At 43.3% G+C, this 72,089-nt stretch overlaps 3 protein-coding genes and 1 non-coding gene across 5 annotated transcripts; 2 read left to right on the forward strand and 2 right to left on the reverse strand.

Annotated features, from left to right (window-relative positions):
• Nucleotides 1-7,771: 7,771 nt before the first annotated feature.
• Nucleotides 7,772-14,987, forward strand: LOC127317792 (pantothenate kinase 1). Of its 2 annotated transcripts, none has more exons than XM_051348379.2 (17): nucleotides 7,772-8,163; nucleotides 8,265-8,396; nucleotides 8,771-8,814; nucleotides 9,636-9,755; nucleotides 9,880-9,999; nucleotides 10,086-10,180; nucleotides 10,255-10,348; nucleotides 10,912-11,043; nucleotides 12,426-12,538; nucleotides 12,738-12,861; nucleotides 13,128-13,244; nucleotides 13,317-13,411; nucleotides 13,486-13,579; nucleotides 13,772-13,897; nucleotides 13,982-14,094; nucleotides 14,244-14,433; nucleotides 14,550-14,987. In XM_051348379.2, exons 1-17 carry the CDS (start codon nucleotides 8,037-8,039, stop codon nucleotides 14,667-14,669), a joined length of 1,956 nt encoding a protein of 651 aa, XP_051204339.1. In that variant the 5' UTR covers nucleotides 7,772-8,036; the 3' UTR covers nucleotides 14,670-14,987. The 2 variants fall into 2 exon arrangements, with proteins under 2 accessions (XP_051204339.1, XP_051204340.1); XM_051348380.2 differs by having other exon boundaries at nucleotides 7,773-8,163; nucleotides 9,636-9,752.
• A 454-nt stretch (nucleotides 14,988-15,441) lies between these two features.
• On the reverse strand, nucleotides 15,442-15,523 carry TRNAS-GCU (transfer RNA serine (anticodon GCU)). Its single transcript has one exon. It is a non-coding gene; the product is annotated as a tRNA-Ser (tRNA).
• A 948-nt stretch (nucleotides 15,524-16,471) lies between these two features.
• Nucleotides 16,472-17,432, forward strand: LOC127313446 (uncharacterized). Its single transcript, XM_051343948.2, has one exon. It carries the CDS (start codon nucleotides 16,615-16,617, stop codon nucleotides 16,936-16,938), a length of 324 nt encoding a protein of 107 aa, XP_051199908.1. The 5' UTR covers nucleotides 16,472-16,614; the 3' UTR covers nucleotides 16,939-17,432.
• A 39,883-nt stretch (nucleotides 17,433-57,315) lies between these two features.
• On the reverse strand, nucleotides 57,316-60,148 carry LOC127316121 (uncharacterized). Its single transcript, XM_071823864.1, has 2 exons — nucleotides 59,766-60,148; nucleotides 57,316-59,618 (listed from the first exon to the last, which is right to left on the reverse strand). Exons 1-2 carry the CDS (start codon nucleotides 60,145-60,147, stop codon nucleotides 57,316-57,318), a joined length of 2,685 nt encoding a protein of 894 aa, XP_071679965.1. The 5' UTR covers nucleotide 60,148.
• Between the last annotated feature and the right edge of the window lie 11,941 nt (nucleotides 60,149-72,089).

Consider the following 72,089-nt stretch of genomic DNA (forward strand, 5'->3'; position numbering starts at 1 on the left):
TTACTTCAGACAAGACGAACATGCATAGCAACTCACATGATATTCAACAAAGAGTTGATGGCGTCCCCAGGAACATGGTTATCGCACAACAAACAACTTAATAAGAGATAAAGTGCATAAGTACATATTCAATACCACAATAGTTTTTAAGGCTATTTTGTCCCATGAGCTATATATTGCAAAGGCGAATGATGGAAATTTAAAGGTAGCACTCAAGCAATTTACTTTGGAATGGCGGAGAAATACCATGTAGTAGGTAGGTATGGTGGACACAAATGGCATAGTGGTTGGCTCAAGGATTTTGGATGCATGAGAAGTATTCCCTCTCGATACAAGGTTTAGGCTAGCAAGGTTTATTTGAAACAAACACAAGGATGAACTGGTGCAGCAAAACTCACATAAAAGACATATTGTAAGCATTATAAGACTCTACACCGTCTTCCTTGTTGTTCAAAACTCAATACTAGAAATTATCTAGACTTTAGAGAGACCAAATATGCAAACCAAATTTTAGCAAGCTCTATGTATTTCTTCATTAATGGGTGCAAAGTATATGATGCAAGAGCTTAAACATGAGCACAAGAATTGCCAAGTATCAAATTATTCAAGACATTTTAGAATTACTACATGTAGCATTTCCCGATTCCAACCATATAACAATTTAACGAAGAAGATTCAACCTTCGCCATGAATACTATGAGTAAAGCCTAAGGACATATTTGTCCATATGCAACAGCGGAGCGTGTCTCTCTCCCACACAATGAATGCTAGGATCCATTTTATTCAAACAAAAACAAAAACAAAAACAAACAGACGCTCCAAGCAAAGTACATAAGATGTGACTGAATAAAAATATAGTTTCAGGGGAGGAACCTGATGATGTTGTCGATGAAGAAGGGGATGCCTTGGGCATCCCCAAGCTTAGACGCTTGAGTCTTCTTAAAATATGCAGGGGTGAACCACCGGGGCATCCCCAAGCTTAGATCTTTCACTCCTTTTGATCATAGTATATCATACTCCTCTCTTGACCCTTGAAAACTTCCTTCACACCAAACTTCAAGCAAACTCATTAGAGGGTTAGTGCACAATAAAAATCCACATGTTCAGAGGTGACACAATCATTCTTAACACTTCTGGACATTGCACAAAGCTACTGGACATTAATGGAACAAAGAAATTCATCCAACATAGCAAGAGAGGCAATGCGAAATAAAAGGCAGAATCTGTCAAAAACAGAACAGTCCGTAAAGACGAACCTGGAAGGGGCACTTAACTTCCTCAAACGGAAAAACTCAAAACTAATGAAAGTTGCGTACATATCTGAGGATCACGCACGTAAATTTGCAGATTTTTTTGATTTTTTTACAGAGACTTCTGCGCGAATTCGTGACAGACAGCAATGCTGTTTCTGGGCAGCAATCCAAATCTAGCATCAACTTTAGCATAGAGACTTTACTTGGCACAAAAACATGATAAGGAGAGGTTGCTACAGTAGTAAACAACTTCCAAGACTCAAATATAAAACAAAGTACTATAGTAAAAACATGGGTTGTCTCCCATAAGCGCTTTTCTTTAACGCCTTTCAGCTAGGCGCAGAAAGTGTGTATCAAGTGTTATCAAGAGATGAAGCATCGACATTCTTACCAAGGGTGTTGGGAGTTGCTTCAAAAATGCATTTTATCTTATCTATGTAAGTTTTAGAGGCTTCCTTTTCATTACTCTTAGGCTTGCTATTCTCATCAAACAAATTTTCAGGAACAAGCCAACCATAGTTATTTTCTAATGCCTCAAACATTCCTGCAAGCTTGCAAGGTATTGATGTCTTAATATCCCCTACATCATTAACATTATTAGTGTACTTTACTCTCTCCATGTCCATCTTTTCAAGGATACTAACAAAATTGGTATAAGAGCCAAGCATATTGTATTTAATAAAGACCTTTCTAGCCTCTCTTGCTACACCACCAAATTCTTTAAGAAGGGTTTCTAAAACAAAATCTTTCTTTTCCCCTTCCTCCATATCACCGAGTGTGAGAAACATGTGTTGGATTATAGGATTGAGATTAACAAATTTAGTTTCCAACATGCGAACTAAAGAAGCAGCAGCGATTTCATAAGTAGGAGCAAGTTCTACCAAGTGTCTATCTTCAAAATCTTCAACTTTACTAACATGAGTGAAAAATGCTTCTATATTATCTCTTCCAATGATAGACCCACGTCCTACCGGTATGTCTTTTAGAGTGTACTTAGGAGGAAACATGATGAAATAAACAAGAGGTAAATAAAGTAAATGCAAGTAACTAATTTTTTTGTGTGTTTTTGATATGGAGAACAAGACAGTAAATAAAGTAAAACTAGCAACTAATTTTTTTGTGTTTTGATATAATGCAGCAAACAAAGTAGTAAATAAAGTAAAGCAAGACAAAAACAAAGTAAAGAGATTGGGAAGTGGAGACTCCCCTTGCAGCGTGTCTTGATCTCCCCGGCAACGGCGCCAGAAAAAGAGCTTGATGCGTGCAATTAACACACGTCCGTTGGGAACCCCAAGAGGAAGGTGTGATGCAGACAGTAGCAAGTTTTCCCTCAGAAAGAAACCAAGGTTTATCGAACCAGGAGGAGCCAAGAAGCACGTTGAAGGTTGATGGCGGCGGGATGTAGTGCGGCGCAACACCAGGGATTCCGGCGCCAACGTGGAACCTGCACAACACAACCAAAGTACTTTGCCCCAACGAAACAGTGAGGTTGTCAATCTCACCGGCTTGCTGTAACAAAGGATTAACCGTATTGTGTGGAAGATGATTGTTTGCAGAAAACAGTAAAGAACAAGTATTGCAGTAGATTGTATGCGATGTAAAGAATAGGACCGGGGTCCACAGTTCACTAGAGGTGTCTCTCCCATAAGATAAATAGCATGTTGGGTGAACAAATTACAGTCGGGCAATTGACAAATAGAGAGGGCATGACAATGCACATACATGATATGATAAATATAGTGAGATTTAATTGGGCATTACGACAAAGTACATAGACCGCTATCCAACATGCATCTATGCCTAAAAAGTCCACCTTCAGGTTATCATCCGAACCCCTTCCAATATTAAGTTGCAAACAACAGACAATTGCATTAAGTATGGTGCGTAATGTAATCAATAACTACATCCTTGGACATAGCATCAATGTTTTATCCCTAGTGGCAACAACACATCCACAACCTTAGAACTTTCTCACTTGTCCTGCATTTAATGGAGGCATGAACCCACTATCGAGCATAAATACTCCCTCTTGGAGTTAAGAGCAAAAACTTGGCCAGAGCCTCTACTAATAACGGAGAGCATGCAAGATCATAAACAACACATAGGTAATAGATTGATAATCACCATAACATAGTATTCTCTATCCATCGGATCCCGACAAACACAACATATAGAATTACAGATAGATGATCTTGATCATGTTAGGCAGCTCACAAGATCCGACAATGAAGCACATGAGGAGAAGACGACCATCTAGCTACTGCTATGGACCCATAGTCCAGGGGTGAACTACTCACTCATCACTCCGGAGGCGACCATGGCGGTGAAGAGTCCTCCGGGAGATGATTCCCCTCTCCGGCAGGGTGCCGGAGGCGATCTCCAGAATCCCCCGAGATGGGATTGGCGGCGGCGGCGTCTCAGTAAGGTTTTCCGTATCGTGGCTCTCGGTACTGGGGGTTTCGCGACGGAAGCTTTAAGTAGGCGGAAGGGCAACGCAGGGGGCCACACGAGGGCCCCACACGCTAGGGCCGCGCGGCCAAGGCCTGGGCCGCGCCGCCCTAGTGTGGCGGCGCCTCGTGGCCCCACTTCCTTTCCCCCTCGGTCTTCTGGAAGCTTCGTGCAAAAATAGGACCCTGGGCGTTGATTTCGTCCAATTCCGAGAATATTTCCTTACTAGGATTTCTGAAACCAAAAACAGCAGAAAACAGCAACTGGCTCTTCGGCATCTTGTTAATAGGTTAGTGCCGGAAAATGCATAAATACGACATATAATGTGTATAAAACATGTAGATATCATCAATAATGTAGCATGAAACATAAGAAATTATCGATACGTCGGAGACGTATCAGTTCCCAGCTATCTACACTAGTGGTAACTCTCCAATAACAAGTGTTGGGTGAACAAATTACAGTTGGGCAATTGATAGGATTGAAATAGCATTAAGACAGAACATCAAGATTATTAATCATGTAGGCATGTTTCCCATATATAGTCATACGTGCTCGCAATGAGAAACTTGTACAACATCTTTTGTCCTACCAGCCGGTGGCAGCCGGGCCTCTAGGGAATCTACTGGAAATTAAGGTACTCATTTTAATAGAGCACCGGAGCAAAGCATTAACACTCCGTGAAAACATGTGATCCTCATACCTAAGCCTTCCCCTCTAGTTGTCCCAATTTCTGTCACTTTGGGGCCTTTGGTTCCAGACATAGACATGTGCATACAACTTGTAGATACAATCTAAGCAATAAGTATAGAGCTTAAATCTAAGATCATGCCACTCGGGCCCTAGTGACAAACATTAAACACAACAAGATTGCAGCAACAATAACTTCACAAACTTTATAGATAGACTAATCATAATGTAACAATCCATCGGATCCCAACAAACACAACAACGATTACATCAGATGAATCTCAATCATGTAAGGCAGCTCATGAGATCATTGTATTGAAGTACATGGGGGAGAGAATACCAACTAGCTACAGCTAGAACCCGTAGTCCATGGGGGAACTACTCACAGAGCATGATGGAGGCGGTGGCGTCGATGGAGATGGCTTCCGGGGGCACTTCCCCGTCCCGGCAGGGTGCCGTAACAGAGACTTCTGTCCCCCGAATTGGAGTTTCGCGATGGTGGCGGCGCCCCTGGAGTCTTTCTGGAGTTTCGTCAATCCTTCTCGATGTTTTAGGTCAGGACGGCTTAAATAGGCGAAGAGTCGGAGTCAGAGGAGCCACGGGACCTCCTCACACTAGGCCGGCGCGGCCAGGGTGGAGCCCGCGCGGCCCTATTGTGTGGGGCCCCCAGGGCTCCCCTCTGGTCCCCCTCTGACTTTCTGGAAGGTTCCGGGAAAAATAAGGTTCTGGGCATTGATTTCGTCGAATTCCGAGAATATTGCCCGAACAGCCTTTCTGGAACCAAAAACAACAGAAAACAACAACTAGCCCTTCGGCATCTCATTAATAGGTTAGTTCCGGAAAATGCATAAAAACATTATAAAGTGCAAGCAAAACATGTAAGCATTGTCATAAAACAAGCATGGAACATCAGAAATTATAGGTACGTTGGAGACGTATCAGGGATCTCTTCTCGTCACGCTTCGTGACGGTTGATGCTATCCAATCTCTGGGCTTGGCCACCAAACTTGGCGGCGCTGGCGGCGCCGGAGCTGGGGGAGGAGCGTTCGGAGCGCTCCCCTTCGGAAGAGAAGAGAAGGACTTGGCGGCGGCGCCTCCGCTAGTGGAACTGGCGGCGGCGATAAGATTCTTCTTCTTCACCATTGTGAGATCTGGGGAGGATTGGAAAAGCAGTGGTGGCGGCGCAGCAGCAGCGAAGGGAGGAAGAAGGATAAGAACGAGAAGATGCTACGGAAAATGTGGGAGAAGATTAGGGATTTTTCGCCCTTTGGAGATTTTAAGGAGAGGAGAACTTGAGAGCTGTGCAGGCACGTGTCGTTGCTATTGGTTCATTCAGTGGATCTTTCCTATTAAAGATTGCAGGAATCGAGGAGACGCCTTGGTAACTGTGCGAAAAGGGCCAGACAAAAAAAAGAATAGGCCCAGCAGGTTACGTCCTGTCAGTCAGAATCAAGATATCAGTAAAGCGTCATCAATGATGTCATAAGGAAATGCCAAAGGCAGTCGAAGGGATGAAAAATAGTATCGGATGGCGAATTTGAGTCTATGCACAGATTGCAAAGCATCTGTACTTAGACTCGGGGGCTACTCCCATCGGGAGCGCTGACGCGCACCCGACAAAATGAGGACTCGAAGAAAAAAGAAAAGAAGGCCTTGAAAGAAGAAACAATTGTTCGACTCGAGTCTGCACCCGGTTGCGAGCACCCGTGCCCAGACTCGGGGGCTACTCCCATCGGGAGTGCTGGGCGCGCACCCGACAGAACTTTTTTCGCACTCCAGGATCATGCCCGGGGACTTGATTCTGTGTAGGGTAATGTTGTTTTGCCATCGGCAGTTAACCAGCAAAAGTTGGGCACGTTACTCATTATCCCTCGCATGAGAAAAATATATCGGATGACCTACGAAGACTTGCAGAAAAACTTCGGCAAAGAAAAATGTTCGAGTAGTACAACTTGAGTCTACGCACGGATTGCGAGCATCCGTACCTAGACTCGGGGGCTACTCCCATCGGGAGCGCTGACGCACACCCGATAGAAGAAAATGATGCAGACAGAAGGAAAACAAGAACGCTTGAGGAGAAGGACATCGGCAGAAGGCATGCTTCAGTCTCTACCCGAACTATGTTCGGCTAGACACTCGGGGTCTACTGACGTGGGCACTACCCTTCGGGTAACCAACGTTGCTCCACCCTATACAGTCCAGCTGGAGACCCATGAAGGTACTCGATGGCAAGGTGGGCCACTAGGACGGTGCAACGGAAGATTCCTTGAAATACAAGACACGGAAGAAGCCGAACAAGGAAGGTTTGGAGATAGATCTACTGTAAACCTAGTCTTACTCGATTAGACCTCTTGAGACCTGGCCTCCTATATAAAGGCCAGGAGAGGGGCTGTCGAGGGACACAATCAATCTTAGCGACCTTAGCCAACAGAAACTTAGATCTAGGTTACCCTAGTATTTAGCCATCTCGACGAGATCTTAGCCGAACTATTCGGCACCCCATTGTAACCCATTATCATCATAATCAAGAACAGACAGGCAGGACGTAAGGGTTTTACCTCATCGAGGGCCCCGAACCTGGGAAATCGCTCTCCCCGCTTGTCTGTGAACCGATGTCTCGTGTCAGCTTGCAGGATTCCATCAACCCTAAGCCCCTATCGGAGGGCATTGCCGAGGAGCACCCTCGACAGCATGCCCAACGTCAGATACAGTCATTGGGGGAGGAAAAAAAGACCTGCCTTGCCTGTAGGGGTGTAAATGAATCGGATCGGATTTTGGTCATATCATATCATTTACCATATATTTTCTCGATTCAGATCGAAGCGGATATTGATTGGTTTCAGATTCAAATGAGGATATACCGAACTGCGGATTCGAATCGGAAATGGGGCGGACTTGGGCGAAAACAAAAATATCGGATATATGTTCTTATTGGTAGATAGTTATAGTTGTTGCAAATCTTGAAAGTGATTTAAACTTCCAGTCTCGTGCAGTGAAGAAAAAAGCCACATAGTACGCTAAAACTCAAGCATTGATGAAAACTTGGAGCTAAATATGCTCGCCAAATAAATTTGGTAACTCAATAACTACTTGCAAGATTGACCTTGGTTTTTACTAGAAGTCGGATTATCCGATTTAGAACCTTCAGATTATCTTAATTAAATTTCGGATAATCCATATCCACATGCTATTTGCTAAACCATATCTTATACCGTATCCAGAGCACCACTTCAAAATCGGATATCCTTATCCATCAGATTTTTTAAAATCAGATATGGATACCTAAAAATTATTCTATCCATTTACACTCCTACTTGACCTGGCCTATATAGACCCGGCAGGCATGGCTGGCGGCCGAACCCAGTAGTCCGACCTGCAGCTGCAGTTGCCAAAAAAGAAATCCTACCTGGTCCGGCTTGTGTTCTTCTTCGCCTCTGAAGTCAGAATCTTCCAACCCACCCACCTGCCAACTACTCACAGCTGCGATCGCACCACCACCACGACTCCACTCCCCGAATAGTCCAAGCGCAACGGCACAGCACCAGCACACCGCGACAGTCAAACGAGGAGGGGGAGGAGGAAGGAAGCAAATGCGCGCGTGACACCCGAGGGCCTGCCTGCCTGCCTGCGCGTGATCCCTGCGCAATGGGCCGCCGGATCGACCTCTCCGGCGCGGAGATCCGCGGCGGAGACCACGGGGACGGCGGCCCGCCCATCTTCCTACCGCGCCACACCGCCGCCGCCTCCCCGCTCCTCGCCCTCGACATCGGAGGTACTAAGCTCGCCCCGCCCGCGCCTCCCTTTTTGCTGAATTTCGGTCGCCTTCCTTCGCGCGGTTCTGAACCTGGTGAAACTAACTCCGCGCGCTCGCAGGGACCCTGGTAAAGCTGGTCTACACGGCGACCTGCGGCGCCCAGGCGGAGCTGCGGTTCGCCAAGTTCGAGAGGCGGAGGCTGGACGACTGCTTCAGCTTCATCCGGGCGGAAGGACTCCTCGGATGCAACGGTAACTGCTGCCTCGCTGCCTGGTTGCGTCGTGGATTATACTAGTAGTAGTACAATGATGATTCCCTGTCGCCTCCTCCTCTGGTTTCCACGTCTCTGACTGAATAATTGGGTGACCTGCCCCACAATGGCAATAAGCAGGATAAGATTAAAGAGCAGTGTGGTGTTCTTCAGATATTCACAAGTTTGTGTTGTCCACTTGTAGCTCATGATCAAGTTCTACAAATGCCACTTGCCACCGCTCTTTTCAATGATTCAAAAAACGCCGTGCTCACTGTTTTTACCGAGTCAGGATCTCATCTTCTGACATTGGATGATCAGTACAGTTATTATCTTTATCATATCATGGGTTAAACTCAGCATTTTTCATGCCAGGGACAACGTTGGGTTCAAGCAAAGAAAGTATGGGACTGCTCAAGGTATGCTTTGCCTTCTGATGCTATGTGATGATGGTGACCTTGAGCTTGAGGGCTTATGTCACAGTGATGCTATGCATGGCATACTTTACCTCTTCTCTCACCCTAAACCTAGAATTTCAAATGACGCATTCATTGCGCGCCGTCACCTCTTAACGCCCACCAAAATCATTTTTACTACTAGTTACATTTAATTGCTACACATAATTATTGAACTTTATTTTCGCGGACTCACGCTATCACTAAATACCAGTATCCAGTTGCAAAAGTAAAGTTTTGTCGTCACGCGACACACTCTGATTCCAGTGCATCAGGAAACACAGAGTTTGCCTCCTGGTTTGATACTTGTAGAGTTGCAAAAGTAAAGTTTTGTCGTCAAGCGACAGACTCTAATTGTAGTGCATTAAGAAACACAGAGTTTGCCTCCTGGTTTGATACTTGTACATACTTGTAGCTGGGGCAAAGCCCTTGGCAATTCTGCGGTCCGGTCAATAATTGCAAGAGTGCTGACCAATGTCTACTTGTGAATTCTGATTGCCACATTGAATACGAAAATGAAGTCAAGAGTGCTGAACAATGTCTACTTATGATTGCCACATTGAATACATATATGAAGTCTTACTGTCCCCTTCTGATACAAAATGGCAAGCATTTAGATGCGTGTTTGAGAAAAAAAAAGTTTGCAATTCTTACGGCCTTATTTGACGGTTAACACATGACACTGTAATTTTATGTTTGTCTTAGCACTGTCATTTTATCTGAGGTGAACTATAAATTTGCTTGATAGCTTGATCTGAATCGAGTGTAATGGAAACGATTTGCAGGCTACAGGTGGTGGATCATATAAATTTGGTGATGATTTTCAGGAGAAATTAGGTGTTAGTCTTGACAAGCTTGATGAAATGGATAGTGTTGTTTCTGGAGCAAACTTTTTGTTAGAGGTAGTCGTAAGCTGTTATCTTCAATATTTTATCGCTGCTTTCTTATTAATTTCACATAGGCAACTTGCCTTCACAAGTTCTGATATCTAGTTCTCATTTAGATAATATTAATGATGCTTCCATGCAGAATGTTCCTGGCGCAGCCTTCACATACATGAATGGAAAGAGGAATTCGATTGATATTTCCCCAGATAACTTGTTTCCTTACCTTCTTGTCAACATTGGCTCAGGAGTTAGCATATTAAAGGTTGGACTTCTTCATCATAATGTTACTAATATGGAAATACAACAGAATGCAGCTCATATAACCATGCTTTATCAAGTATATTGCAGGTCACTGGAAATAAAAAATTCGAAAGGGTAACTGGGACACATATTGGTGGTGGCACTATGTTTGGTTTAGGAAAACTATTAACAGGATGTAACAGGTAATGTGCATCCTTTTGCGCCATAATGTCTTGGTTTTACTTATTTCCTCACTAATATATTGCTGTTCTCTTAGTTATGATGAATTCTTGCAATTAAGCCAGAAAGGGGACAATTTTGTACTTGATCTTATTGTGAAGGATATATGTGGGGAGCTTGTTTGCCAGAAGGTTTGCTGTCAACCTCTTCCTGTTTCACCTTTTATTTTATGAAATTCATTGCTCTTTTGTTGCAGAGCTCTGTACGTGTTTTCCTTCTTTCTTAGTATGTAGATCAATTCTGTCAAACTTGATTGTTTTCTTCTTGTTTGCTTAGGATTAGGATTATATGACAATAAATAGGTCATCATCATTTCTATTGGGTTTCCTTTTATTTTATGAAAGTCATATCTCTTTTTTTTTGCAATGCTATGTACTTGTTTTTCTTCTTTCTTAGTTTCGGTTGGCCTGCACTGCTCTAGTATGTAGGTCAATTCTGTCAAACTTGATTGTTTTCTTCCTGTTTGCTTAGGATTCTATGACAACCTAGTGGTATAAATAGGTCAGTGGAGTAAAAATTGTTATTACGTAGTGAACTTAGGATTGCCCGGAAAGCAATATGACCACTGGGAGCATTATGTTCAGAATAGTTGATGAAGCACAGCGAAATATTTACCTTGTCAATATTCATATTATATGAAATTGCTGATCCTTCCCTAAATATGATTGATTGCGTTTTTATTCTTATGTTCCAGCAAGGACTATCAACTTCAACTCTTGCTTCTAGCTTTGGAAAAGTTATTACTTCTATGAAAAAACTAACAGATTACAGACCTGAAGACATTGCATCCACATTGTTGAGTGCCTTTACCTACAACATTGCACAAGTGAGTTTATGTTATATATTTATGCATGTTATTGAATTATTATGCTTATTAGAAATAGCCAGCTACCCACGGGCATCTTTCCGTTGGATCAGCTATAGGGAGCACACAAGACTTAGCAGCGCTACATAGAGAGCATGGCGCTGTGGTATGTTTTAGCAAGAGTGCAGTTGGTCTTCATTAATGCTGGAAAGGGATGTTAGATTAGGGTATCTAGCTAAGGTCTCAGTTTTTTGCTCTGATTTAAGGGCAAGTGGTAGTACGTAAATATTATTTTAGGGAAAAGTACTCTATGTACTAGACATTTACGTGCTGCTGGTACCAGCGCCCAGCCGCATATTGCATTTTTAGCCATGATAGAGAGGGAGAGAGGGGCAGTGCCACCCGCCATGGCCCACTATGGGGCAGTGGTTCGGCATGGTAAAAAAAGGCAAGCGGCTGGCTTTGGCAGTTGATTAGGGGAGGAAGGGTCACATCAGAGGAGAGGACACTGGCCATGAGACACTGAGATAGCACACCTCAGTAACCTCTGGGTATCCTCGTTTGGCAGAGGCTCACAGCCCTGGACCCTCACCCCCTGTAAGACAACAAGAGCTCACGCGGCCCTTATATCTTCCCACCGGATGTGGCAGATAAAAAAGTGCGGGAAAACAGCTGCCCGAGCCGCAGAACCTATCTATGCATTTCTTTGGGAAAACGCGGCAGATTGTTTACCCTACGAACCCGGCCACAGAAAAAGAAGAGCTGATGCTGTTGTCAAAACATTATTGCATGCTGACACCGCGCGCAGGGCACTGTGGTAGAGAAATATCCAGAACTAGGCAACACCCGGCCACAGAAAAAGAAGAGCTCATGTCATAGCAAACAACGTTACACACGCTAACGTCTCCATTCAGCATGGATTTTAATGGGAGCAGATTCTCTCTAGATCCAATGACAGGTAACATATGCGTAGCTAGCCACGTAGGTAGTAATCTGCGTTGCTATAGTTATTACCTTGGAATCAGAAAATACTGGAACCAGAAAATCGAATATATTGTACCAGCTACTTCATAGATGTTCACATGCATGGCACTCAACCTTGCTTTATTGGAAGAAAAGAAAAGCTAAGCAGATGTACTTGTCGATTTGTGGAGGAAACACATACTAGTATAATGATTTTGGAGAAATAAGACATATTTCTACAGTTTTACTTATTCTACGTTGCATAAAGTTCTTTTTTATATTAAGACAAATTGTTTCACTAGAAACCATTTTGATTATATCTCGAGAATGTTATTAGCATCATGATACACTTTATAGGGCTTCACCTATTGGTTCTGCTCTGTTTGTTGTCTTTTTAAATATTGATTTGATGTATGACACTCGTGGCATGAGTCCTGCAGATTTCTTTCCTTGTTGCATCACTCTTGGGCCTCAGGAGGGTTTTTTTTGGTGGATCATACATACGTGGACACAGAAGCACAATGGAAAATATTTCTTATGCACTTGACTTCTGGTAAGCATTTGATGTTTTCAAAATGTATTTGTATGATGAGCCGTCCAGATAAAAACTATAGATATTTTGTACGTTTAGTACTTCAGTTTGTGGTCCTTAGGAGGATTCTAAAGAACACTCCTTGTGGTTTCTGATTTAATGTTTACTCTTATTTTATCAGCCTCGGAAAGAATCTTACTATTTGAGGTATGTCATTCAGGTCACAGAGTCAAATGCAAGCTGCATTTTTGCAACATGAAGGGTATTTAGGTGCTATTGGTGCCTTGATGAGTTACGGGGATCCCATAGATGAAAACTTGACCCTCAAGGAATCTAACGAGAAGGTGAGCCCCTACGCTGAATACATACAAAAATACATGTTTTTTTTTTTTGAATAATTAGTGATTACATATGTGATCTACTGTTGATTATTTCCCATGGGTGATTACTTGTTATTAGATGCATCTTGAGCCCATAATGCTGAACGTAACATATTAACATATAGTTCTACAGGCACTTGTGATTAAGCATGTATGCATTATAACATTGTTATTGTGGTTAGGTTGATTTATCTTTGGAAGCTTAATTATTGATTTTCCCGTTGCTGTAGCAAAACACTAACGAGACAGCAGCTCCTACTGATCCGACAGCAGCAGATGAACATAATGACAGCAACATATTTCCTTACCTCCTTGTTAATATTGGATCTGGTGTCAGCATGATAGAGGTTTGCCAGCACACTGCTTTCAAACTTCTCTTATATTTGTAGCATCACTTGTTATCAGCAAACATATTACAGGTAATCGGTAAGGGGAAGTTTGAGCGAATTATTGGATCACATCTGGGTGGTGGTACTATTCTTGGTCTTGCAAGGCTTTTAACTGGCTGTTCCAGGTACTGTTTATTTAGCTTGTGTGCTTATATAATGTAGGGATTTTCCTGAATACATTGTAAGCATTTGCTATTAGTTACGAGGAATTCTTGGAGTTGAGCCAGAGGGGCAATAATCTAGCAGTTGATTTGACTGTCGGAGATATATATGGGGAGAATGGTTATCCTAAGGTATTTTTATCTATACTCTGAAAGAAGACTTTTCCTGTGAGCTTTCTGCTAGTATAATATTAATATTTGTTTCAAAATGGAACTGCAAATTCAACCACCTCTTAGGGCTTTGACATGCTTAGCATAAACATTATGAATCTCCAGCGCACCAGACCATCAGTATGACTATTAATTCTTCTCTCTTCACACCAGATCGGTCTTCCTGCATCCACTACTGCAGCGAGCTTTGGAAAAGTGAACTCAAGCAAACTTTCAGACTACAAAGCAGAAGATCTTGCAGCAGCTCTGCTCAACTCTTTCACCTACAACATTGGACAGGTATTTTCTCCATATATTGGAGCTACCTGGTACCATTTATGAAATACCCTCTAACCTTGTTCTTATTTCTCTTCTATTCTCTAGATAGCCTACTTTGTGGCTAATCTTTCAGGACTGAAAAGAATCTTCTTTCGAGGTGCTTATGTCTGTGGTCATGAGAAGACTATGGACAAGATTTCTCGTTCCCTCAAATATTGGTAAAGTATTTTTTTGTTCAGATACAGTGAAAATTATTTGGCAAATGGCAATTGCACAGAAATTTTAGTTATCCAAGAACATGAGAACACATGTTCCATTGTGATCGGGCAGTTGAGAATTCCTTATCTCATTTTGTTTTTGCTCCCAGGTCCAAAGGTGAAGTTCAAACGACATTTCTGTGTCATGAAGGTTTCTTGGGAACCCTAGGTGCATTTTGGAGTTATGAGAACATGGGCATTGACGGTTTGGAATCACATGAAGTCATTAGGGAGGTCTTGCTTGGTGCTCCCTACACCGGGAACTTTCCATCTTTACCACTGACTCAAGAGGAGGACATTGTACGTGACATGAGTTAGAAATAATCACACCACAGAAATTATCTCCAAAGTTATATACCGACCTCAACAATTTCTCCTTTTCACTGGCATTTAACCTTTACTTGTGCTTCTTTTAGGAAGAAAATACAACCGTTGAAGTGGAGGTGGAGAGGCTGCGGCATGAGAACGCAGTTCTGAAGTCTGAGCTTGAATGGTTAAGAAGAGAGAATGCAGAGCTGAAAGCTAAGTTATCATAATCCAATGGAGCGATTAACTTGTGAAGCAATAAAAACAAGAAGACAATTGTGAAGCATGCATCCATGCTTAAAAAAAACACCATGGTGATATATATGGGGGCACAAACAGCCTCAACTTGTTGTAACCTGTAATAGTTCTGGCGATGGGTTCAAAGGTTGTTTAAATAGAAAGAATTTAGTTAGCCCAAATTAGGGTCGCTCCTGTAGTGAGCTCATGTTGTATTTTTTTACTTTTCATGGTGCAACCTTTATTGTTTGTCTTGTAAATATGGAGGCAGCATGCCAAGTAATAAACTGTTGTTGTAACTTTATTGGAAATAGTTGGTGTGGCCGTTAAGAACTGGATTGGGCTATTTTCCTTCCAAGTGAAGAAAAACTGTGAAGTTCTGGGTTAAATGCTGGTTCATCAGTACAGTAGGTGATGCCAGTCGAACACTATTATCTTTTTCGAATGGTTACCTGAGGGGAGTGATTCCTCGCATGAATTTCAGTGAAATTTGACCAAAGTTGAAGCATTCAGGCGGTGGTTAAGGAAGAAGAAGAATGAGCAGCAAGTTTACAGCTATGTTTGAAAAATATTACTCCGTACTGTATTTGAACAAAAAAAAAAAATCCCCATGAAAACGATGCTCCCATCTCATCAAACTCTACAATTGTTCAGTTAAACCAAGAAAAGACTTTCCCAATTATTTTTACTGACCAATCGTGGCAGTCATTTGTCAGGTATCACACATAATTAATTTGGCAAAAAACAAAAAATGGAAAAAAGAATCGACGCCTGAGAGATTCGAACTCTCGCGGGGAAACCCCATGTACTTAGCAGGCACACGCCTTAACCACTCGGCCAAAGCGTCTTTGTGTTAGATCTGCCACGGATTCGATTTGTATAGGCTACGAATAAATTTTGGTTATGATGCATGCTCTACAATTTTCCAGAGGAGGCATGCCATGTGTCGGTGCTCATCTGTGTACACGTCAGACTAAATAAGTGGCAGAAACTGAAGCTATATTGATAATTCTTTTAGAAGATAATAAAAGCCGACCACTTCTCTGAAATGTAAAAAAAGACACATGGTTTTGTCGCTTGGAACATTGCTTGAGTACTCTTGGTGACAACTGACAACTCACTAGTCACTAGAACAAAATGCAAACTCTACAAGCCGGCCTACAGGCTACAGCTGCCTTCCTTGTGGCCACAAGCCAACAGGGCAAGCAATGGAGTTGTGAATCAAGCGCATGGGGCAATTGCTTGGCTTGCAAGAGTCCGTCCAGCCGGAAAACATGGCTGCCACGTGAGCTCACGTTATCCTGTCGCCGCCGCGGTGGTGCAAGAAATTGAAGAAAGCGCCCAAAAATGGACCACGCGTTCCATCCATGGTTTCCTTTCGAGTTTAGGCAAGGCTAATGGTTAGCCGCAAGCAAGCAATGGGCGGTGTATCGCGAGAGAGTCCTGCTATGCTACTACTCGATCACGAAGATTAGCTTCAGAAACATGCCGGATTTCGATAAAGCTCCCGACATCCAAACAGGTGCTCAAGTTATCGCCATAGTTCAGAGATAATAATCCGATAAGTACGCGACAGAATACACGACGATGATTGAAAGAGGAAGGGCACATCGATCTGAGATTCAGAGATGTGGGAAGGAAAACGTGCAGGCTTGCCGAACCTCCACCTCTGAATCTGACCGCTTGCGTACAAGGCTCACACAGGACTGCCGAAGCAACTGAGCGCAAGCTGCGTGGCAGCTCTCTGGCTATACCCCTGACGAAACCAGCTCCTGCTAGGAGCTAGCTAGCTATATAAACACGATCCATCGAGGAACTTGATCGACTACCACGAATAAGTACACATAAAACGTTCTCTTCGATCATAAACTTTTGTTTCGTTAGTGCGATTCTGCGCGTCGATCCGTGATCGATTCCGGAGCAATTTAGTTCTTGGAGATGGGGAATGTGGAGGCAGTGGCGGCAATCTCGCCGGACCTCGGCGACGCGCTGGCCAAGGTGGCCGTGTTCACGCTCGTGCAGGGGTTGGTCTACCTCATCCTGCGCAAGTCGTCGGACCTCTTCTCCACGGCCAGCGGCAACGCCGCGGCGAGGTCCCGGAGCTTCCGGCCGATGCGGAGCATGAGCGTCCGCCGCGTCCTGGCCGCATTCTCCGACGTCCCCTTCGGCGGCCCCGAAGATGGTGCCTCGTCCACGTCCACGTCGTCCTCGGCGGCGGCGCAGACTGATGCTACTGACCGTGCAGACTGCAGACTAGCTTAGCTAGTTGACTAGTACTACTATAATGTAGGTGCTTTAGTTTAGAAAAACCAGTTCTGAACTCGGGTATAGATGCTCCTGCTTGAATATTTTTTTTAAAAAAAATCTTTTTTTTTTGATAATGAACATGAACAAGTGTCCGAACTTCACACCAAAAATCTTCGAGAAAACACATATGTAGTGGTATGTGAAAAAAGATAAAATGTGGTGATGTTTGAAACATCTAGATTTGTTACTTGCATCACTCCGATTTGTCTTTTTGGCACATATCACTACATATGTATTTTTTCGAAGATTTTTGGTGTGCAGTTAGAACACTTATTTATATTCATTGTATAATTATTCCAGATTTTTTGAATTTATTTGCTATTTCTTTCAAACAAAAATTAACCAGGAGCATCTACACCCGGTTCATAAATACCTTGTCCTTTAGTTTGTGTATATAAGAAAGTATTGTACGATGTGCATATTAAAGCTGGATGACTTGATTCTCTTAAGCCTGCTCTTGTTTCTGCTTGTGATGGCTGTTGCTTGGTGTTCAGTATGGTTTCAGAAAAAAAACAGCCTTTTGTACTAAACGCTGCAAGTCTTTGGTCCAAACCCAAGTTTTCTTTTAAGTCGAACCACACACTTTATTAACTTTCAGAAAACATAGGTACAATGTGTGAATCTAGCGGCATATCCAGCCATAAGTGACGACCAAGTTCTAAACTAGAGGAAAATTTAGCCAGGTTATAGGCACCTCTATTACAATATCTATTCTGAAATGCTATTGGAGAAACTCGAGAGGTTGTACTCGGAGAGGTGGCGGCGGATTTGTGTGCTGCCTCGCCAGAGGCCCTGCGCCGCATTCCGGTTTGTCGTCTCCGCGTGCGCGGCCTTCTGCATGGGCCCGCTGGCCGAGCTCGGCGGTGGCGAGGTCATGTGCTGCTCCACGGTGTTGTTCCAGCCCCGCCCTGCCTGAGCACTTTCCTGGCCAATCCTTGTTTCCTTGTTTTGATCCGGTGGCGTGAGTGTTTCATGTTTAGATCCGGTTTTCGTTTCTTCCTCCTGATCCTGCTGCGACCTTGGACAACAACCGCTGGAAGGGCTCGCGCTGCTCCTTCTCGGCCTTCCTTCAGCGCTGCGTGGATCCTCCACGCCCGCCGCACCGGGCCGGACCTCCAAGCACCACCCGGATTCTTGGTGAAGATCCTATGGGTTTGGGTGTTGGAGGAACGGGATAAATCCCTGCTGGCGTGTCTGGTGTTGTGAATGGAGCAACTGGTATTCACAGTGGGCCAAAGGCCAGTACATGTACATGAGATACAATATGCAGGGAAGCCCCTCATACATAGATAATATACAGTGGGGTCTATACATCACTAACCCCCCCCCCCCCCTCAAACTCATGGTAGATCAACAAAACTGAGTTTGAAGAGAAAGAACCCATGATGTGCTCTAGTCTGGGCCTTCGTGAAGAAGTCAGCAAGTTGTAGCTTAGAAGGCACATAATGAAGAGCCATAACCTGATCCTGCACAGCCTGACGAACATAGAAGGCATCAACACCGATGTGTTTGGTGAGCTCGTGCTTCACCGGATCACGCGCAATGCTGATGGCACCAATACTGTCCGATAAGAGAGGAGTCGGAGCGTCAGCAGAAACACCAAAGTCCGCAAGTAACCAGCGTAACCAAGTCACCTCATCCGTTAAGAGAGTCATTGCTCGCAACTCAGCCTCGACACTCGAACGAGAGACTGCAACCTGCTTCTTGGTCTTCCAAGCAATGAGAGAGCCACCAAGAAAGACACAATAGGCAAAAAGAGACTTGCGATCCTCTGGATCGCTAGCCCAGGTAGCATCTGAGTAGGTCTGGAGCTGTAAGAAGCTGGAGCTAGGGAAGAAGAGACGACGTGCGATAGTGCCACGAAGATACCGGAGGACACGAAGGAGATGACTATAGTGGGCACTAGTGGGAGCAGACATGAACTGACTCAGAATGTGGACCGGGTAGGAGAGGACGAGTGACAACAAGGTAGACAAGGCTCGAAACCAGGTGACAATGGAGAGTCTGGTCCGGAAGAGGATCACCATCAGTGGAGCGGAGGCGTACATTGAGCTCCATAGGAGTCTCGACAGTGCGCTCATCACCAAGAGCGACACGAGTGAGAAGGTCCTGAATATACTTCTCTTGGGAGATATAGAAGTCATCGGAGGTAGAGGAGAACTCAAGTCCAAGAAACTAGCGGAGAGGGCCAAGATCAGTCATGAGAAACTGATCACGAAGACGGGCCTTGACAAAGGCAATATACTCAGGGTCATCACCTGTGATGATCATGTCATTGACATAAAGAAGAAGGAGAGTCCGACCACGAGAAGATGTGTGGACAAAGAGCGTAGGGTCATGTGCGCTAGGGACAAAACCAGCAGAGGTCACCACAGAGGCAAAACGCTGGAACCAGGCGCGAGGGGCTTGCTTAAGGCCATATAGAGAGCGCCGGAGACGACAGACCATGCCGTCGGGAATAGAATAGCCAGGAGGTGGCTGCATGTATACCTCCTCACGTAGCTCACCGTTAAGAAAAGCATTCTGCACATCAAGATGAGAGACAGACTAGTGACGAACAGAAGCAACAGCAAGAAGAGTACGAACAATGGTCATGTGAGACACTTGAGCAAAGGTCTCGTCATAGTCACGGCCATGCTCCTGATGAAAGCCGCGAGCCACAAGACGAGCCTTGTAGCGCTCAAGGGAACCATCAGAGCGAGTCTTGACCTTGTAGACCCACTTGCAGGTGATGGGACGAACAGAGGAAGGAGGAGTGACAACATCCCAGGTGCCCGTATGCTCGAGAGCAGCAATCTCCTCAGCCATCGCTAGCTGCCATTCGGGATGGGCAACAACATCCCGATAAGAGGTCAGCTCAAGGACAACAGAGAGGCCGTAGTGAGTGGGAGAATAGCGATCAGGAGGAGGACGAGGACGAGCACGAAGATGATGAGTCGGCTCAGACGGAGAGGGCATTGCACCAGAGGTGGAGGGCATGTCAGGAGGAGCAGCATCATTCTTACGTGGACGATGAGAGTAGTGAAAAGGGTAGGGAGGGACCACTTTAGGCAAGGAAGGGGACATGGGAGAGGAAGGTGTGGAGGGTGGAGCAGCGGCGGCCGGAAAGATCATCGGCGGCGGCGCGGATCGAGCACGGAGTTGCAGCGTGCAAAGAGCTGAACCATGTTGTGAATGGAGCAACTGGTATTCATAGTGGGCCAAAGGCCAGTACATGTACATGAGATACAATATGCAGGGAAGCCCCTCATACAGAGATAATATACAGTGGGGTCTATACATCACTAACATCTGGCACCGACGCGGTGGCGCCTATGGGTGTCGTCCTTCCTCCTTTGAGGGCGTCGTGGTTTCCTTCCTCTCCATTACCTGCCGAGTGCTGGGGGAAACCCTAGGACCAGCTTGCTGGCCCGGGCAGCAGCGGCGTCACGACGTCGCCTCCCTTCTTGAAGGTGCTGCCTTGGTGCTCGAGGATCTTTGACTCAAGAAGTAGCTTGGTAGGGCAAGTTCAGAGGGCGGCATGGTGGAGGTTGCAGTCTTGCTTCGTCGCTAGTCGTTGTCTGTGTTGTCTTCGAGTTGTATCTCTCTTTCTTGTTGAGCATGTTTTTGCTGCTGCCCCAACACTTTTCGTGTGTGTGAACCCATGTATGATCATTGCTTTATTTATAAAGCGGGGCGAAAGCCTATTTCGAGGAGGAGGACTCCGCCAGAGGACGAGTTGTTCGTGGTGATGGGTGTCAGCAGCTCAGCGATGCCCCAGCTCCCGCTGGAGGGCAATCCCTTTACGGTGATGGGCGTCAGCGGATCCATGCTCCAGCGCATCTCGAGCACATACCTTGAGCACCGCGGCTGCTTGCCATCGGTTGCCTCACCATCGCCACCAGAGTGCTTGGTCGCAATCTGCATTGCTAACAGGTACGTAGAATTTTATTGTTGCTCTATTAGGATTTCGTATGGGGATTTTTTGTTGACCGCTTCTGTGTGGGGATTAATTATGATGGGTTCGTTGCAAGGAAAACAAAAAATTTCTACCGTGAACATGAGCAAAAACCAAGATCCAATCTAGGAAGAAGCAAGATCTAATCTACCAAGATCGAAGCAACGAGAAGATTGCGAGACTAACCCTCAAAGATTCCAAAACCTACGAGATTAGATCTCGTTGTTGATGTAGTCGATCGTCCGTGCTGCAATCCGGCAACACTTCCGTACTCGGTCGTGCGTACGGTGTCGATGAAGCCCGTCCTCTCCCCGTTCCAGCGGGCAGCGGAGGTGTGATAGATCTCCACAGAATCCCAGCAGCACGACGGTGTGGTGGTGGTGGAGAAGTAAAACTGCAGGGCTTCGCCTAAGCCGGATCAGCGTATGGTGGAGGAGAAAGGGGGGGCTAGGGTTTGGTCAAAGGGGTGAAGTGGCCGGCCACCCCTCCCCTCTTTATATAGGGGGAGGGGTCGGACTAGGGTTTCCCCCTGGCCCCACCTCTTCCTTGGCCGGCGCATGGGGGGCGGGGGGGGGGGGGTTTCTTCCCCCTCAAGCCTTCCCCTTTATCTCTTCATTTAAACACTTAAATTGGAGATGGATTTTATCTCTAGATTTAAACCATTTAAATTGGAGATAGATCTTATCTCTAGGGGTGGGCCGGCCTGGGCCCACATGTCATAGTGGGAAGGACCCACCATGCCATGTGGCGCTTATGTGGCCCCTCCCGGGGTGGTGGGCCCACTGGTGACCATCTAGAACCTTCTAGAAGCTCCGGTCAAAACACTGGAACTTTCCTGAACCCCGGAAAGTGACTTTCCATATATGAATCTTATTCTCCAGACCATTCCGGACCTCCTCGTGATGTCCTAGATCCCATCCGAGACTCCGAACAAACTTTGTCTCCATCTCATATTCTGAATCTACTTATGCGACATCGAACCTTAAGCGTGTCACTCTACGGTTCGCGAACTATGCAGACATGGTCGAGACTCCTCTCCGACCAATAACCAATAGCAGGATCTGGAGTCCATAAAGGCTCCCACACATTCAACGATAACTTAGTGATCGATTGAACCATTTACATACGATACTGATTCCCTTTGTCACGCGATACTTTACTTGTTCGAGGTTCGATCATCGGTATCTCCATACCTGGTTCAACCTCGTTTCCGACAAGTACTCTTTACTCGTACCGTGGTATGTCATCTCTTGTGACCCAGTCACATGCTTGCAAGCTAATTAGACGACATTCCACCGAGAGGGTCTAGAGTATATCTATCCGTCATCGGGATGGACAAATCCCACTATTGATCCATATGCCTCAACTCACACTTTCCAAATACTTAATCACATCTTTATAACCACCCAGTTACGCAATGGCGTTTGATGTAATCAAAGCATCCTTCCGGTGTAAGTGATTTACATGATCTCATGGTCGAAGGACTAGGTAACTATGTATCGAAAGCTTATAGCAAGTTGAACTTAATGACTTGATCTCATGCTACGCTTATTTGGGTTTGTGTCCATTATATCATTCATCCAATGACATAACCTTGTTATTAATACCATCCAATGTTCATGATCACGAAACCATGATCATCTATTAATCAACAAGCTAGTTATACAAGAGGCTCACTAGGGACTTCTTGTTGTTTACATAACACACATGTATCAATGTTTCGGTTAATACAATTATAGCATGGTATGCAAACATTTATCATAAACTCAAAGATATTATAATAACCACTTTATTATTGCCTCTTGGGCATATCTCCAACGAGTTAATCAACTCATGGAGACTTGGGAAGTAGATGTTGGTTTCCAAATTACAACAACAGAACAGCTGGATTCTATGGCTCAACTGACATTCATTGCATTGCCGAGTACAGTATTTTATACAGAGAGGTAACGATCATGGGAGCGTGGTGCCCATGCAGTGGCAGTCACAGGGGCGTGCAAGGCACTGACTACAGCTATGCCTAGGTACTAGAATCAGTAGTTACAAACTAAGATATACATGTACAACGGTAGTATGAGCAGGCCCTGAATATGTGTACAGTTCAATAAGAACCAGTGTAATATGGCTCTGCACAGTTCTCTTGCGACAGTTACATGTTCAGGTGCACATGGACGAAGCTCTTTCAGAGATCATGGTGCAACTTCATGTTTTAATAATTTAGTCGTTCTTGATGAAATCAGATAGAACAGAAGATCCAACAAATGTTTGTACTTGCTGTTATACTTGAAATTATACTTTCGTTAAAGTCAAGAAGCAGCAGATCAAATGAAAAATGTTAGCATAATTTGATATATTTAGTGACTATACTACTGCCTTGACCGACTTGTGATTAATTCTGAAGGGAAGGGGACAGTGAAGAAATTTAGACCTTGCAGATTTCGGATGGTTGTTTTCCTGATCGAGCTCTGCACTTTTTTCGGCGTATTTGCTTCGGTGAAACAACTTCGTAGGTGCACAAAGGCAATAGGTTTTCTTGCCTTTTGTGGGAAATTAAGTGCTAACATTTTTCATTTGCTCATAGTGTGCAAAGTAATCATTCAAATATAATTAATGTTGTGAATAATTCATTTTTAATAGCGAAGTATAATGTTCATATTCTTCATAGTGTGCAATTCAGCGATTTATCTGTCCAAACATGAGTTAGAATTTAGTAGTAACTTGGATTTTTTTTTCGTCTGCATTTGTGGTTTCAGAGAAGCAAACTAACCTAACCTACTTTAAGACCAAGGAGTAATTAATATCTTGTATGGGAGCCATACTTATGTTCCTTCCAGTTTCATATGAGTGTTGTTGACCTGTTATTTCCTTAGTTTTTATTCTGCTTTTTCCTGCATCTCCCTGCTTAGTTTCTATAGAGATGGCATACTGGAATATGCATTTGTCTTTTGCTTTATACAGCGGCTGTGAAGGAGAAGGTGCATAAGTTGTAGGTAAATAAGCTTTTATTTTTGGAAGATATGATTGTGCTCAGATACAAGTTTCTTTAACGAAATGTAATTAATCGGTTACCGGTGTCAGAATTTCTTTAGTCAAATGCAATGATCTGTTTGTTTTGTTGATTGTACTCTCCGTCTGATCTTAGGACTCCACAATTCAAGCCGATAAATTTCTGCCTTCTCCTAATCCTGCTCATAATGGTCATTGGTAAGATACAAGTTTTAAGTGTGAGCATCATTACCGGTGAAAGCAAAGCATTCTTCTTTGCACATCGGCAATAACAGGGGCTGTTCTTTATATCCATGTTTCTGCTTGCATATGTTTTCTGATTTTTTATGAAGATTGTTCTCTTGCAGTGGGAGTCAGCTGTGTTTTGTTCATTCTTCCAGTTTTTTTAGCTATTTTGATTTTTTTTATTTTACTACTCCCGTTAGACTCTATCCGACTCGAAACTATTTCTGAATCATTATTGCTTTCATGTAGGATGAAGAATATGATGATGACACTGAGACTGGACAGGACAGTGCAATCATTAATGAAACCCTTATTGTTAGTTAATTCTCTTTGAGCATACAAAATGTAAGAAAGGAGGAGAAAAACTCAATAGTTTGCATTGCATATTGTTTTTGCACTAGGTTCCCATGTTGCAATCTACTGTGGCTTGGTTGCTTATTTTTTTTGGAATGGGCACCACTGGATCTTCGCTTACAGTCAAAAAAATTCGACAGAACATAGTAGCCCGCCAGCGTGTCTGTTGTATTTGTCTTCCTTCCACCTGATGAGTAGATATTTAGATATCTATAGGTAATAATAGTTGAGATGTATTTTATTTCTACCAGTAAGGACATGGGCTCTTCTTTTTTCGAGAGCACGCGCAAAGCGTGCCTTATCTTTATAGAAGGGGAAAGCATAATAACTTACAAGCACATCACCTAGGTGCTGAGAACACACACGCCACCCTCCCTCTGCCTAGGCCTACTCTCTCGCTATATCTAGCCTCACTTCTCTCCTAGCTCTCTCCCACAGGTGGAAATCATCCCTAATCTGGGTGACCATTTGGTCCACTGTCTTCTGCTCCCTGTCGTTACTGAAAGGCCTCGCATTCCGCTGCTTCCAAATCGTCCATGCCGTGCTGATAACCATGGAGTCAAACCGCTTCCTATCAAACCTCCTCACTCGCTTGCGGGCCTCCGTCCACCATCTCTGTAGGTTCCCCGTGAACCCTGGTTCTGCCATCCTTAGACCTGCACTACACCTGTCTCGCATAGGGGCATAGGGTTAGAATGTGGTCCACATTATCCTCCTCCTGCAAGCATATATAACATGCGTTCGGGTGCTCTTGCAACCCATGTCTCGCCCTCCTATCCGATGTCCACAGGCGGTATCTCAGAGCCAACCATGCGAAGATCTTGCATTTCATGGGTGAAAAGGAGCCCCAAACTGGTCTACTCATACTCCATCTCACACTTCCTTGGCATAGCATCTCATACGTGCACTTTGCCGAGTATGTTCCAGACTCCGCACCCTTCCAAAGTATGCGGTCTGGTGTGGAGACGTCTCTCTCGACATTCTCCACCGCCTCCCACCGGACTAGGCATTGCCTCCAGAGCTCCTCCGTCATCTCCCCTGGTATGTCATCTATCCACGCATCCCCCTGCAGAGCCTCCGGCACCAGACGGGTGTTCTTCCGCCTAGTGGTTACAATGGCGAATACCTCCGGTGCCAGCTCCTCCGCAGTGTAACCACCGATCCATCTATCCCTCCAGAAGTAGGTCAGCTGTCCATCCCCTACCATAAATCGCGCTAGACTCTGGAATACTCCCACCACAAGTGGATCATTCAACCCGGGTAGGCCTTGCCAAGGCCTCACCGGGTCCGTGCGTCTGAGCCACATCCATCTCAATCTCAAGGCGATGCCTTGCAAACTCAAGTCTTTCACCCCCAAGCCGTCGAACTCCTTTGGTTTGCATATGCTCCTCCATGCCACTAGGCACTGGCCCCCATGCACCTCATCCTTACCGGCCCAAAAGAACGCTCTCATCCACCTGTTTATCTCCTCCAGAAGCCAAACTGGCGCCTCAGCGACCACCATTTGGTGCACCGCTCTAGCTGCTACAACTGAATTAATCAGGACTAGTCTCCCCTCTCTCTTGATGAGCCCTCTTTGCCACGCAGGTACGCACTTGATAACCTGGTCCAAAAGCGGCTGCCACTCAGCCTTAGATAGAGGCCTGAGCGCCAACTGGAGCCCTAGGTACCTGATTGGGAACCTCGCCAGCTCACATCCCAACATCCGTGTAGCCCTTTCCTCCTCTTCCTGTGTTCCTCGAATCAGAGTGGCCGTCATCTTCTTGAAGTTTACTCGCAGGCCCGAGGCCTCTCCAAACAGACTGAGCGTATGTCTCACCGCCCTCAACTCCCTGTACTCCAGTTTGATGAAGATGACAACATCATCGGCATATACCGATATCCTCTGTAAGGGTGAGATGGAAGCTAAGTCCCCGAAGAGTCCCTCTCCAACCGCCTTGGTGACCATGGCGGAGAGAGTCTCCATGGCCGCCACAAAAAGCATGGGCTCTTCACATCAGTTTAGCCCGTGTAGGTTTCTTACTCTATTCTAGCTACATCAATATTGAATACTCTTTTTGATTCTTTATCACACCAAGCACATGGTCCTGTCTTCATTTTGCATGCAAGAATACCGAGACGACTGGTAAATTTGTATGAGATAAATATATAGGATAAATGTACAAAGAAACACTAGGCTTTGAAGTGTTGCTCTATTTTGGTAATGATTGATCCCGCGTGTCGATCTGTTCTTTACAGTGGATGTATGGGGTAAGTGATGTCTACGCCCCCCTCCTTTTCCTATAGACAGTGTTGGGCCTCCAAGAGCAGAGGTTTGTAGAACAGCAGCAAGTTTTCCCTTAAGTGGATCACCCAAGGATTATCGAACTCAGGGAGGAAGAGGTCAAAGATATCCCTCTCATGCAACCCTGCAACCACAAAGCAAGAAGTCTCTTGTGTCCCCAACACACCAAATAGGTGCACTAGTTCGGCGAAGAGATAGTGAAACACAGGTGGTATGAATATATAGTAGCAGTAGCAACGGCACCAGAAAAGTGCTTTGCCCAGGACAGTAAACAAGCAGTAGTAACACAACAGTAGTAACACAGTAAAACAGTAAACAAGCAGCAATAGCAGTATTTAGGGACAAGGCCTAGGGATTAGACTTTCACTAGTGGACACTCTCAACATTGATCACATAACAAAATAGATAAATGCATACTCTACACTCTCTTGTTGGATGATGAACACATTGCGTAGGATTACACGAACCCTCAATGCCGGAGTTAACAAGCTCCACAATTCAATGTTCATATTTAAATAACCTTAGAGTGTAAGATAGATCAACAACTAAACCAAGTACTAACATAGCATGCACACTGTCACCTTCATGGTAAGAAAGGAGGCATAGATCATATCAATACTATCATAGCAATAGTTAACTTCATAATCTACAAGAGATCATAATCATAGCCTACGCCAAGTACTAACACGGATGCACACACTGTCACCATTACACCGTGCAGGAGGAATAAAACTACTTTAATAACATTGCTAGAGTAGCACATAGATAAATTGTGATACAAAACACATTGCAATCATAAAGAGATATAAATAAGCACTTCACTATGCCATTCATAACAGTGAATAAGTATTCTGTGAAATATAGCCTAAGAGACCCACAAGGTGCACACACTGTCACCTTTACACACGTGGGACAAGGAGTCTCCGGAGATCACATACGTAAAATTCACTTGACTAGCATAATGACATCTAGATTACAAGCATCATCATATGAATCTCAATCATGTAAGGCAGCTCATGAGATTATTGTATTGAAGTACATAGGAGAGAGATGAACCACATAGCTACCGGTACAGCCCCGAGCCTCGATGGAGAACTACTCCCTCCTCATGGGAGACAGCAGCGTTGATGAAGATGGCGGTGGTGTCGATGGAGGAGCCTTCCGGGGGCACTTCCCCGTTCCGGCGGCGTGCCGGAACAGAGACTCCTGTCCCCCCAGATCTTGGCTTCGCGATGGCGGCGGCTCTGGAAGGTTTCTGTGGGTTTCGTTGAACGTCGATGTTTTTAGGTCAGGGACGAATATATAGGCGGAGAGGCGGCGCAAGGAGGCGGCTGGGGCCCCCACACCATAGGCTGGCGCGGCCAGGGGGTCACCCGCGCCGCCTTATGGTGTGGGCCCCCTGCTGCCCGCCTCCGACTCTCCTTCGGTGTTCCGGAAGCTTCCGGGAATTCTAAGACTTTCGGTGTTGATTTCGTCCGATTCCGAAAATATTTCCTTACTAGGATTTCTGAAACCAAAAACAGCAGAAAACAGCAACTGGCCTTTTGGCATCTCGTCAATAGGTTAGTTCCGGAAAACGCATAAATATGACATAAAATGTGAACAAAACATGTTGGTATCATCAATAATGTGGCATGGAACATAAGAAATTATCGATACGTCGGAGACGTATCAGCATCCCCAAGCTTAGTTCCTGCTCGTCCCGAGCAGGTAAACGATAAACAAAGATAATTTCTGGAGTGACATGCCATCATAACCTTGATCATAATATTGTAAGCATATGTAATGAATGCAGCGATCAAAACAATGGTAATGACATGAGTAAACAAATGAACCATATAGCAAAGACTTTTCATGAATAGTACTTTCAAGACAAGCATCAATAAGTCTTGCATAAGAGTTAACTCATAAAGCAATAATTCAAAGTAAAGGTATTGAAGCAACACAAAGGAAGATGAAGTTTCAGCGGTTGCTTTCAACTTGTAACATGTATATCTCATGGATATTGTCAACATAGAGTAATATAACAAGTGCAATATGCAAGTATGTAGGAATCAATGCACAGTTCACACAAGTGTTTGCTTCTTGAGGTGGAGAGAAATAGGTGAACTGACTCAACATTAAAAGTAAAAGAATGGTCCTTCAAAGAGGAAAACATCGATTGCTATATTTGTGCTAGAGCTTTGGTTTTGAAAACAAGAAACAATTTTGTCAACGGTAGTAATAAAGCATATGTATCATGTAAATTATATCTTACAAGTTGCAAGCCTCATGCATAGTATACTAATAGTGCCCGCACCTTGTCCTAATTAGCTTGGACTACCGGATCGTCGCAATGCACATGTTTTAACCAAGTGTCACAATGGGGTACCTCTATGCCGCCTGTACAAAGGTCTAAGGAGAAAGCTCGCATTGGATTTCTCGCTATTGATTATTCTCAACTTAGACATCCATACCGGGACAACATAAACAACAGATAATGGACTCCTCTTTTATGCATAAGCATGTAACAACAATTAATAATTTTCTCATATGAGATTGAGGATATATGTCCAAAACTGAAACTTCCACCATGGATCATGGCTTTAGTTAGCGGCCCAATGTTCTTCTCTAACAATATGCATGCTTAACCATAAGGTGGTAGATCTCTCTTACTTCAGACAAGACGAACATGCATAGCAACTCACATGAAATTCAACAAAGAGTAGTTGATGGCGTCCCCAGTGAACATGGTTATCGCACAACAAGCAACTTAATAAGAGATAAAGTGCATAAGTACATATTCAATACCACAATAGTTTTTAAGCTATTTGTCCCATGAGCTATATATTGCAAAGGCGAATGATGGAATTTTAAAGGTAGCACTCAAGCAATTTACTTTGGAATGGCGGAAAATACCATGTAGTAGGTAGGTATGGTGGACACAAATGGCATAGTGGTTGGCTCAAGTATTTTGGATGCATGAGAGGTAATCCCTCTCGATACAAGGTTTAGGCTAGCAAGACTTATTTGAAACAAACACAAGGATGAACCGGTGCAGCAAAACTCACATAAAAGACATATTGTAAACATTATAAGACTCTACACCGTCTTCCTTGTTGTTCAAACTCAATACTAGAAATTATCTAGACCTTAGAGAGACCAAATATGCAAACCAAATTTTAGCATGCTCTATGTATTTCTTCATTAATGGGTGCAAAGTATATGATGCAAGAGCTTAAACATGAGCACAACAATTGCCAAGTATCACATTACCCAAGACATTTATAGCCATTACTACATGTATCATTTTCAATTCCAACCATATAACAATTTAACGAAGAAGAAACTTCGCCATGAATACTATGAGTAGAGCCTAAGGACATATTTGTCCATATGCTAAAGCGGAGCGTGTCTCTCTCCCACAAAGTGAATGCTAGGATCCATTTTATTCAAACAAAACCAAAAACAAAAACAAACCGACGCTCCAAGAAAAGCACATAAGATGTGATGGAATAAAAATATAGTTTCAGGGGAGGAACCTGATAATGTTGTCGATGAAGAAGGGGATGCCTTGGGCATCCCCAAGCTTAGACGCTTGAGTCTTCTTAGAATATGCAGGGGTGAACCACCGGGGCATCCCCAAGCTTAGAGCTTTCACTCTTCTTGATCATAGTATATCATCCTCCTCTCTTGACCCTTGAAAACTTCCTTCACACCAAACTTCTCATAATCTTCATTAGAGGGGTTAGTAAATAATCAAAAACTCACATGTTCAGAGGTGACACAATCATTCTTAACACTTCTGGACATTGCTCAAAGCTACTGGAAGGTAATGGAACAAAGAAATCCACCCAACACAGCGAAAGAAGCAATGCGAAATAAAAGGCAGAATCTGTCAAAACAGAACAGTCCGTAAAGACGAATTTTTAATAAATACCTCTGTTGCTCAGATCAGAAAACTCAAAACTAATGAAAGTTGCGTACATATCTGTGGAACACGCACATAAATTGGCATATTTGTCTGATTTTTCTACAGAGAAAACAGCCCAGATTCGTGACAGATAGAAATCTGTTTCTGCGCAGAAATCCAAATCTAGTATCAACCTTCGATTAGAGGCTTCACTTGGCACAAAAAAAACACAAAACTAAGATAAGGAGAGGTTGCTACAGTAGTAAACAACTTCCAAGACACAAATATAAAACAAAGTACTGTAGCAAAATAACACATGGGTTATCTCCCAAGAAGTTCTTTCTTTATAGCCATTAAGATGGGCTCAGCAGTTTTAATGATGCACTCGCAAGAAATAATATTTGAAGCAAAAGAGAGCATCAGGAGGCAAATTCAAAACACGTTTAAGTCTAACATGCTTCCTATGCATAGGAATCTTGTAAATAAACAAGTTCATGAAGAGCAAAGTAACAAGCATATGAAGATAAAACAAGTGTAGCTTCAAAAATTTCAGCACATAGAGAGGTGTTTTATTAACATGAAAATTTCTACAACCATATTTTTATCTCTCATAATAACTTTCAGTAGCATCATGAGCAAACTTAACAATATAACTATCACATAAAGCATTCTTATCATGAGTCTCATGCATAAAATTATTACTACTCTCCACATAAGCATAATCAATTTTATTAGTAATAGCGGGAGCAAATTCAACAAAGTAGCTATCATATATAGGAGGTATATTGTAATCATAATTAAATTTATCCTCCATAACAGGTGGTACCAAAAGACTACTATCATTATAATCATCATAAATAGGAGGCAAAGTATCATCAAAGAAAATTTTCTCCTCAATGCTTGGGGGACTAAAAAGATCATGAAAACCAGCTTCCCCAAGCTTAGAACTTTCTATATCATTATCAACAATGGTGTTCAAAGCGTTCATACTAATATTACTACCAGCATGCAAATAAGATTCCATAGGTTTTTTAATTTTCGCATCAAACAATCCATGTTTTAAATCAGGAAATAGCATAAGAAGCTCATTCTTGTCCATTATGCCAAACTAGTGTCAACAAGAAACAAAAAGATGCAATTGCAGGATCTAAAGGAAATAGCTTCGAGTACTTACGGCGCCGGAAAATAGCTTAGTAACCGAGATCCGGAGTGTGAGTACCTTTTACCTTTCCTCCCCGGCAACGTCGCCAGAAAATAGCTTGATGTCTACGCCCCCCTCCTTTTCCTGTAGACAGTGTTGGGCCTCCAAGAGCAGAGGTTTGTAGAACAGCAGCAAGTTTTCCCTTAAGTGGATCACCCAAGGTTTATCGAACTCAGGGAGGAAGAGGTCAAAGATATCCCTCTCATGCAACCCTGCAACCACAAAGCAAGAAGTCTCTTGTGTCCCCAACACACCAAATAGGTGCACTAGTTCGGCGAAGAGATAGTGAAACACATGTGGTATGAATATATAGTAGCAGTAGCAACGGCACCAGAAAAGTGCTTTGCCCAGGACAGTAAACAAGCAGTAGTAACACAGCAGTAGTAACACAGTAAAACAGTAAACAAGCAGCAATAGCAGTATTTAGGGACAAGGCCTAGGGATTAGACTTTCACTAGTGGACACTCTCAACATTGATCACATAACAAAATAGATAAATGCATACTCTACACTCTCTTGTTGGATGATGAACACATTGCGTAGGATTACACGAACCCTCAATGCCGGAGTTAACAAGCTCCACAATTCAATGTTCATATTTAAATAACCTTAGAGTGTAAGATAGATCAACAACTAAACCAAGTACTAACATAGCATGCACAGTGTCACCTTCATGCTAAGAAAGGAGGCATAGATCATATCAATACTATCATAGCAATAGTTAACTTCATAATCTACAAGAGATCATAATCATAGCCTACGCCAAGTACTAACACGGATGCACACACTGTCACCATTACACCGTGCAGGAGGAATAAAACTACTTTATTAACATTGCTAGAGTAGCACATAAATAAATTGTGATACAAAACACATTGCAATCATAAAGAGATATAAATAAGCACTTCACTATGCCATTCATAACAGTGAATAAGTATTCTGTGAAATATAGCCTAAGAGACCCACACGGTGCACACACTGTCACCTTTACACACGTGGGACAAGGAGTCTCCGGAGATCACATAAGTAAAATTCACTTGACTAGCATAATGACATCTAGATTACAAGCATCATCATATGAATCTCAGTCATGTAAGGCAGCTCATGAGATTATTGTATTGAAGTACATAGGAGAGAGATGAACCACATAGCTACCGGTACAGCCCCGAGCCTCGATGGAGAACTACTCCCTCCTCATGGGAGACAGCAGCGTTGATGAAGATGGCGGTGGTGTCGATGGAGGAGCCTTCCGGGGGCACTTCCCCGTTCCGGCGGCGTGCCGGAACAGAGACTCCTGTCCCCCAGATCTTGGCTTCGCGATGGCGGCGGCTCTGGAAGGTTTCTGTGGGTTTCGTTGAACGTCGATGTTTTTAGGTCAGGGACGAATATATAGGCGGAGAGGCGGCGCAAGGAGGCGGCTGGGGCCCCCACACCATAGGCTGGCGCGGCCAGGGGGCCACCCGCGCCGCCTTATGGTGTGGGCCCCCTGCTGCCCGCCTCCGACTCTCCTTCGGTGTTCCGGAAGCTTCCGGGAATTCTAAGACTTTCGGTGTTGATTTCGTCCGATTCCGAAAATATTTCCTTACTAGGATTTCTGAAACCAAAAACAGCAGAAAACAGCAACTGGCCTTTCGGCATCTCGTCAATAGGTTAGTTCCGGAAAACGCATAAATATGACATAAAATGTGAACAAAACATGTCGGTATTATCAATAATGTGGCATGGAACATTATCGATACGTCGGAGACGTATCAGTAAGCTACTTGCAGGTCCAACTCATCGGACCTCAGTCCTGACTGGCTATAAGCGTGTTAATGATATTTCAAGTTTGCACACAGTAAATCACTAATAAGGTAAGATAATACCCATACTTCTAATTTGCAGCAACAATTATAAATATGGATCAGTGGACTATGTGGTGTGGATTTATTCTATGGCATATTGGCAGTGATTCTTTTTTTGGTGGTATCCCATTCTTTCCCCTTAATTACGATGTCTAATATTCGATTTGTCCAACATGAGCCAATAAGAAATAAAAGCATGGGATGATTTTCTGCCTTCATATTCCTCATTTTCATGGCTGCAATTTCAAATTGTTCAAAACCTAACTATAAGCATTACTGTGGTTCAAGTGGCGGTTTTACTGGATATGCTACACAATTATAATTTGGTTGGGTGACAAAAGTGTTGTAACTTTATAAATAAAGTCCTTCAAATAAACAATTTTGTTCACAACGTCTTCTCTCTCGGTTGATGGAGGACTCTCTATACTACAGTACGCGGATGATATCATCCTTTTTTTAAAACATGACCTCAACAAAGCGGTTAATATGAAATTAATTTTGTGCCTCTTTGAAGAGTTATCGAGGCTTAAGATTAGTTTTCATAAGAGTGGGATTTTTTGTTTTGAAAAGGCAAAGGAGAAAGAAGACCAGTATAAGCAGATCTTTGGATGTGATGCTGGACAACTCCCCTTTAGATACTTGGGTATTCCAATCCATTATAAAAAAACTAAGGAATTCAGATTGGTATCCGGTAGAAACAAGGTTTGAGAGTAAATTAGGATGCTGGAAAGGGAAGTTACTATCCTATGGTGATAGGTTAGTCCTTATTAATTCAGTATTAACTAATTTACCAATATTTATGTTGTCTTTCCTGCAAATACCTGTTGGGGTAAGGAAACGTTTGGACTTCTATAGATCTAGATTCTTTTGGCAGTCCGATGAAAACAAAAGAAAATACCGGCTTACCAAATGGAACATTTTTTGTCGTCCCAAAGACGAGGGGGCTTAGGTATTGAGGTCCTCAAAATCAAAAATAGATGCTTATTGAGTAAGTGGCTCTTTAAACTTCTTAATGAAGACGGGGTGTGGCAAGAATTGCTACAAAATAAATACCTAAGACAGAAGACGTTATCGGAGGGGCAAGCTAGGCCTACCGATTCCCCATTCTGGAAAGGATTGATGGGAGTTAAACAGGAGTTTTTTTCTAGGGGCTTTTTCAAAGTGGATAATGGTACGAATACCCGCTTTTGGGAAGATACCTGGTTAGGAAATACTTCTTTGACTCTTCAATATCCATCATTGTATAATATTATACACCATAAGAATGTAACAGTTGCACAGGTATTAGCCCAAACACCGCAGAATATTACATTCTGAAGGGTTTTAAGTGGTAATAAATGGACTTCATGGTTGCAATTATATAGGAAACTCATGATGGCAACTTTGAATGAAGAGAATGATCGTTTTGTTTGTAAATTTTCATCAAATGGTTTATTTACAGTGAAGTCGATGTATGAAGATCTTATGCGTGACCACACCCCTTTTCTGAGGAAGTATCTCTGGAAGGTTAAAATTCCGCTTAAGATTAAGATTTTCATGTGGTTTTTGAGCAATAAAGTTTTGTTAACTAAGGACAATCTAGCTAAACGTCATTGGAATGGGTGTACAAAATGTGTTTTCTGTGGGGAACAAGAGACCATTCAGCACCTTTTCATTGAATGTTCATTAGCAAAGCTCTTATGGCGTACGGTTAATTTCAGTTATGATCTTCCACCTCCGACAAATATTACTAATATGTTTGGTAATTGGTTAAATGGAGTAGATAGACAATCTAAGGTTTTTATCCGGATTGGGGTTTCTGCTTTATGTTGTTCTATTTGGAGGGTCAGAAATGATATAATTTTTAATAAAAAAGTCTATATTCATTTCTTGCAGGTTATTGATGACCCACAAGTATAGGGGATCACAACAGTCTTCGAGGGAAGTAAAACCCAAATTTATTGATTCGACACAAGGGGAGATAAAGAATACTTATAAGCCTTAACAACTGAGTTGTCAATTCAGCTGCACCTGGAAAAGCACTAGTAACAGGGGTGATGTGAAAGCAGCAGTAATATGAGAGAAATAGTAACAGTAACACATCACAAAGAATAAGAATACGTAGGCGATGGCACCAGAAAATAGTTGATACTACTTCCAATGACATATAGGACCGAGTGAGTATTTGATGATGACAGATGGATCGGGGTTCCCAGCTATCTACACTAGTGGTAACTCTCCAATAACAAGTGTTGGGTGAACAAATTACAGTTGGGCAATTGATAGGATTGAAATAGCATTAAGACAGAACATCCAGTCTATTAATTATATGTAGGCATGTTTTCCATATATAGTCATACGTGCTCGCAATGAGAAACTTGCACAACATCTTTTGTCCTACCAGCCCGTTTGCAGCGGGGCCTCAAGGGAATCTACTGGTAATTAAGGTACTCCTTTTAATAGAGCACCGAAGCAAAGCATTAACACTTAGTGAAAACATATGATCCTCATATCTAAACCTTCCCATCCGGTTATCCCAGTTATTGTCACTCTGGGGCCTCGGGTTCAGGACAGAGACATGTGTAAACAACTTCTAGATACAATCTAAGCAATAATTATAGAGCTCAAATCTAAGATCATGCCACTCGTGCACTAGTGACAAGCATTAAACACAACAAGGTTGCAGCAACAATAACTTCACAAATTTATATAGATATACTGATCATAATGTAACAATTCATCGGATCCCAACAAACACAACACCGATTACATCAGATGGATCTCAATCATGTAAGGCAGCTCATGAGATCATTGTATTGAAGTACATGGGAGAGAGAGTACCAACTAGCTACTGCTAGAACCCGTAGTCCATGGGGGAACTACTCACGGAGCATGATGGAGGCGGTGGCGTCGATGGAGAAGGCTCCGGGGGTCAATCCCCGTCCCGGCAGGGTGCCAGAACAGGACCTTCTGACCCCCGAAACTAGGTTTCGATGGCGGTGGCGCTCCGGGAGTTCTTCTGGAATATGATCGATCTCCCTCGGGTTTTCGCGTCGTGGGGGTACAAATAGGCAAAGGGGCGATGTCGGTGAAGTCCCGAGGTGGGCTCCCCACACGCCGGCGCGCCTGTGGGCCCGGCCGCGCTGCTGCGTGGGGAGGAGGCCGTGGGCCTCCCCCGGGCTTGCCCTTCTGGCTCCGTGTGTCCCTCGGAAAAATAAGAGGTTTGGCTTTTGTTCCGTCGAATTCCGAGAATATTGCCCGAACAGCTTTCCTGGAACCAAAAATAGCAGAAAACAGGAACTGGCACTGTGGCATCTTGTTAATAGGTTAGTCCCAGAAAATGTATAAAAATGATATAAAGTGTATATAAAACATGTGACATTGATATATAAAACAAGCATGAAACATCAGAAATTATAGATGCGTTTGAGACGTATCAGTTATCCATATGGTCTCCCATTGGGTTCAGCTTTGGGCCCTACTCTCTCCGGAGGGGCAGCGGGATGCTATGGCTACTGCCTGCACACGGCTCCTGATGGTCGCTCAGGATATCTTGTGCCAGGCTGGTTGGCGGCATACTAGAAGGTTATGTTGATGTGTAGCCATAGTATGAGTTGTTTTAGATGGTTGATTTTTGTATCAATCCTCGGTGATGCGTGAGTTGTAAACGTTACATTTCCGAAACTTGTTTATCTAATAAAAGGTCGTGTGCATCGTCACGATGCAGAAGCTGGGGTATACCCCCATTTCGAAAAAAAAGTGGTGGGAGCCGGGAGGCTGTCTGGTCTTGGCGGAGTGGGGTTTGGAGCTTGGCTTGGTTCTTTCCCCGATCTTCAGTGGGTTTGGCCATTTGAGGAGAGTAGGCATGGCATGCTTGGGCTTTTAGCCTAAATTATGTATCTACTTTCTTACCTAATTGACTCCTATGAGCGTGAAAGATTAAACGTCTCAAGGATTTTTCTAGAACTATAATTATGTGTCCATGAGAGTATTTATTCGACTATTATTCTTTACGGTCCGGTCCGAGTCTGCCCTGTTTTCAATTTGAATCCTCGATCCAATATGCACATTTGAGCCCCCAACCAGTCCAAATTTGAGAAAAGGTATAGTAAAGGATATGATAAAAACAAGATCTAACCCGACCCGTTTACACCCACCTTAGCTAAGGATAGTCCCTGGCCTTGATATTGTAGATGGGATGCTTTTATTTGCCTCCTGCAGTGGTACTGTTTTCTCTTTTTCTACCCTTTAATATCCTGCCAGCAATATGAAAAAATGATAGTAATTGCTACACGGGTCATGATCTCTTATGTCTTTGAAGTTGTACTTACACCGTTGCTTACTAGATGATTTCGTCGACAATCACGTCAGATTAATACTTAAAACGATGAATTAACATTCATGAAAACTATGCAACACACTCTAAAAAAATCCTACTCTTCAACTTCCAACCACAATGGCCGCGGCGTGCCGCCGCGCCATTTCTTGCTAGTATGTTAAATGTTATGTTAAAAACAATGGAAGATTGGGGTATAGACAATAAAATCTGTAGCATCACTCTAGACAATGCTTGCGTTAATGATTTGTTGGTCAGCTATATTAAATCAAACCTGATTGGGAGAAGACTGCTAGCTGGAAATTTTGACATATTTCATCATCGTTGTGCGGCGCATGCTCTAAATCTTATCGTACAAGGGGGGCTGAAGGCCAGCTGCGCGGCTATTGATGCCATGAGGGAGAGTATCAAGTTTGTGAGGAGCTCGGCTCATCGGAAGGAAAGTTTTCACAAAATCATTACGCGGCTTGCAATAACATGTGAGAAACAGGTCTCATGGGATGTTAGCACTTGCTAGAATTCAACATATTTGATGATGAAGACAGCAAGTGAGTACATTACAGCCTTTGATCAATTGGATGTGCAAGACCCTTCATTCAACTGTGCACCATCAATTTCTCAATGGACAATTGCAGAGGAAATTTGCAAGTTGTTAGTTGTTTTCTGTGATGCTATGGTGGTAGTTTCTGGTTCACTATATTCTACAAGCAATGCATATTTTAAAAATTCTTTGGAGGGTCAAATGGATGTTGGAAAAGGAAGCATCAAATGATAATACCACAATCAGATCAATGGTGCTTCATATGAAGAAGAAGTTCTTGAAGTACTGGAAGCTCTCACACTTGACTATGTGCATACCTATAATACCCGATCCTTGATGCAAGGTCGAGTTCTTGAGCTACAACTTGAAGGATGACACATATGTTGAGGGACCAAAGTGTTTAGCAATCGGGAAGAGGAAATTCAAAGAAATGCTAAGCGCGTATTCATCAGAGCAGATTGGTGACTCGAACATTCGAAATCAACAAGAAAATCAAGCATCATCTTCAAATGATCCGTGGGCTAGGTGGAGTCAACATATGGGTCAACGCATGCAGCGAACTAAGCAAACCGAGTATGATATGTACTTGAAAGATGATCTTGTACCTCTAGATGTTGAAATTTATGTTCTAGAATGGTGGATGACCAATGGACATAAGTATCCTACAATTTCACGTATGGCACATGATATATTGGCTGGTCCTGCCTGTTGCTTCTGAGTAGGCATTCTCCATTGAAAGTAGTGTGATCAACACCGTAGTCGTTTAGCTAGCGAAACCGTCACTGCATTGATATGTCTGCAAGATTGAATGCGCCCATCAGGTAAACTATTGTCCTGATGACTAGTCAATAGTGTTAAGTTTAGTAAATTTACAAATTCTGCTTGTTATGTTTTCATGTGTAATCAATGAACTACAATCGTGGAACATCTGGATAATGAAGATGAAATGCTCAATTTCTCAGGTACCTTAACATGTGCTGCTCTTCTTGGCTGGGTACTAGATTATGTATATGTCCAGAACTGGACACTTTCCATGCTATGGCACCTACTCTGCTAGCTCTTGCTACAGAGCCACATTCCATGGTTCCCTGCCCTGCGATGCCTAGCAGCTTACCTGGAAGACTTGGGCACCCCACAGCGTCAAATTCTTCTATTGGTTGGCACACCTTGACCGATGCTGGACGGCCGAGCGGCTGCAACGACGAGGACTACCGCACCATGCCAAATGCCTGCTCTGCGACCAAGACATGGAAACGATACAACACCTCTTCACCAGCTGTAGCTTTGCCCGTCAGGTGTGGGTCGAGGTCCTCTCCTGGCTGTGCGCCACCTGCAGGCCACCAGCTCAGGACGACACCTTGCTCTCCTGGTGGATCCAAGCTAGACAAGCAATGCCTAAAACCTTGCGCAAGGGTCTCGCCTCGATGACCCTACTAATCCCGTGGATGATCTAGAAGGAACGCAATGGCTGCGTCTTCGACGGCGCAACCCCCTCCGTCCCTGGCATGGTTACCAAGATCTATGACGAGGCAAGCACCTGGGCAAGAGCTGGGGCATGAGGCCTGCGCGTAGTTTTGCCGAACACCTGGGACGTGCACTGATTTCCCATAGCTTTGTTTTGTTCCCTGTTCTGCCCTTTCCGCGGGTTGTAACTGATAAACCTATGTTTACCTCCTTCTTTTCAATGAAATGAAACGCAAAGGCTATTGATGATTAATCTTGTCGTCCAAGTTTAAGTGTCTTACGATTAGGAAATTTTCGTTTGATTTAGGAAAGGTTGTGAAGAGTCTAAACCGTGTACGAGCTGTGTACCGGGTCACGTCGTGTTGGGTTCGGTTTTGCCGTTCCGTGTTGGGCGTGGAGTCCTATGTGTAAACGCCTATAAGAAGTAAAGAAAGAACCAGGAAAAGGTGCGATCATTGTGCACCACCAAATTCGTTTTTCCTCTGACGTGAAGTTTGCTTGAGTTCTTGTTTTGATCTAGTTTTTCAGCTCGTAAAGATTCAGGGTAGAAACCAACAAGTGGTATCAGAGCCTGGGCGAGTTAGAAGCCCTAGTCGAACAAGAGAAGATGACGTCAAGCGACGACGAGGAAAGTAAGAAGGCGGCGGCGTCGAAGAAGGCGTTGGCGGCGGCGAAAGCTAGCGCCAAGCCTCTCATGATGATGCCAAGAACAAGTTCAGTGCCGATTCAGTATCCAATGCTGACCGACACAAACTATGTGGTTTGGGCCACAAAGATGAAGTTTATTCTCAGGAACCTACGCGTGTGGAAGGCCATAGAAGGCGCCGATGAGGTCGACGATGAGGTTTACGAGGGCGCCATGGCTGCTCTCTCACAGCCTGTTTCGGACTCCATGGTGATGACTCTCGCAAATTATGATACGGTGAGGGAAGCATGGGAAGCAATAAGGGAGATGCGTGTAGGCGAAGATAAGGTCAAGCGTGCTCGTGCTCAGGTGTTGAAACGTCAGCTTAACAAGATGGAGATGTCGCGAGGAGAGACGATCGCCGAGTACTCCGTGAAGATCACAAACTTAGTGAGCGAGATTAAATCTCTCGACGGGAAAGTCACGGATACGGAGGTCGTCAAGAAGTTGTTTTCATCGGTCACCGATAAATTCACAGATATTATTGGGACGATTGAGCAGTTCAGCGACATAACCAAGATGATGGTACCAGAAGCTATCGGTAGATTGCGGACACACGAAGAGAATCATAAGGGGAGGAAAGAGGCTAAGGACAATGGTGAGAAGCTGCTGTACTCTCATGCTGATCTGGAAGCTCGAATTGCAAAAGAGCGGAAGAAGTTTGAAGGTTCCAGTAGCAAGAAACCCGACAGCCGTGATGGTGGAAAAGGCCGCGGACAAGATCGTTCGCAAGGTGCAGGTCGGGGCAAAGGTGACCGTTTCATCGATGAAAGGAGGCCACGCGATTATGACAAATCAAAGGTGAAGTGTTTTAATTGCAATGAAACTGGTCACTTTGCAAAGGAGTGCAAGCAGCCGGATAGAAGATTGAAGGCAAATCTTGTAAAAAAAGGAGATGATGAAGACGTGCATCTGTTGCTGATGGAAAAGTGTACTTTAACACTAGATGCTCCAGATACGAAACATAGGGTGTTCTTGAACGAGAGGAAGGTGATCCCAAAATTTAAAGGTGGCTAGAATATTGCTTGGTATCTTGATACAGGTGCGAGTAACCACATGACCGGCTGCCGAGAGAAGTTCGCCGAGCTAGATACAAAGGTTACATGCTCGGTTAAATTTGGCGATGGCTCCATAGTAGAAATCTGTGGAAAAGGGTCGGTCTTGTTCGAGTGCCAAAACGGCGAGCACCGGATACTCACCGAGGTGTATTATATACCACGGTTGAAGAGCAACATCATAAGCATTGGGCAGCTAGATGAGTACGGCTACAAAACGCTAGTTGTTGATGGTTTCATGACTCTCTGGGATAGAGCAAGAAAGGTGCTAGCAAGGGTGAAACGATCTAGCAATCGTCTATATATTCTCAACATTGAGGAATCCAAACCAGAGTGTTGGATAGCCAAATCAATGGAAGATGCGTGGTTGTGACACACCAGGTATGGTCATGTGAATTTCCATGCCCTTAAGAAGCTAGCAGACATGGAGATGGTAAACAGTATGCCGCATATCGATCACATCGAGCGTGTGTGTGATGGTTGTCTCGTAGGAAAACAACACATGGCGTCGTTTCCGGCCGTGTCGAGTTTCCGTGCTGCTGCACCCTTGGAGCTGCTACACGGTGACTTATGTGGACCAATCACGCCAGCCACAAATGCAGGAAAGAAATATTTTCTCCTTCTAGTTGATGACTTCTCAAGGTTCATGTGGATCGTCTTGATAAGAAGCAAAGATGAAGCGTTCGAGGCGTTCCTGAAGGTTAAGGCAGCCACAGAGATGGAATTGAAGTTGCAGGTGTGTTCTTTGCGTACTGACCGAGGAGGAGAATTTACTTCAAGGGAGTTCTATGACTACTGCGAGGAAAAGGGGATAAAAAGATTTATCACCGCTCCTTATTCACCGCAGCAGAACGGAGTAGTCGAGAGAAGGAACTAGATTGTTGTAGCAATGGCTCGCAGTTTGCTCAAGAGTAAGAACATGCCTAATATATTTTGGGGAGAGGTGGTCACTACAGCGGTTTATCTCCTAATTAGGGCACCAACCAAAAGCTTGCCTGGAAAAACTCCATACGAGGCTTTCTATGGCAGGAAGCCAAACGTGGCACACCTTAGGACTTTTGGGAGTGTTGAGCATGTGAAGAAGCCCACACCTCACCTCACCAAGCTAGAAGATCGCAACACGAAGATGGTTTTCATTGGATATGAAACAAGTGCTCACTCAAAGGCCTATCGTATGTATGATCCGGTGGCAAAGAAAGTACATATCTCTCGAGATTTGGTTTTCGAGGAAGAAAGAGCTTGGGCATGGGGCAACGAACCCGTGGGTGCTAACACTACAAGTGAGCCGTTTGTTGTTGAGTTCTCTACTCATCTTGATGCAGGTGTTGAGGTGCTTGGGGATGATCTGCAAGAGACGGACAATGCTGATGACATTGACGTATTTGATACTCGCATCAATGATGGTCTGATCGAAGATGGTGATGGTTATGCAGACCACTATCCCGAGCTGGACTATCCCGAGCTGGACGTTGGTGACCCTAAAGCCTCACCGGCGACGCCTGTACAGGCAGCGCCGAACTCCCCAAGGACGTCGGATGCAGCTGCGTCAACGGATGCGTCCTCGGAGAGCGAACCACTATGCCTGCGAAATGTCTCCTCAATCTACAGGGACACCGTACCTATAGACCTCGAGTACTCCGGGCTTTGCCTTCTCGGAATCGAGGAACCAACCAACTTCAATGAGGCAAATGGTGTGCCAAGCTGGAGACGTGCCATGGAAGAAGAGTTGTCATCAATCCATGACAATAAGACATGGACTTTGACCACGTTGCCTGCTGGTCACAAAGCAATTGGTTTGAAGTGGGTGTATAAACTGAAGAAGGACAGTAAAGGAGAAGTTTTGAAACATAAGGCGCGGTTAGTAGCGAAAGGATACGTACAAAGGCAGGGCATTGATTTTGAAGAAGTTTTTGCCCCTGTAGCTCGGCTTGAAACTGTGAGATTGCTGATAGCTATTGCAGCTCAAGAAGGATGGCAAGTCCATCATATGGATGTAAAGTCAGCGTTTCTAAACGGAGATCTAGTTGAGGAGGTGTACGTAGCTCAAGCGCCTGGTTTTGAAAAGAAAGGAGAAGAGCACAAGGTGCTGAAATTGCACAAGGCGTTGTATGGGCTCCGACAAGCGCCTAGAGCATGGAATTCTAAACTCGATAAGTCACTTGTCGCTCTTGGTTTTGAGAAATGTCCACTAGAGCATGCTGTGTACAAGAGAGGCCGACAAGGAGATAGACTCTTGGTTGGAGTATACGTAGATGATTTAATCATCACCGGAGGGAGTACTAGAGAGATTGAAGCCTTCAAAAATCAGATGAAGAATTTGTTTAGCATGAGAGATCTTGGTTTGCTCAGCTATTATCTTGGTATTGAAGTGCATCAAAACTCCGGCAAAATTTCTTTGAGTCAATCGGCATATGCAGCGAAGGTACTGGACAAGTGTGGGATGAAAGATTGTAACCCAACTCTAATTACCATGGATCCAGGAACGAAGTTGAGCAAGGAGAGCTCAAATTCTCTTGTGGACAGTACTCAATACCGAAGCATCGTGGGCAGTCTATGCTACTTGATCCATACACGACCCGACATAGCTCACTCTGTTGGGATTGTGAGTCGCTTCATGGAGAAGCCGACTACCGAACATCTTGCTGCTGTGAAACAGGTGTTGCGGTACGTCAAAGGAACTTTGGATCATGGATGCGTGTACACGAAAGGAGAAGAAGGACTGAAGCTTCATGGTTACTCGGACAGTGACCATGCAGGTGATATAGATGATCGAAAAAGTACTTCAGGTATGGTATTCTACCTTGGATCCAACCCGATCAGTTGGTGCTCTCAAAAACAGAAGGTAGTGGCGCTCTCCTCTTGCGAGGCGGAGTATATTGCAGCAAGCACCGCGGCATGCCAAGGCCTGTGGTTAGGGAGACTGTTAGCTGATCTGATGATGAAGACGGAGGTGGAACCGGTGGTGCTCCGAATTGATAACCAATCAGCTATTTCACTCTGCAAAAATCCGGTATTTCATGAGCGAAGCAAGCATATTGATACTCGGTTTCATTTTATCCGGGACTACGTGGACGCTGGCAGCATTGACGTGCAGTATGTCTGCACAAACGAGCAACTCGTGGACATCTTGACAAAGCCATTGAGTCGGCCAAAGTTTCAGGAAATGCGAGACAAGGTTGGCGTTCAAGCAATGAAGAAAGGAAGGGAACGACAAGCTTAAGGAGGTGATTGTTGATGATTAATCTTGTCGTCCAAGTTTAAGTGTCTTACGATTAGGAAATTTTTCGTTTGATTTAGGAAAGGTTGTGAAGAGTCTAAACCGTGTACGAGCTGTGTACCGGATCACGTCGTGTTGGGTTCGGTTTTGCCGTTCCGTGTTGGGCGTGGAGTCCTATCTGTAAACGCCTATAAGAAGTAAAGAAAGAACCAGGAAAAGGTGCGATCATTGTGCACCACCAAATTCGTTTTTCCTCTGACGTGAAGTTTGCTTGAGTTCTTGTTTTGATCTAGTTTTTCAGCTCGTAAAGATTCAGGGTAGAAACCAACAAAGGCTTTTTGCGTTTTCTCAAGAAAAAAAAAACTGAACACTTTGCAGTTTACCAAAATTGTAGGCTTTTCTAGTATCAAGGGTTCCATGGGCTTTAAGGATGCTCACATGATTTTCTAATTTCAGAGTGGATAGAAACAAGAGACATGTGGAGCCTTGATTAAAATGTTCATTTACAATCTCTTGTGCTGTTAAGGTATGCTCTGCAACATGTGCTGGCTGGGTGCTGGGAAAGTTATGCCCTTTTGGCCGGAGTATGATAAATATCTCTACTTTATTAGGTAGTCACTACCTGCACCAAGTGGTGTCAATTCTGAGTTGCAATGCAATTTAGCTTGTTTTTTTAACGCGTCTCCTATGTGATAAATAATACTATGTGATACTAATCCTACTAAAAAAAGCAATTGTTTTGTTAAACCATCATATCTTGACATGAAAATGAAGGAGAAAACATGCATTCTCTTCTATTGTTATTCCTCATTTTCCTTTGCTAAAGCACTGACCTCCACATTTGTGTACTGACTATGCGCTCCCTTGAGAGCTAAATGGATAGTTCTGTCATCTCAATAGGATTCATATTTTATCGCTTTGGACAGGCAATACGGGATAAGATGCTAAGCGATATAGCGGATGCCGACGGAGGTGATTTCATGGCTGATTTGGAGGTCTTGTGCGGGGATGATGACACGCCAATGTCCACTATTTTGTGAGGTTGATGAGCTTTACTAGACCAGTTATGCTGTTAATTCGTTTACCAGATTAGCTGTAAATTGTCCTTTGAAAAATCAGCAGTGTAGCTCCATGGCTGAACCGTATTGTACTTTTTCATTCTCTAGTTCTGATTGCAAAACAAGCCTTCTGAGTTCTGAGTTGCTGCTCGCCTGTGCGTAGCATCTCCTGTTGGAGCCAACTATTTAAACCATCAAATATAATATAATGTTAATAATGCTAGCCATCGATCAATTTAGGGACAACTGGGACATCCCACAGTAGCCCGGTGACCTCTTTCAGTCAGAGTGGGAGGCGGACATCCCATGCCCATCCCACCTGAAATCCTAGCTGCTACGAGGACATGAGTATGACGGAGAGCCTTTTGCTCGCGAGCGAACCAAACCTTAGGAGAGGTCGGTCTTTTTTAAAGGTACCCCACAAGTTTTTTTTAGTTTTTTTTGAAATGGACAAGTTTTTTTTAGTACCAACAGTACCCCACAAGTGGCGAATTCACTCCATGGCACTCAACCGTTCGCGCGGTCTGTTTTCTTGCGCGGCAGCGCTCGCGTCATGCGCGAAATCAATTTTCTTTTTTGTCACGTAGTGTTTAATTACGTTCACATGCAGCTGTGTGTTCACACTAAGAGCTCATGTTTCCACTTGCAAGTTGCATAAAGCCAAGAGCGTTCACACTGCATGTATGCATAAAGTATCTCATGGGTTTGCATTTAATAAGCCAACTTTTCAGTACGAGGCAGGCTCTCAATTCTCTTTATTTGCAATTCCCTTTTGACAATTCTCTTTTTTTTGCAATTCCGTTTTTGTTGTTATTCCGTACGGTAATTCATGTTTTTTGGATTAATTTTTATAATTCCCTTTTTCGGGCTAGTGTTTTTTTAGGGGGGAAATAACGGGTGGGAGATTCACTTGCAACTCAAATGAACTACCACTTGCTACTCAAATTAAGTACTATTTTTTAAGTTGTAAGCTAACAAAAGTTGCTAAAATATTTTAAATTAAATTTAATTTTTAGGGTTGCTAGGTATTTAAATTTATCGTTGACAAACAACGGGGCACCAGGTTGATAACTTGTAAACAAAAAAAAGGTTTGCTAAAATATTCTAAATGAAATTAACTTTTTAAGGTTGATAGTTATTTTATATTTACCATTGATAAATAAAGGGTCACTGGGTTGATATCTTGTAAATTAAAAACGAGTCGCTAAAATATTCTAAATGAAATACTTTTAGGGTTGGTAGTTATTTATATTTACTGTTGATAAATAATGGGGCACCGGGTTGATAGCTTGAAAATTAAAATGTCGAAAATATTCTAATGAAATACTTTTTAGGGTTGATAGTTATTTATATTTTACCGTTGATAAATAACTGGACACCGGGCTGATAGTTAATTATTTTTACCGTTGATAAATAACGCGGCACTGGATTGATAGCTTGTAAACAAAAAAAGATCGCTAAAATATTCTAAATGAAAATACTTTTTATGGTTGGTAGTTATTTATATTTACCATTGATAAATAACAGGGCACCGAGTTGATAACTTGTAAATTAAAAAAATGGTCGCTAAAATATTCTAAGTGAAATTAACTTTTTAGGATTGATAGCTATTTTATAATTAACGTTGATAAATAATGGGGCATCGGGTTGATAGCTGTAAACTAGAAAAACGTTCCTAAAATATTCTATATGAAATTAGCTTTTTAGGGTTTGCAGTTATCTATATTTTACCGTTGATAAATAACGAGGCACCGAATTGATAACTTTTAAACTAAAAAAAATGGTCACTTAAATATTCTAAGTGAAATTAGTTTTTTCGGGTTGGTAAGTTATTAACGTATCTTAAATTGAAGTTATCATTTGGGAAAATATTTTGAATTTTAGAATTAAGAAAGATTCCCACTGACAACATTAATTTTATCTCGTAGCGAATGCATGCAACATTTTCCATTTACCGTTGATCACTCGAGTACGGATGGTTGATTATTTAAATAGAGAGGGTTGATAACTTTTAGCCAAAAAAAAAGTTTGTGGAAACATATTAACATGGGTGCTAGTTTTGTCGAGATGAATTTATTGGTGAAAGAGAATCTTAATTTGGAGTTGTCGTTTGAAAGTTAAAACATTTTGAATTTTCAAATTTGAAAAAGATTCCGCTGACATCAGCGAATCTGTCAGCTAGCGCTTGCATGCAGAACTTTCCCTATATAGTAAATTTGGTCAGAATTGTTTGTTGCCAAAAAGGAATTTTTCCATAAATAGTAATTTCGAATGTTACTAAAAATAGAAATTTCTGGTCCCGATCTGACCGCCTGAGCGGTCGACCACCAGCTAGGGGCTCCCAACAAGTGGTTAGCTGCAGCTCGCACTACTTTGGCGGGGCCAAAAAGGTGACACACGAGCAGCCCAAAAAAATATGGAACAGTGATACGTCTCCGACGTATCGATAATTTCTTATGTTCCATGCCACATTATTGATGATATCTACATGTTTTATGCATACTTTATGTCATTATTATGCGTTTTCCGGAACTAACCTATTGACGAGATGCCGAAGGGCCAGTTGCTGTTTTCTGCTGTTTTTGGTTTCAGAAATCCTAGTAAGGAAATATTCTCGGAATTGGACGAAATCAACGCCCAGCATCTTAGAATCCCCGGAGCTTCCAGAACACCCGAGAGCCGCCAGAGAGGGGCCACAGGGGGCCCACACATGGTGGCGGCGCGGCCCAGGAGGGGGGCGCGCCGCCCTAGTGTCTGGTGGCCCCAGACCCCTTCTGACGCCGCCCTTCCGCCTACTTAAGGTCTCCGTCGCGAAAACCCTACGACGTTCGACGAAACCAGAGAAAACCTTCCAGAGCCGCCGCCATCGCGAAGCCAAGATCTGGGGGACAGGAGTCTCTGTTCCGGCACGCCGCCGGGACGGGGAAGTGCCCCCGGAAGGCTTCTCCATCAACTCCACCGCCATCTTCATCAACGCTGCTATCTCCCATGAGGAGGGAGTAGTTCTCCGTCGAGGCTCGGGGCTGTACCGGTAGCTATGTGGTTCATCTCTCTCCTATGTACTTCAATACAATAATCTCATGAGCTGCCTTACATGATTGAGATTCATATGATGATGCTTGTAATCTAGATGTTATTATGCTAGTCAAGTGGGTTTTACTTATGTGATCTCCGGAGACTCCTTGTCCCACGTGTGTAAAGGTGACAGTGTGTGCACCGTGTGGGTCTCTTAGGCTATATTTCACAGAATACTTATTCACTGTTATGAATGGCATAGTGAAGTGCTTATTTATATCCCTTTATGATTGCAATGTGTTTTGTATCACAATATATCTGTGTGCTACTCTAGTGATGTTATTAAAGTAGTTTATTCCTCCTGCACGGTGTAATGGTGACAGTGTGTGCATCATGTAGTACTTGGCGTAGGCTATGATTGTGATCTCTTGTAGATTATGAAGTTAACTATTGCTATGATAGTATTGATGTGATCTATTGCTCCTTTCGTAGTGTGAAGGTGACAGTGTGCATGCTATGTTAGTACTTGGTTTGGTTATATTGATCTGTTATGCACTCTAAGGGTGTGGAGCTTGTTAACTCCGGCATTGAGGGTTCGTGTAATCCTACACAGTTAGTGGTGTTCATCATCCAACAAGAGGGTGTAGAGTCTAGCATCTATTTATTTATTCTGTTATGTGATCAATGTTGAGAGTGTCCACTAGTGAAAGTATGATCCCTAGGCCTTGTTCCTAAATATTGCTATCGCTGCTTGTTTACTGTTTACTGCATCTTTACTTCCTGCAATATTACTACCATCAACTGCACGCCAGCAAGCACTTTTCTGGCGCCGTTACTACTGCTCATATTCATTCATACCACTTGTATTTCACTATCTCTTCGCCGAACTAGTGCACCTATTAGGTGTGTTGGGGACACAAGAGACTTCTTGCTTTGTGGTTGCAGGGTTGCATGAGAGGAATATCTTTGACCTCTTCCTCCCTGAGTTCGATAAACCTTGGGTGATCCACTTAAGGGAAACTTGCTGCTGTTCTACAAACCTCTGCTCTTGGAGGCCCAACACTGTCTACAAGAATAGAAGCACCCGTAGACATCAAGCACTTTTCTGGCGCCGTTGCCGGGAGGAAAGGTAAACGGCACTCACACACCGGATCCCGGCAACGAAGCACTTTTCTGGCGCCGTTGCCGGGGAGGAAAGGTAAAAGGCACTCATACTTCGGTCCCAGGTAAAGTACTTTTCTGTTACCATTGTGTGTGTGCTCGAAGATATTTCCTTTAGATCCTGCAATTGCATCTTTTTGTTTCTTGTTTACACTAGTTAGGCATAATGGACAATAATGAGCTTCTTATTCTATTTCCTGATTTAAGACATGGGTGGTTTGATGCGAAAATTAAAAAACCTATGGAACATATTAGTATGAACGCTTTGAACACCATTGTTGCTAATGATATGGAAAATTCTAAGCTTGGGGAAGCTGGCTTTGATGAGCATGATATTTTTAGTCCCCCAAGCATTGAGGAGAAAATTTACTTTGATGATACTTTGCCTCCTATTTATGATGATTATAATGATATTGGTCTTTTAGTACCGCCTGTTATGGAGGATAAATTTGATTATGATTACAATATGCCTCCTATATTTGATGATGAGAATAATAATGATAGCTACTTTGTTGAATTTGCTCCCACTACAACTAATAAAATTGATTATGCCTATGTGGAGAGTAATAATTTTATGCATGAGACTCATGATAAGAATGCTTTATGTGATACTTATACTGTTGAATTTGTTCATGACACTACTGAAAGTTGTTATGAGATAGGGAAACATGGTTGTATGCATCTTAATAATGATAAGTTTCCCCTCTTTATGTTGAGAATTGTGAAGTTACTCTTGTTCTATCTTCCTATGCTTGTTACTTTACTCTTCATGAACTTGTTTATTTACAAGATTCCTTTTCATAGGAAGCATGTTAGACTTAAATTTGTTTTGAATTTGCTTTTTGATGCTCTCTTTTGCTTCAACTACTATTTCTTGCGAGTGCATCATTAAAACTGCTGAGCCCATCTTAATGGCTATAAAGAAAGAACTTCTTGGGAGATAACCCATGTGTTTATTTTGCTACAGTAGCTTTGTTTTATATTTGAGTCTTGGAAGTTGTTACTACTGTAGCAACCTCTCCTTATCTTATTTTATTGCATTGTCGTGCCAAGTAAAGTCTTTGATAGCAAGGTTCATACTAGATTTGGATTACTGCGCAGAAACATATTTCTGTCTGTCACGAATCTGGGCAGAATTCTCTGTAGGTAACTCAAAAAAATCTTCCAATTTACGTGCGTGATCCTCATATATGTACGCAACTTTCATTCAATTTGGGCATTTTCATCTGAGCAAGTCTGGTGCCACTTTAAAATTTGTCTTTACGGACTGTTCTGTTTTGACAGATTCTGCCTTTTATTTCGCATTGCCTCTTTTGCTGTGTTGGATGGATTTCTTTGTTCCATTAACTTCCAGTAGCTTTGGGCAATGTCCAGAAGTGTTAAGAATGATTGTGTCACCTCTGAACATGTGAATTTTTTATTATGCACTAACCCTCTAATGAGTTTGTTTTAAGTTTGGTGTGGAGGAAGTTTTCAAGGGTCAAGAGAGGAGGATGATATACTATGATCAAGAAGAGTGAAAGCTCTAAGCTTGGGGATGCCCCGTGGTTCATCCCTGCATATTTCAAGAAGACTCAAGCATCTAAGCTTGGGGATGCCCAAGGCATCCCCTTCTTCATCGACAACTTATCAGGTTTCCTCCCCTGAAACTATATTTTTATTCCATCACATCTTATGTGCTTTACTTGGAAAGTCTGTTTGTTTTTGTTTCTGTTTTTGTTTGAATAAATGCTTGTGTGGGAGAGAGACACGCTCCGCTGGTTCGTATGAACACATGTGTTCTTAGCTTTTAATGTTCATGGCGAAGGTTGAAACTGCTTCGTTCATTGTTATATGGTTGGAAACAGAAAATGCTGCATGTGGTAGATGCTATAATAATTTGATACTTGGCAATTGTTGTGCTCATATAGATCATGTTTAAGCTCTTGCATCATGTACTTTGCACCCATTAATGAAGAACTACATAGAGCTTGTTAAAATTTGGTTTGCATGATTGGTCTCTCTAAGTCTAGATATTTTCTGGTTAAGGTGTTTGAACAACAAGGAAGACGATGTAAAGTCTTATAATGCTTACAATATGTTCATATGTGAGTTTTGCTGCACCGGTTCATCCTTGTGTTTGTTTCAAATAACCTTGCTAGCCTAAACCTTGTATCGAGAGGGAATACTTCTCATGCATCCAAAATCCTTGAGCCAACCACTATGCCATTTGTGTCCACCATACCTACCTACTACATGGTATTTCTCCGCCATTCCAAAGTAAATTGCTTGAGTGCTACCTTTAAAATTTCTATTCTTTACCTTTACAATATATAGCTCATGGGACAAAATAGCTTAAAAACTATCGTGGTGAAGAATATGTACTTATGTGTCTTATTTCTTAGTAAGTTGCTTGTTGAGCGGTAACCATGTTTCTGGGGATGCCATCAACTTTTTACCTTTGTTGAATATCATGTGAGTTGCTATGCATGTTCGTCTTGTCTGAAGTAAGGGCGGTTTTCACAATCAAATGGTTTGAGTATGCATACTGTTAGAGAAGAACATTGGGCCGCTAACTAAAGCCATGAATCATGGTGGAAGTTTCAGTTTGGACATAAAACCTCAATCTCTTATGAGAATATTAACTGTTGAATGCTTAAGCATTAAAAGAGGAGTCCATTATCGGTTGTCTATGTTGTCCCGGTATGGGTGTCTAACTTGAAGAATGATCAAAAGCGAGAAATCCAATGCGAACTTTCTCCTTAGACCCTTGTACAGGCGGCATAGAGGTACCCCTTTGTGACACTTGGTTGAAACATATGTCATGCAATGATAATCCGTGTTAATCCAAGCTAATTAGGACAAGGTGCGGGCACTATTAGTATACTATGCATGAGGCTAGCAACTTGTAAGATATAATTTACATGATACATATGCTTTATTACTACCGTTGACAAAATTGTTTCATGTTTTCAAAACCAAAGCTCTAGCACAAATATAGCAATCGATGCTTTCCTCTTTGAAGGACCTTTCTTTTACTTTTATGTTGAGTCAGTTCACCTATCTCTCTCCACCTCAAGAAGCAAACACTTGTGTGAACTGTGCATTGATTCCTACATACTTGCATATTGCACTTGTTATATTACTTTACATTGACAATATCTATGAGATATACATGTTATAAGTTGAAAGCAACCGCTGAAACTTAATCTTCCTTTGTGTTGCTTCAATACCTTTACTTTGATTTATTGCTTTATGAGTTAACTCTTATGCAAGACTTATTGATGCTTGTCTTGAAGTACTATTCATGAAAAGTCTTTGCTTTATGATTCATTTGTTTACTCATGTCATTACCATTGTTTTTGATCGCTGCATTCATTACATATGCTTACAATAGTATGATCAAGGTTATGATGGCATGTCACTCCAGAAATTATCTTTGTTATCGTTTACCTGCTCGGGACGAGCAGGAACTAAGCTTGGGGATGCTGATACGTCTCCGACGTATCGATAATTTCTTATGTTCCATGCCACATTATTGATGATATCTACATGTTTTATGCATACTTTATGTCATTATTATGCGTTTTCCGGAACTAACCTATTGACGAGATGCCGAAGGGCCAGTTGCTGTTTTCTGCTGTTTTTGGTTTCAGAAATCCTAGTAAGGAAATATTCTCGGAATTGGACGAAATCAACGCCCAGCATCTTAGAATCCCCGGAGCTTCCAGAACACCCGAGAGCCGCCAGAGAGGGGCCACAGGGGGCCCACACATGGTGGCGGCGCGGCCCAGGAGGGGGGCGCGCCGCCCTAGTGTCTGGTGGCCCCAGACCCCTTCTGACGCCGCCCTTCCGCCTACTTAAGGTCTCCGTCGCGAAAACCCTACGACGTTCGACGAAACCAGAGAAAACCTTCCAGAGCCGTCGCCATCGCGAAGCCAAGATCTGGGGGACAGGAGTCTCTGTTCCGGCACGCCGCCGGGACTGGGAAGTGCCCCCGGAAGGCTTCTCCATCAACTCCACCGCCATCTTCATCAACGCTGCTATCTCCCATGAGGAGGGAGTAGTTCTCCGTCGAGGCTCGGGGCTGTACCGGTAGCTATGTGGTTCATCTCTCTCCTATGTACTTCAATACAATAATCTCATGAGCTGCCTTACATGATTGAGATTCATATGATGATGCTTGTAATCTAGATGTTATTATGCTAGTCAAGTGGGTTTTACTTATGTGATCTCCGGAGACTCCTTGTCCCACGTGTGTAAAGGTGACAGTGTGTGCACCGTGTGGGTCTCTTAGGCTATATTTCACAGAATACTTATTCACTGTTATGAATGGCATAGTGAAGTGCTTATTTATATCCCTTTATGATTGCAATGTGTTTTGTATCACAATATATCTGTGTGCTACTCTAGTGATGTTATTAAAGTAGTTTATTCCTCCTGCACGGTGTAATGGTGACAGTGTGTGCATCGTGTAGTACTTGGCGTAGGCTATGATTGTGATCTCTTGTAGATTATGAAGTTAACTATTGCTATGATAGTATTGATGTGATCTATTGCTCCTTTCGTAATGTGAAGGTGACAGTGTGCATGCTATGTTAGTACTTGGTTTGGTTATGTTGATCTGTTATGCACTCTAAGGTTATTTAAATATGAACATTGAATATTGTGGAGCTTGTTAACTCTGGCATTGAGGGTTCGTGTAATCCTACACAGTTAGTGGTGTTCATCATCCAACAAGAGGGTGTAGAGTCTAGCATCTATTTATTTATTCTGTTATGTGATCAATGTTGAGAGTGTCCACTAGTGAAAGTATGATCCCTAGGCCTTGTTCCTAAATACTGCTATCGCTGCTTGTTTACTGTTTTACTGCATCTTTACTTCCTGCAATATTACTACCATCAACTGCACGCCAGCAAGCACTTTTCTGGCGCCGTTACTACTGCTCATATTCATTCATACCACTTGTATTTCACTATCTCTTCGCCGAACTAGTGCACCTATTAGGTGTGTTGGGGACACAAGAGACTTCTTGCTTTGTGGTTGCAGGGTTGCATGAGAGGGATATCTTTGACCTCTTCCTCCCTGAGTTCGATAAACCTTGGGTGATCCACTTAAGGGAAACTTGCTGCTGTTCTACAAACCTCTGCTCTTGGAGGCCCAACACTGTCTACAAGAATAGAAGCACCCGTAGACATCAAACAGCTAACTACCGCGACAAATTTATCGATTTTTAGTCTATGTCGTTAATCATTATTTCCCTGAAGGGGTATGCTCGTCTTCCTGTCCTGCACTGCGCCATTATCTCTGTTCCTCTCAACCGTCGCTCGTGTCCCAGTCGGTGGCAATCGCCACTCATCTCTGGCTCTCCCCATCCACCGGGACTTGACGATTTCTTGCAATTCCGAACAGTAAGTGGGACTAAAACTGATCCCTTCCGGCCTTCACCGCAAGAGATTTATAATTCTTATTTTTTAAAAATAATTTATAATTCTTAAATCCCAATTGGCTCAGATTGCTGAATTATTTAAATTGTTTGAAGGTTTGGGTGGGTGAACTAACTCATTACGTGGATTGCATTTCCACGGTCAAGAGAAGCCTCAGAAAAAAATAGACTTTTTGAAGTTTGAGTGAGGATAATTGTCTTTAATTTAAGACAATCGGCTGAAAAACATGGAATTGTCTCTTCCTTTGTAAGCGAAAATGTGTGGAAGGGCGAGTACGGTTGACTAGAGATTATTACTCAATCCATCGCAATGTCAGAAAAGCTCCTAATAAGTTGGATACTGATGTGTACGGGACACTGCTAATTACTATTTACTTACTAGTATGTATTTCACTATTTCGGTACTAACTGTCTCTTTCTAATTTAGCCACTGCATCTGTTAGAGGTGATTTTCAGCAATGAAATAGTTAAGCATAATCACAATGGAGATGATTTCATGAATCACTGCATCATTAGTTTATTCGAGCAACGACTTCTATATTCAACTCCCCTTATGGATGTGATAGACATCTTTCTCACATGAATGACTGTAGAGGCCAAAAAAATAAAGGTAATTGCTTTTGTAATCCAGCATTATTTTGTTTTTTTTTCGAAATGGGATATTACCCGGTCGGTCGCTGCATCACTAGATGCACAGAACCTTTTATTAAAGCAAGTCAAAATATCTTAAAATTTACAACTCATGGATCAGATAGGGTCGATACAAGAATCAACCATCTGAACAAACTGTAAACTCTACTGGTACTAAGCATCATGCAGTCTACTAATAGGCCGCCATGTAGCCCGGTAGAAAATATCGTGTGTAACCATCTGTGGCCGGTTGCACCCAGTAACCACGCATTTCCGCTGATCCGCGGGGGATAGGAAACGTCATAATTGGATCTAGTGTCTAGTCATATCCAACTTTATTTTGGTAAGATATATTGTTGTTTCTTATTTACTAAGTTTGTGAAAAATACATTCTACAAATCTTGATTTATGCCAGTTACACATTTATCCATGCAGGCTATACGCATATATATCAAGGGTATGTTTTGTTGGCACATTATTCCTACTTGTTGTTGTTGACACCGGCGATCTTTTCTCTTGGCTTTGCCCCTGCACCTCGGGGTATGCCATGTTCCCGGTTTGTAGCTGGTGAGTGATTTTTGTGTTTTCAGGTTATAAGGCCTTGTTGGTATTGATCTTCACCTATTGGTAGGTTTGTAGGTGTTGCGGGGTGGCCTAAAGTTTATTTATGTATATACTCTTAGTCAGGCTTTGTTGAATAATTTAATAAAGATAATGTTGTATGCATCTCTTGGATCTAGAGGTTGGGGGGGCCTCATCCTTCCTTTTGAAAAAAGTAGGGTTACACCAACATGAGTTATGTGAATTGGGTGAAAGTGTTGTGCCCTTTTGAGGGCCGCTGTTCCGTGTTATATAAATGCACAGTTAACCAACACCGGGAGGATTACAACTACGAGATACAATCTTGATTAACATGTAAACAACTAATTACCGTACAACATATCAACAGGTCATTAAGTATAACATAGAGATACTAATTATAGTTAAACTATACTAACAAACTCTACCAATGTTGGCATTATTTTATTTTACATGCCAACCTGTAGTTTTGTCATCTATCCTTCTCCAAGTAACAACCATAAACACATATGCATTGTCATACAACTTGTCAAAGATGCGGAAATATGCGACTCTCCATGATTTCTTGAACAACAGAGCACAAAACACGAACCAGAGCCCTGCCATGAACCCTGATCCAAGTCCAAAATAAAAGAACACCACTGGCTCAGAAAACTTCTCACTTATCTTCTGATTCACATGCTTTGGTGGATTGTCTCCTGAGCAATTTCTTTCAAGAGGAGGCCCACACAGACCAGTGTTTCCAGTGTATATGGATGGGTTTTCCGTGTAGAGGGTGTCCAGTTGAGTTCCTGGTGGAATTCTTCCTGTAAGATTGTTATATGATAAATCCAATGAGCTTAAAAACGTCAAATCTGACAAGCTTGCTGGTATTTCACCATAAAGGTTGTTCCTTGAGAGGTCCAGTGATTCGACTGATTTCATAGCACCAATCTTCATGGGAATTTTTCCGCTCAAGTGATTCCATGATATGTTTAAATTCAAAAGTCCATTAAGAGATGTTATATCATCTGGAATTCCACCAGTTAAGTTGTTGAAGGATAGGTCAATACTGACCAAATCAAAAAATCCATTACCGTATTTAAGTTCTTGGCGCTTCATCACAACTGACCAAACTTCTGTAACTACATAGCTGTACCCGGAGAACTTGTCGTCCTTCAGTTTTTTTGGACCTGTGTAGGTCATTCCTGTTAATTTTGACAAGGGCCTTGGTATATCTCCAGATATACTATTTCCCGCTAAATTCAAGTGACGGAGGTGCCTAAGGTTTGTGATAGTCACCGGAATATCTCCATACAACAAGTTGTGGCTTAGCTGTAGATATCTCAAGTTTACCAAGTCTCCAATCCAGAACGGCAATTTACCACAGAAATTATTCCAGGAAAGATCAAGGAAAGCCAAACTCGAGTACTTTCGGAGTGATGATGGAAACTTGCCAGAAAAGCTATTGTTACTTAAGAGGATGAAAAGCAAGAGCTCATAAGAACACTGAGGAAGTTTGCCTTCTAGTAAGTTGTTTGATAAGTCCAGCACAACAAGATCCCTTAACTGACAAATATATTCAGGAATATGACCATTGAAGTAATTGAAGGACAAAGTCAACGTTATAAATGCTTGAGGTTGAGAATATATTGGAACAGGCCCAGAGAAAGCATTGTGTGATAAATCCAGGTTCTTTAAGTTCTTCAGATTAACCAGGTGTTCCTCCGTGACTTCACCGTTGAGATAATTGTTGCTAAGGTCTAGGTCGTACAAATTACCTAGGATACCAATCTTAGTTGGCACATTTCCAGTTAGAAGGTTGTTAGAAAGATCAAGGGATTCTAATCGAGTGCAACTCGCTAGCCCTTGCGGTATAGGTCCAGTAAGATAGTTATGCGAAAGGTCAAGCTCATATAAGCAAGTGCAGTTTCCAAGGCCCAGTGGTATAGCTCCATTAATATTGTTGTGCGAAAGTTTAAGGTCCTCTAATCTAGTATAACTATCTATCCCTGGCGGTATAGGCCCTGTAAGATTGTTACTTGAAAGAGAAACATGCTGCAGAGCTGTGCAATTCCCCAATCCTGACGGTATGGCTCCAGTAAGATAGTTGCTAGAAAGGTCAAGGTACTCTAAATAAGAGCAACTATCTATGCCTAGAGGTATAGTTCCAGCAATGCTATTGTTAGATAGGTCAAGCCAAGATAAGCTCCTTAACTGAATCATTCTGTGTGGCAGCATTCCGACCATATTGTTACCATTTAAGCTCAGTTCTTGCAATCTGGTGGATGGACATTGTGGTAACCTTTCTAGAAACTCTGTTATGTTTCCGTAGGAGAGACTCTCCTGAAGCCATACTATTTTCAAATCACATAGAATTTTCAAGTCTACTGTCAGTGTGGCTTTGTTACCCATGTAGCTCAAAAGCAGCCATCGGAGAGACGTCATATTTCCTAGTGCATCAGGAAATGGACCATCTAGAGTGGTTGCCGAAAGGTCGAGGTACTTGATGCTTGTTACGTTCCAAAACCAACTGGATGCAATTGAATGACCAAAGTGGTTGTTAGAGAGGTCAAGATGATGAAGATTTGTGAGGTTTAGGATTTGAAGGAATTGGTTTGCACTTGACAGTGAGCAGGAAGCAAGACGAAGGTCCTCCAAAGATGGAATCATGTTCAGCACAAGAGGCCAGTCAGCAATTGAGCTGAGGTTGGTATAACTCATATCAAGATGCACCAAGAGAGTTAGACGGGCTAGCCATGAGATATCTGTTAAGCCCATGCTCCTTCTGGAGTCATCATATAAGTGTGTGAGGTCAAGATATTCCAGCTTTGACAGGTTGCCAAGCTGGAGAGGCAATTCACCGGGGCAATTTAAATACGAGAGATCCAGATGTCTCAAGTTACTCAATGAACCCAGGAACTCTGGAAGACGGCCATCAGGCCCACACAGGAACGTCGATCGGAGATTTAGGTACTCCAGATGCTTTAGAGAAAGCAAGGAAGGACTTATCTGGCCTTGTAAATAACTTCCACTAAGGTCAAGCTCCATAACATGGCCGGTTACGCTGTTGCAGGTAATGCGTTTCCATTGGCAGCAATCTTGGCTCTCCTGTTGCCACGACCAGAGGTCCTCCTTTTCGGCGATGCCTTGCTTGATTGCCAGCAAGGCGTCCCTCTCCTGCGGTCTGCAGCTCGCGGGGGCGGCGCGTGCCGCGCCGGCGACGAGGAAGAAACTGCTCCAAGCCGCCGCTGCTGCCATCAGTAGCAAGACCAACTTGGCAGGCGTGTGACCCATGGTGCAGTGTCAGTGTGTTTAGTGGCAGTGATCACACAGATCGGTGCAGCTTCAGTGACTGGTTTGCTTTCAATTGCTACCAAGAGTTCAGTTTTTTTCTTAAGAGTTGTATACGTGTATATCAAGCTGGGCTTGAGAAGTACAGTATACGTCATGAGGAGGTACGTATTTATAATAATCGTAGAGAGCTCCGTGTGGGCGGATGAAGTACGTATTTATAATACTCTAGTTCAGTGCGGTTAGGCCTGTGTGCACCTTCGAAGTAATTGACACGTACTGCGGTTCAAGAAAGCCGTCGTTCAGTCGCGGCACGAGATTTCGCCGTGCGTGACTGGTACGTCGGAGGGCTGGGTGGATCAGGTCATCACGATTTGAGCATAGAAGGGGCAAGATGAAAGAGGCCATAAAATATAAACAAAACTAACACTGTACCAAATCTTACATGCAGCGATAATATCCAATAGTAACAACACAAGTTTAGTACTTAAAAGTTGTATTTGTTTTCTTTTTCTTTAGTGTAACTTTACAACTACCAAACTCATCAAACAATCCTATAATCTCATCCTACTCCCTCCGTCTCTAAATACCTTTAGCCAAAGTATAGTCTAAAATATAACTTTTTTCGATATCTAGGTCCACTAAACCTGCAACGAGTATTTACTGCAAGAGGGAGTAACAATTATATAAAATAGGGGAAGCATAAAAGGTAAATCATATAATAGTTGGACCTTCAATTTATCATTTATCCTTCTATATGTAACTCTAGAATGTACAATTATATGTACACTCCTTAATGGATCCAATTAACAAAGATGCCCCCCCCCCCCCATGTTGACTAATAGTTGCAAATACATTTATAAATTGTTATATAGGGTACGGATTACCTTAGGCTTACTCCCTTCGTCCACAAATAAATGTAAGTTTAGCTTTGTTTTAAGTCAAAAATTATGAAATTTGACCAACTCTCTAGAAAAAGTTACAATATTTATGCCACAAATTTAGTATCACTAGGTTCATCCTCACATGTAATTTTATAATAGACCAATTTATTCTTACATATGTTGCTACTTTTGTGTAAAAACGTTGGTCAAATAAAAAATTGACTTCAGAAAAGGTAAATGTACATTTATTCACAGATAGCATGAGTATGTGTAACAGCCGTCGCTAGTCGCTAGGTGGTTAAGAAAGCCTTTTGTAATTTTTAGTACTTTTAGGTTTCTTTGTAATGTTGTTGAGGATAATAAATAGATCGGTGGACTTTTTGAAGAAAAAAAACACCACGAGGTCAAAGTGGTCCCTCGATTTAAACAATGGTCATCGTCGGCTGCAGAGTAGCAACGACATGTGTGTCATTTCGGCGATCGGCACTCGACGAAGCATTCGAGGCTCGGACCAGAGGGACCTTTGCTATGTCATGGGTGTCATTTTGTTAACATGTGTTGTCATGCATGGGATACGTGTAGGGGTGTAAACGGATCAGATCGGTTCGAATTTTGCTCATATCATATATTTTACCATATATTTTTCTTTGATTCAGATCGGAGCGGATATTGATCGGTTTCAGATTCAAATGCATATATACCAGACTACGGATTCGAATTGGAAATGGGATGGACTTGGACCGGAAATAAAAAGCAGTCGAATATATGCTCTTATTGGTATATAGTTAAAGTTTTTGCAAATCTTGATAGAGATTTAAACTTTCAGGCTTGTGTAGTTAAGAGAAGGGAGACATAATATGCTTAAACTCAAGCATTGATAGAAATTTAGAGCAAAATGTGCTCGTCAATAAATTTGGTAGTCAATAAATTTGGTAGTTCAATAACTACTAACCTTGCAAGATTGACCTTGGTTATTGACTCAAAAATCAGATTATCCGGTTTAGAACCTTTGGATTATCCTAATTAAATTTTTGATAATCCATATTCGCATGCTATTTGCTACGCCATATCCTATACCGTATTCGTAGCACCACTTTAGAATCGGATATCCTTATCAGCTATTGTTTAAAATCGGATAAAAACATCTTAAAATGGTTTCGGTGCCAGTTTCGATGCGGAAATTATCCTATCCATTTGCGCCCCCTAGATACGTGCAACTAGGCGTGACCATCCTTCTAATTTTGTTTTTGTGCGCTGCGCTCGTGGGTTTGGCCCGTTCAACGATTGGACATCGTGATAATTGAGATGGTTACTTCAAAAGAAATATTAGAATGGTAGCCACCGTCTTGTAATGTATCTTACTCAGCCGTGGAGATGTTGCAGCCACAAAAAAATATAGTTCTAAGATCAGCAACAAAGTAGAACTGAAAAGAGGGCACTAGGATTTTGATTCTAGTCAATCGATAGGTGGAGCGTTTGATCTCGGGCGTTCTAGGCTGAACTTGTCGATGGACGCTGACTGCTTTTTCTGCTCTCCGGAGAAAACTGGAGGCGTGTGGAATGATTAGCGTCCCATCCAAGAGCCATTGTTGCCTACTTTATTTTATTATTAGAATTATTTTTATTACTTAAGCGTCCAATTAAGTGTTGATACGCTGTGGATGCCTAAATCCGTATTGAACAATAAAATTGAAAAATGCCATAAATAGTAAACAAATCAGACACGTCTTAGATTTATTTAATATCGGACAATCAGTCATTAGATTAAATGCATCAAGATTTGTGCAATCTTGTTGTTTTGCGTCGAGCGTCCTTTTACTCCACGGACTTTTGGCCACGAGCTGCCGCTGGCTATTGCTTGGGCTGTTTCTTTGGCATTGGCGTCTTTGCTTTGCTTCTTTGCCATGCCCTTGTAGCATGTGATGTTCAACATTTTATTTCAATTTGTTGCTTTTTGTGTGCTTTGCTATTGTTCTTTGTAACAGAAAACAAAAGTGACACATGTGTTGCCACTGAGCAAAGTGTTTCATACCATTGGATTACGTTCTCATTCGTGCTAGTTAAGATAGTTACAAATTGGTTGTGTCTGGAATTTTTCTAGTTGCGTGTGGATCACAATTGAGAGTTTTTCCAGTTGCATGTGGGTTTTCAGTTGCATGTGGATTGTAACATTACATGTGGGCCGCTATTGAGTTTTTCCCAGTTGCACGCAAAATTCAAGCGAGATTTTTCCCTATCACACATGAGCTTTTCCCAGTTGTATGTGGGTCACAACAGAGATTTTCACCAGTTACATGTGGATCGCAACTGAAATTTTATCCAGTTGCATGGGGAGGGCAACTGAAATTTCCTAGTTACATATTGGTCGCAACTAAGCTTTTTCCGCATGTAGATTGTAAGTGGGACATTTCCCTGAGAATTTCGTAATAATTATATGTGGGTCTCAACTGAGATTTTCCTGGTTGCGTATACTTCCTCCGTTTGGATATGTAAAATGTTTAGGTATTTTCTTTGGTTCATCCATTTTAGTTTGTATCTAGTCTATTTTTAGTATGTAGGTTTATCCACTTTAGTATGTATCTAGTATACTTTAAAAGCACCTAAAATATCTTATATTGATTCACAGAGGGAGTAGATCGTAACTGAGATTTTCCCGGTTGCATGTGGATCATAAATGAGATTTTTTGGTTGAATGTACATTGCAATTGAGATTTTTCTTGTTGCACGCAACTAAAAGTTTTCCGATTACATGTGAGTTATAAGTGATATTTTTATGTTGCGCGTTGATGTAACGGGTATTTTCCAGACACTTCAGACGATCCCTTATTTTCTTTTTTGCGGGGTGGACGTTCCCTTGTTCACCAGCTGGAAAAGCACGTCTGAGAAGAAAGAATTCATATATGTTACAAGTTGGAACAGCACGGTACATGAGAAGAAAAGGAAAGAGCCATAGACTGGAGTGGGCTGAGAAAACATTAGGTTATGCCAATCCATTTTAGTACGAAAGATAATTAATAAAAGTAGCAAGCGTTGAATATCAACGCACTAACGCGGTCGGCTAAGATTTAATAAATCTCAGTCACCTTATCACTAGCCAGGCCATAAAGAAATAAGGCATAAATTATTTGTGTGAGAATATATATACACTCGTATGTGTATATTAAATTTAAGAGTGAATTCCACTTTTTACCCTATCGAGGGTCCAAATATTCTAAAATGCATAATATAGATGATTTTTTATTCAACAGGGCAATTAGTGTCACAACTGTAGAACTACAAGGTAAAAAGTGGAATTCACTCCGAAAACTCGTTTTGGAACCCAGGTCCAGATGCTCCCGTTACGGGGACCAACCATTGGCTTCCACCTCAGAAAGATTCGTTGTATTTGTAGTACGGAGTAGTATTCTGGAGTAGGCTGTGCTTTATAAACAGTGTACATGGGAAGCAGCTGCAAGCATTTAATCTATGCTTCCGCTGGTCCTGGACGGAACAAACGGCACACACCGTCAAGACTGTCGCGTCTCTATTTGGTTTGTCACGGTTCCTACCCTCGTCGAGGCGTCACCAGATTGGAGCTCGTGGGAGCATAGCCCAGGCGGTCATACGAGCAAGTGAAGAATTGAAGAACACACGGTTCTTGGAGCTGGCGTATAATTTTTGGAAGGAAGAAAAATGCTTTTTACCTTTTTCTATTAATTACGAAGAAAAAGTACCCAGTTAATTAATAAAAAACTAGGCAAAAGTCTTACAACAAAATCAACTCGATATGGGGCCATGCCCACACAACCGAGCCAAACACCACAACTGGAGAGAAGATGACGTGACTTCTATGGGAGGAGCAGACAAAGAACACTCAAATGAAGAAGAATTTAAACCTTCTGAGGAGCACTCCACACGTATAAAACTTTGGGGCCGCCCCCCCGACGTCCAGCAGCTCTATCACACCTAGCAAACCGCTCGCACTTGAGTCATGACGTCGGATGATTCAGCCACCCGCAACACATGTTGCACATGGTAAACCGCTCGCAGACCCGGTTGCCGCACCAACATCAGGGGGTGTTGCGCCAGCCTAAAAGCCCAAACTCCTCTAAGGCGTGTCAGCCGAGCCGAGAATGTTGCCACACTAGCGACACAGAACATCTTATGTTGCTACCCACCATGGTTCCCGATGCCGCCACCTCGACGTACAAGCACCACCTCCATCTTCCGCATGTCCCTCCAATTGGTACTGACTCCAATAACGAGGCCCAAGAGGTAAGTGGTGTGAGACGCCACCCTCGTCCGATCCCCGGCGGGATCTAAAGTTTGCCCCGGAGTTCTCCAAAGTGGAGGAGCGGACAACTGCGTCACCGATGCCTTCAAGATGGTAGCGGCGCTAACAAGTTCCACCATCGTCTGACCTTTTCCACAAGTCGGGACCAAGGCCTTAGCCCAAGATTGTATCTCAACCACCACATGAACCTGGCCAATCGAACCACCACAACCCAACCATGCCCGACGCTCGCCAGGCCCATGCGCCCGATGATAACACCGCTACCACATGCAGAACTAGGTGTCGGGGCCCAGAGCCACACCATAGTTGGATGCCCCATAGCCTGCCATGAAAACTAGCTGACCTCTCCAAACGAAGAGATCAACCGCCACCACCCGAAGTCGTTGCTCCGATAAACGGAGCCAGAGCATACCAAAGTCCGTCGAGCCACCCACCTCCACTCGCGTAGCAGGACAGGTGAGAGACCATTGGCCAAAACCACCAGATCTTTGCCGCCAAGGCTCTGTTGGGAGCCCCGTAGATTTGCCGGCAATCCTCAATGTCGTCAAAGAAGAAACAGCGGCGTGGTGCACCAACTGGGTCACGGCCACGTGCAGATGCCACTGCCCACGGAGCCTAGATCAGGCCCGAGCGGACCTGTGTGGCCTCCACCGTATCTGAGGTCATCGTTTGTTTCCATCTTGTCGCCGGTCGACTCGCTCGTCCCGCCGCAAGGTTGCGTCTGCCCCCGCCTCTGAGCCATCGACGACACCATGCATTTGAGCATGGCCTCGTCACACAACTTCGTGCCTGAGAGCTGCACTCCGTGTTCATCGCTACTCACCCACACCTCCTTTGGAGACGGGACCCACCGCCACCGCGACGAGGCCGGCGGTAGCGACGGCGAGGGGCCTAGATGGGGGGCTCTAGGTGGGGGCTAGATTTCCTTCGAGTTGCTCAGGAGCGACGCAGGGGTCGGGGTACCGGCGGCCGATCGCGCTCTCGTATATATACGTGAAGAATTGAAGACTTGAGGAGACGTGTATCCTGCGGCGTACATCACATTCAAATTGGCAGTTCATCCTTAGACCCGCTTGGCGCTGCCCACGACGGCGTGTCGTTGCCGGCGTGCTCGACAAGCTGCAACATACAAGCGCATATGCATAAGAGCATCTCCACCGACGCTCCCAATAGCGCTCCCAAGAGCTCTATTGGGATTATAGTGAGAGAAATCATCCACACCGACACTCCCCAAAAAGCGTTGGCATGTTCTGGAGCCCTATAAAAGCGCCGACCGGCGCGCCCGAAAGGATCCCTATGCGAAGGGCTTCGATCGGGATCACCGGCGCCTCTTCAATAACAACACCATGTCGAATTCCTGAAGTTTGGGGGACTTTTTATAGGGCTCGGTGAAGGTACCAGTGTGGGAACAACATCCAAAAAGAGAATGTTGTGCCGGCGCTCCACATACGGTAGTGTCGATACTCCTACCGATGCCCTAGTGTCGACACTCCTACCGATGCCTATTTGGGAGACGCCGGTAGAGATGCTCTAATACATCTAAGCTAGTTCCTTAAAGGCGCACATGCATATTTGGATCCACATGCTAGCAGTCCTCCTGCATGTATTAAATAAAAGGTCGACAATTCATCCATCTACATAAAACCTAGACCACCAGTCCATGTCCATCCGGCAGTTTGGTCAGCTCCACACTAACGGCCGATTCAAAATTCCCATCCAGCCATGGGCCTAGCTCTCAATACCCGTTCAACAGTACACCAATTTCTGCAGGCACGTATCTGACACGAAAGTGCTTTTGGCACAGATCTAGATAGTACGTTTGTTGGTACAGATTTCAGGAGTAGCTAGACTCGGGAGCCAAAACGCTGCCCCCAATTCACTCTAAATTTAAACCTAAGAATATAAAAAGGTAGCCAACACAACAATAACAAATTGTATTGTTCATAATATAATTATTAGACGTATACTAATCATTGTATAACAAAGTTTCATTTTCCTTTTTTTATGTGTAGATCACATACGTTAGCTTTTTTTTTTTTGAAAATTTCACGAGTGCATGAATTATTTCAAAGTTCTAATCATTTAAATAGTATTTTTTTAAACAATCAAGTCTGTCTACCCCAGGCTCTCCGCCATATTTCCAGCTCTGGCCATTAGTTTGAAGATTCTTACGTATGACAAAGATAATGACTCCTAGCATCGTTTGTTCATTTTGCCGGGTTTTTTCTCCCCTTAGGTACCTATGTCCCTCACTCAAAGATTAACATTCTTGCAGCGGACAGCCTGACACTACATAACACAATCAAGTCAACATCACAAAATTACCAAACTCTAAAATGTACGCATCTCATTGTGCTTGCCCCTGGTCGGCTGGTCCCGATATGACGATTCCTCATGCGGACTACTACGGAGCGGTGTAGCCCTTAAACCGCCCGTGATCAGAAAGACTATACTCCTCCTTTTTTTTATTTACTTCGTGTTTTAGGTCAACTCATGTCAAATTTTGTCGATTTTGGCTAGTAATATAGAAAATATCATCCTGTGTAATACCTTATGCATATAATATGATAATATACTTTATGATGATTTTATTTGCATAGAATTTACGTTGTAGATGTTGATATTTTTCTACTATAAAAAATTGATCAAGCTATATAAAATTTAACTTTGTCCAAACCTAATCGCAAAGTAATTATGAACAAAGGGTCCTAGCAGGGAAACTCTGCCTACGCCGTCTCCGTACTGAACCGACCCGGCTTAGGTTCACCGACGGGCGAAAAAGATTGAAGTCTAGCGAACTGGACAGACGGTGCCGCCCACAGGGCACATGTCGGCACGACGGAGAGAGGCAGCCAGAGTGCAGCTCGTACGTCACATGTACTAGTACGTGGCAGCTTCCCCATCGGTCATGCCCAGACCGGCCGATACCAGCCAAAAGGTAACGTCCGCGTAGGCATAGGACCATGCTTTCCTTCTCTTTTATCTCCCTGCCTTGAAAGCTGTACGTTGTCTTTGAGCCTTTGGCAAAGGCTATTGCGCAGGTAGGTATCGCACCGAATTACTGTTGCAGGAGATCGAGTGAAATGCAACAACAGTCCCAAAAGTTACCGGCGATGTCCGAAAAGGTCCTGAAACTCAGAAAATGCATCAAAACAGTCCCAGAACTTGTCCTCAATGTTCACATACGGTCCTATATACGTATAGAGGTAACGTGGCAATGTAAATGGACCCACTCAGGCGGTGCTGGATGGCCCACGACGGCCGCGCGTTCTGCCATAGAGAAACTTGCGGCAAAGAGGTAATGCAGCTGCTTATCCATTGAGTTTTGCCGTGGCTAGGTTTCATTTTTCATTGCCGGCATCCAATCAATGAGTAGATGGAGTTTGCTGTAATAGCAGTGTAGTATACTACTTGTGATCTGTCTCGTGGGAGTTGTGATGTACAAGTACGTCATCAGACTTGTGATGTTGAACTCTTGATGACTTGCATGATCATACTTGTTATGGTGTTGAATTCATAGTAGGTTTTCAAACTGTTGATTATTTCGGCTGTTTGAGAAAATAGGGGAGATCATGCAAAAATAATAATTCGGTACAGTAGTAGTAGTAGTAGTTGATTAATATATTTAGTGCAGGTTTGCTCCAACTGCTGTTGTCATGTAATTTGATGGGTATAAATAGTAAGTATTGAGGTCCCAAATGATGGTGTGCAAATTCAGTTAAACTAAATTGCCGTGGGGCGCAGGCGGAGTCAACACGGTTTGGTTAGGCGTGCTCGTGTGGATCGTGAATGTGTTGGGCGACAAGTGCAGCGGTGGATGAAGCGAGCATGCATGAAATCTGGTTAACCACCTACGGATGAGGCGAGCAAGCATGCATGAAATCTGGTTAACCACCTACGGATGAGGCGAGCGAGCATGCCTTCAACAAGGTAACGACGCGTGAAACGCTGCCATCGCCCGCCGTGACTGGAGTCGGGGCTCAGTTTTCACCGGCATCCGCGCTTTCCCAACTCGCTTTCGAGACCAACCGGCCAACCACCTCCGGCGAAGGAGGAGGCCGCCACCACCATGCCCAGGCAGCCACCCATGGCGTCCTCGTGCCTCGGAACAGCCTAGAAACCTGCATGAATCCGGCGTCGTTGTCAACGCAACAGGATGACCGCGGCCCTCCCGAGCTCGTCAGGGTCCAGATCGGACCCGAACCACCGCCGCCGCCCGCCAAACGCTGGAGATCATCGGGAATATCTGGTCGCCACTGCTCCATGGCACCACCGTCGACCAGGCCGATGCGGATCGCCGCCGCCGGCGGTGCGAAACCGCGCCCCCACGCCTGTCGCGGTCGAGGAAGTCCGCCGCCACCGCCATGCCTCAAGGGCTTTGCCCGGCGGCGCCTCATGCGGCGGCGGCGTGAGGGAGGCGCCCAAGGGAGGGGGAGGAGGGGAGCGGCTGGGGGCCGCCCGGCGCGGGTGCGGGAGGGTTCTGGTTAGGGTGCGTAATAAGGTCAATTTGATATACATGTACACAGCATGTACATGTACGTGCATAACTGATGATGTATTTGTTTGTAAATTAGAAAAGAAAGGGAAAAAAGAAACTCAGGCAATTTGCGGAGCTGGCAGGCTGAACTGCTGAACATAGAAGTGTATTATTTCAAAAAGAAAAAAAATGTACATAGAAAGATACGTTTTGTCGTTCCCGTTGAGGAGCGGATGGATTGAGCGAAAAAAACTTAAACCGAAGAAGACGCTAGCTAGCTGATGGATGAAGATTCATGTTAAGTTTGTGTAGAAAGTGCAAATCCATCGCGGCAGTCCATCGCATTGCGAATTCATGCACAACGTGCAGCCGTCGCGGGCCCGTCAAGACCGTACCATTCCATTGGTTCCACTTGCATTGCCACGTCACCTATATACGTATCTAGGACCGTACGTAGACATTGAGAATATGTTTCAGAACTGTTTTGATGCATTCGTGAGTTTCAGGACCGTTTCAGACATCGTCGGTGACTTCTGTGATTATTGATGCATTTCACTCCAGGAGATCTCTAACTTTGGATGGTCCTTTTTCTTTTTATCCTAGATTCTGTCTCTTTTGGAGGGCCCTTTATACTTCAACCGTTCCATGAAATATGTCCGAAGTTTGCTTAAATGTGAGGTCATCTCCATAAAATGAACCGATCCGAGTAAGGACTCGGGAGAGGAGAGAGGCGGCATCGACAAAACCCATCTACGGTTCCGTATTTCTCGCCCGCGACACCGTTGGTCCACTCCACCTCCGGTGGCCTTGGGCTCTTGGAGGTGTGGCGGACCATGGACTCTCGCCGGCGGGGAGTTTTTCTTTTTTTTAGGTTGTTTTTTGGTGTCTTCGAAATGTTGAGACGACGGCTACATCCTGAAATAAGAATAAGATTCTCCTTGTCCTATCCTCGCTCCGGTCGTGTGCCTAGCATTGGTAGAGGACGCCTGGAGTCATGTGCTTGGCTGATCTGCTGGGATCCGGACGATTTTCATATATGTTCGTTTGTCCAGTTTCATGTCAATCTCTTCCGATCTATGATTGTCGTCATTGGAGATGGTTGTTGCTCCGGTACGCTGGTCTTTTGGGGCCTTAACATGACGACTTCTCGTCTCTCTACTACAACAAATTCTAGTTCGATAAGCTTTGCCCAACTTCAGTGATATAATCATCGGTAGGTGGTCCGAGTAACTATTTGTAACTTTTATTACTTTCTAAGCTACTTGTATTATTGTTGATGATTATTAATGCATCGGTGAAATTTTTCAAAAAAATAATAATATATCTAATCACTAAATAGTGTCTAGATACGTCTGATTTTAAATAAATTTTTGACATATTTCATGAGACGAATCAAAGTATTACCTGTAAAGTCATCGGCGACCGATAGATCGACCGATCCCAGATCAACGCAAAGCCAGCCGCTCCATGGAGCATAGTCACACGGTTACGGACATAGGCCGGCTCCATGTTTCCTTTCCTCTCGCCGCACGCCGCAGACAAGGCCACACCCTTTACATTTTACTATACGACCACACTTGCAAAGCCACTCGAAAGCAAGAACCAAAAGGAGCGCATTGCTTCAGCCACGATCCACCAATCTTGTTACACTTTGATAACTCTTAATAGTTTTTTCTTAGACTTCTAAAGGTGTGTTTGGTTGGTGACACCAAGTGAAATGTAATGGATGGTTTCGCACCTAGATCCTATTTCCGTGTTTAGTTGGAAAATTGAACGGGACGAGATGGTTTCTCAAAAGAGAATATTCCATCAAGATCCTAAATGCACCCAATCCTCAAAATCAGCGAAATCTCCTCATTACTCTATGTTAAAGCCACCCACACTCACTTAACTCCTCTATTTTCTCGTAACTTTATTCTGCTAAACACACCCCACATATGCTAACATCTTATATTCGCGGAATCTGTTACATTTCACTCTCCAACTAAACACAAGAATGAAACAAATCAATTCTTTTGGAATAAAACCATGACACTACATTCCACTTTGTTCTCAAACCAAACACACCATAAATTATCCTTTTCTTTTTGAACCGGATGGCCCTGCAACCACCTTCAGCAATTTAACACCATTTAGCTTGTATGGAATACCACTCTATTTCATAATACTAGATTAAAGTGACTTTCACCGGTGAACCGAAGAAAGGAGATGACATAAAACAAATTAAACCGACCATCCAGACAAATAATTTAGCATGACACGTAGTACTTCGAAGCTCGATCCAATCTTTGGAAAGGAACCCCACGCTCTA

This window comes from Lolium perenne, chromosome 7, assembly GCF_019359855.2.
Source record: "Lolium perenne isolate Kyuss_39 chromosome 7, Kyuss_2.0, whole genome shotgun sequence".
Classification (NCBI taxonomy): Eukaryota; Viridiplantae; Streptophyta; class Magnoliopsida; order Poales; family Poaceae; genus Lolium; species Lolium perenne.

Coding starts and splice junctions, on each gene's coding strand:
- LOC127313446 (XM_051343948.2), top strand. CDS start 16,615: ATGGGGAATGTGGAGGCAGTGGCGGCAATCTCGCCGGACCTCGGCGAC.
- LOC127317792 (XM_051348379.2), top strand. CDS start 8,037: ATGGGCCGCCGGATCGACCTCTCCGGCGCGGAGATCCGCGGCGGAGAC. Junction 13,412..13,485: donor CTTTTAACTGGCTGTTCCAG/GTACTGTTTATT, acceptor ATTTGCTATTAG/TTACGAGGAATTCTTGGAGT. Junction 13,898..13,981: donor TCACCTACAACATTGGACAG/GTATTTTCTCCA, acceptor TCTATTCTCTAG/ATAGCCTACTTTGTGGCTAA.
- LOC127316121 (XM_071823864.1), bottom strand. CDS start 60,147: ATGGGTCACACGCCTGCCAAGTTGGTCTTGCTACTGATGGCAGCAGCG. Junction 59,619..59,765: donor CCGTCTTCCAGAGTTCCTGG/GTTCATTGAGTA, acceptor TGGGCTTAACAG/ATATCTCATGGCTAGCCCGT.